General features: G+C 34.9%; 2 protein-coding genes and 1 long non-coding RNA gene across 4 annotated transcripts in view; 1 reads left to right on the top strand and 2 right to left on the bottom strand.

Annotated features, from left to right (window-relative positions):
* LOC125674366 (uncharacterized) overlaps window positions 1-598 on the top strand; it is a 6371-nt gene extending 5773 nt beyond the window's left edge. Inside the window, exon 3 of the mRNA XM_048911504.2 lies at window positions 1-598. This exon is cut by the window's left edge and continues 780 nt beyond it. The gene's annotated coding sequence lies outside the window, so the exon portion shown is untranslated.
* A 9906-nt stretch (window positions 599-10504) lies between these two features.
* LOC125674362 (solute carrier family 23 member 1-like) lies at window positions 10505-26857 on the bottom strand. 2 transcript variants are annotated; one of them, XM_048911495.2, is made up of 14 exons: window positions 26750-26857; window positions 23501-23675; window positions 22378-22535; window positions 21944-22044; window positions 19365-19450; window positions 18108-18289; window positions 17607-17673; window positions 16884-17040; window positions 12405-12554; window positions 12170-12273; window positions 11944-12073; window positions 11308-11451; window positions 10870-10965; window positions 10505-10745 (listed from the first exon to the last, which is right to left on the bottom strand). In XM_048911495.2, the coding sequence occupies exons 1-14, from the start codon at window positions 26776-26778 to the stop codon at window positions 10564-10566; spliced, it is 1761 nt and encodes a 586-aa protein (XP_048767452.2). In that variant the 5' UTR covers window positions 26779-26857; the 3' UTR covers window positions 10505-10563. The 2 variants fall into 2 exon arrangements, with proteins under 2 accessions (XP_048767452.2, XP_056016271.1); XM_056160296.1 differs by lacking the exons at window positions 23501-23675; window positions 26750-26857 and adding an exon at window positions 22675-22794.
* Window positions 26858-45877: 19020 nt separating this feature from the next.
* On the bottom strand, window positions 45878-70748 carry LOC125674373 (uncharacterized). The gene is made up of 2 exons (XR_008801849.1): window positions 70340-70748; window positions 45878-49777 (listed from the first exon to the last, which is right to left on the bottom strand). It is a non-coding gene; the product is annotated as an uncharacterized LOC125674373 (long non-coding RNA).
* Window positions 70749-72089: the final 1341 nt, after the last annotated feature.

Here is a 72089-nt window from a genome sequence, read left to right as displayed (position 1 = left end):
CCGCTAATCTATTTCTAAGGAGACATGCATACAATGAATTATTACTCTCGTTTTATTAATGAGCTTTAATACTATAATTCATGTAAAAATGACCGTTTATGTGGTTTTCAAAAATGAAAAAAGTATAAAATATCATTCAATAAATCTTTATTAGAGTTTTAAATACGTTATACAAGATACAAAATGTGTAGAAAAATATTTTAAAAATGCATTTGTATAAAAATTAATTCGATATTGATAAATCTCATCATTGAAAGAAAGCGAAGAAGGTAATCATTTGAAGCACAAAAATATTCGCCATCGGTAGATTCATTTCGTATGTGGCTTTCATAAGTTTCTATTCAAAGTTTCATATGCTTAGATGTGCATGATCATCTGCATTTAACATGCTTTGAAAATACAGTAAATGCCATTTGGTTTATAAAAAGAATTAAAAGGCGAAGATGACGAACAGTGATCAATCTCATAAATTCTATAAGGAATACAAAATAAGAGTTGGGCAAACACAGACCTCTGTGCGTATATACCAGAGGTGGAATCAGGTATCTAGGAGAAATATGCATTCCCTGTCGACCGGTCACACCCGCCGTGAGCCCCATATATTGATAAAATAAACCAGACACACCAGCTATAAGTCCCAATTGTTATACATTAACATTTTATCAGTATTGATGTGTTTCATACCGATTGTTAGGCCGTTCTTGGCCCACCAATTTTGAATATGGATTACGCAGTTTACCAGATCCAAATTAGTTACATCGCGTTAATGTTACATAGATCATATTATGTAAAGCCTTTCATGACTATAGGCCCTTTCTAGGGCATTCAAGATTTAATAATACCATTTTTATATAGCACCCTTTTCATACACTATGTTCGCTCAAAGGTGTTTTAGTCAGATTTAAGAACACATCTTGTTTTATACATTTGCTGAATGTTATAATTTGATTTTAATATTCAGAACATTGTGTTTTCTAGATTATAACTAAAATCAGACTTCTTAGATCTGCGCTGTTTACTCTGCGTAAGAAGACCTGAGATGACACGATTGGGGGTCATGTTCATGTGAACTTTATGTTAGCCAATCATCGCGTCACCTATGAAATCGTCGGTGTTCACAGTTCAAGGAAAATGACAGCGATTGTTTGGTTTGAAAGAAAATACATCGCAGCTAGAAGCGACGTCACAATGTACAGTTTACGTCGACTGGCGTTATATTCCTTGCGTTATTTAAATAGACCATCTTGAAAAGTTTTCAAATCGTACCCATCCCTATTCATACATAAATCGGAATTCACAACTAATTTAATTTGGGTGTATTTTATATCGTACGTGTTGTTGTTTGAATGCAAGGTGAAGATAACGAACAGTGATCAATCTCATAACTCCTATAAGCAATACAAAATAGAAAGTTGGGCAAACACGGACCCCTGGACACACCAGAGGTGGGATCAGGTGCCTAGGAGGAGTAAGCATCCCCTGTTGACCGGTCACACCCGCCGTGAGCCCTATATCCTGATCAGGTAAATTGAGTTATCCGCAGTCAAAATCAGTGTGCCAAGAACGGCTTAACAATCGGTATGAAACACGTCAGACAACATTTGACCCCATGAACGGAATAGATTAGGCATTATTGCGAAAGTTTGAATTTCGTTATGTGAGAATATACAATTTTACAGTGTGGAATAAACTTCGTGGGACAGAGATTACAGCAACTTGTTTACGAATTGCCAGGAACCCCCTAAATAGCCATCATTGTCTAGGGGGTTATGTCTGATCCTACTGTAGCGAATCGTTAGAGTATTCTAGGATTTGATTTTGATTAGATTGACCTTTGAACGTCTTGTTCAAAGAATATTTTTCAATCTTCATTCCCATGAACATTGTTGCCCCCATATTATGTACCCTAAAGGGTATAACTTGATATACCAGGAGGAGTACCAGTAGACACCCCCTGTCGACCCATCACATTCGAAGAAAACCACACATACATCTTCACAAAACAATAACTCATGTACATTTTAACAAATATTCTTACCTAACAATTACATATAATGTTACCCAAGGAGCACACCCAAGCAGTCAATTACATTTTCCGTCATTTTTTTCTCTATAAAAGATAAGACCATAAAACTCATTAACGTCCCAAAAATGTTCAACATTGGTATCATATTTGATTCCTGACTCATTTATATCATGTCCTTATTCCTTATAATCTTTCCTTTTATCGCTCAATAATGAACATCACATTGTTCAGCATGCCTAACCTGCCTGTCATCATGGTATACACAATCCATGTCACGATTAAACAAAATCACATTCCTTTCTTGGACGAAAGTTTGAGATTTGGTTTCAAAATCCACATTTCGCATGGTATAGCGTCTAAAAGTAATTACATGTTTAAAATTGAAATTCTAAATCTACGAAGGAAAAACGAAAAGTTTCAAACAGACAATTTATCAATTACTTTATTAGTATTCATTTAGTGAGATTTGAAAACACCGTATTTATAATATCAAAGTTGAATTGTTTTCTATATAGAATTCCAATTGTTTAATTGCAGCTCTGGTTCTACCTTATATTTGTATCGTGCGAACAAAAAAATAACTAATTGCAATTAATAATCGAAATAAAGACCTTTTGTCAGTGGGTTTTTCCCCAGAACATACGCTAAATGACGTTAAACATGAGAACGAGGGTTACGACGAGTGTGATCGGTCGATAGGGAATGCTTACTCCTCCTAGGTACCTGATCCCACCTCTGGTGTATCCGGGGATCTATGCTTGTCGAATTTTTTATGTTGTTTTCCTTAATGTAGTTATGAGATTAATCACTGTTCGTTATCTTCACCTTTCATGTAGACTCAATCTAGGACAGCCATATGTATAGTGTAGTATACACGGTTTCATATGTAGTGTGCTCGATCGTATTTTGAAAAAGCGAGAGATTGCCAAAGAAATAATCATTTGAAAAGAACAGCAATGACGAAGCTCATGCGAAATATTCAAATGAATTCAAATGGGAAAGAAGTAGATATAAGGGAACTGAACACACGAAAGTCCAGCAATGCGATGAAATCGTTAACAAAATTCTCTGCTCTGTTAATGAAAAGACATTAGGTAATAAACCCACAGTAGTGTTTCTATTTCCTCTCATTAGCTAAGTATGCAACGGAGAGAGAGAGAGAGAGAGAGAGAGAGAGAGAGAGAGAGAGAGAGAGATCAATTTCCCTGAATGTAATTTTTTTTTTAATTTTTAACAATTATGTTTTTTGGCGGATTACATCAATTTCCTTTGGTTGAATTTTTCGCATTGATATTTCATGATTCAAAATCAACATCCTTTGTACGAACTTGCAGCAAAATAGACCTAGATTTAAAAGTAACTGAAACCCAAAATGTCTTTAATGTTGACATGACTGACAAGAAACAATTCTGAACAAACAAAATGTGTTTTCTGAACAAGTACAAATTCTGAAAGTGCATTGAATATTCAGATGCAAACGTTTTGATATGACCAATTATGAGACCCAGAAAAAAAAACGAAATAAAAGGATTGTTTTCTTACATGTAAACTCGTACATGTATCGTACAGTGGAATAAGCGTTACCAGTAATGCAATAAAAGCTGTCTAATTTATTGTTTGATTTTCCAGCTAACAGTTTTTTTTTATCTAGTATGAAATGTAAAACTTATACTGTACCAATTTTGATGCACCAGATGCGCATTTTTTTCAAATAATGTCTCTTCAGTGATCCTCAACCGAAATGTTTGAAATCCGAAATAACAATAAACTTGTAAGAGTTATTTTAGGGAAAAACCTGGAGTCAAATTCGTCTAAGGATAAGAGCTATGCATGAGGGAGATAATCCTTTATTTTGAAATGAATTTCTAAATTTTACCACAGCAATTAAACATACATCCATATTTTCAAGCTAATAACGAAGTACTTAACTACTGGGATGCAGAGACCCTCGGGGACTAACAGTCCACCAGCAGAGGTCTCGACCCAGGGGTCAAAATGTAAAACTTATACGGTACCAATTTTAATGCACCAGATGCGCATTTTGACAAATAATCTCAATCATTTCACACATGTTCATCATCTCTATACAAATGAGAAAACTAGTTTTTCTAATTATTTACAAGAAGCAATGGATTGGTTAGGTAAGGACATGAGAATATCATTCAACAATGGTAAGGCTAATGTTTGATCACTTTTATCTTGTTAATGGGGGTTATGTCTTTCCTCAGTTGAATTAGAATTTATTCAATTTTTACGAACTTGGGCCATACTTTAATTTAGGTATACTTTGCCAATCAACATAAAAATTAATTCATAGCAGTGTGATTTTAGTGGTTCTACAATAAAAGCTACTGTCGGGAATAAGAACATCATTACATATCTACTTGTATTTTAGCCAATACAAACTATTTGGGTTTTTAAGTAGTTAATCCCAATACCAAACATTTCTTAGAAGCTACGTAGAATATTTATAGATTCCGAGACTTTGTTTACAGCTATTTACAATAATGTATGTGTTGTCCGCAACATGAGAATCTTTTTATGATTACCATTAGCTATGCGGTAAATCTTTATGTTAGTTACAATGCATTCGCTAAAATTTCTGCATATATAAAATATAAGGAGACAGACTCTACAACCATTCTCAATATTAAAAACCTCTGAAATATCATCCCCCTGGTTAACTGTAGGTGTTATATTTCTGTACAAAATGACCTATTTACTGATAGATGGACCAAAATTGAAAAAAATATATTGTTTCTTGTCTAAAATTTCCTGATAATGTAGCATACGCTTTTTCAAAATCATTAAGTAGTAATGGACCAGGGATTTATTCTTCAGTATATTACATTGTCATATATCAACATTGTGTTTTCGGATAGGGACCCATTTTGATCATAATTAATTACTTTATCGAGGTGTTTGTTTAACAAATTTGAATGTAATAGACCAACATGCAAGGTGAAGATAACGAACAGTGATCAATCTCATAACTCCTACAAGCAATACAAAATAGATAGTTGGGCAAACACGGACCCCTGGACACACCAGAGGTGGGATCAGGTGCCTAGGAGGAGTAGGCATCCCCCGTTGACCGGTCACACCCGCCGTGAGCCCCATATCCTGATCAGGTAAACGGAGTTATCCGCAGTCAAAATCAGTGTGCCAAGAACGGCTTGAACCTTCCAAGAACATGCGATTCTATAAAATGTTTTACCAACTACGTCGGTAGTATTTTTATATGATGTTTTGCTTGTCACACTTTGATAACAATGTAATAACGCCATGTCTTTGTGTGATAGGCATACCATAACACTTCTCAATCCATGCATTTTAATATTGTTTTTTAGAGAGTACTGCTCGTTCTAATCTGCTTTGCTCATAGCCGAATTGCATGTTTCTGTATATTTTTATTTCCTGCTGTTAATTCGCTTTTGGTTCCAAATGCAATAAGCGATTGATTTTTCTACTCCAATAGCTTTTCCATCTCTGATTTGTGTTCTTTCAACATTTTCTGAATCATTGCTGATATGATACTTTTCAGATAATCATTTTTCACTGGTTCGCTGATACTTTCCCTGAATTGATTTTTAATCTGATACGATGTTTACAATGCATGATCTTGGACGGTTTCTTCCCATACTTTGGTTTTGTATTTATAGGAGATTTAGCAGGAGATTTTAACGAGATGGACAACACTACCTGCATTGTATATATTAAGGGCGTTCGAGTAGTGTTCACATATAAGGTGGCAGAAATTTAGATAATCATCAAATCGTTGTTTCATGAATCGCATTATAGCATTTAGACTGCTTTATTTTACATGTATGTACATGTATCACACCTTCAGATTGTCTTCCAGAATAAAGTTACGAACACAAAGAAACTTCCGTGATCCATAACTCGTAGACTTGTGTATCGAATCAGGGGAAAAATAAAAAACCGTTTGCAGGTGATAATGGAATATTGCCTCATAAATATGGGAAGTTGGCGATAGCGAAACTGAAATCATTCCGTTTGTCATATAGTTCAGTTGTTAGTTTGACAATTCATTCGATACACAAGAGCTTATTTTGTGTATAATCAGTTTTAAATCAAAGAAGGCTACTGAAAAACAAGTTGAGGTTACAGGGGTTTATTTTAAAGTCAGGATTTGCCAATTTTAGGATCGTTAAAATGATATGATTTGGCAATTCAACCTATTAATGAGTGAAATATTATCTGACGTATTTCATACCGATTGTTAGGTCGTTCATGACACACTGATTTTAAATACGAATTACTCCGTTTACCTGATCTAGATGTTGAACTCATGGTAGGTGTGACCGGTCGACAGGGAATGCTTACTCCTCTTAAGCACCTGATCCCTCCTCTGGTGTATCCAGGGGTCTGTATTTGCCTTATTCTTTATTTGGTTTTCCTTATAGGAGTTGTAAGATTTATCAGTGTTCGTTATCTTCACCTTTCATTCTGCATTTTCCCTGAAACTTGCCAGAAATAAACTGCAATTTTTTGCATATCCTAGGATATTAAAACAAATAAACTAAAGACAAAGGAATGTTATAATTATGAAAAGAAAGACGTTGAAAGAAACAATCATACAATATTAGCGACCGTATAGTGAATCAACAATTGAAACATCCAAAAGTAATGTCAGCGTGGACAAGGGTAAACCAGCTAGTGATAACAACTATATGAAGATGAATCAAACAAAAGAGAGCATAGCTCATCTAACAATAACATAATCTCTATATCAAAGCTCGGCATACAAATAGTGGAAGAAACGATGAATAAAAAAGAACTCCGACCCGCTGGCACTGTAGAAACAAGAAAGATATGAAAGAAAGTATATTCTATACAAGAGGTCCAAGGACCACATCGCTCACCTGAGTCACCTTAATGGCTCATATTTAACGATTTTCCCTATATATTTGTATGGAAAACTTTGATCCCCCTTGTGACCCCATCCTACCCCTGGGGACCATGATTTTTAACAAACTGCAATGTGAAATATGTCGGAAATCTTTCATGTAATTATCAGCTTTTCTGGCTCAGTGGTTCTTGAGAAGATTATAAAAAAACTTGGGTGTTTTAAAATATTTACTGACAGTTCAATGACTTCTAAAGGAACTGCCTAACACGCCAGTAAAAAACAACAACGTTGCAGAAAGTCATGTCGTCATATCGTAAACACTTGACGTCAACTTTACCGCTTGATTTCTCGATAACGTCACAATACACTTAAGGGTGGTTTTCGCTTGACGGTGATCATATATTTGTATAAAGAACTTTGATCACCTATTGTGGCCCCACCCAACCCCAATATGCCATGATTTTAACAAACTTGAATCCGCATTATGTCAGGAAGCGTTCATGTAAATCTCAGCTTTCCTTACTCAGTGGTTCTTGAGAAGAATATTTTTAAAGATTTATCCTATATATTTTATGTAAAACTTTGATCCTCTATTGTGGCCCCATCCAACCCCAGGGGGGCATGATTTGTACAAACGTGAATCTGAATTATGTGAGGTAGCTTTCATGTAAATTTTAGCTTTTCTGGCCCAGTGGTTCTTGAGAAGATTATTAAATGATCCCACCCTATTTTTGCATTTTGTGATCATCTCCCCTTTGAAAGGGACATGATCCTTCATTTGGACAAACTTGAATGCCCTTTACCAAAGGATTTTTGTGGCAAGTTTGGTTGAAATTGACTCAGCGGTTCTTGAGAAGTCGAAAATGTGAAAAGTTTACGACGACGCCGATGACGATAGACAAAGGATAAATTTTGATCAGAAAAGCCCACTTGAACCTTTGGCTCAGGTGTGCTAAAAATGAAAAAAAAAAAACAACAACCGGAAACGGGGCACAAGAATACTGAAAGAATAATGAAAGTGTAGTTAAAGACTCCGACATGACGAAATTTATTCAATGAAAAGGTTCAACAATGGGAGACCTAATGTACTCAGGAGTCGTAGACTAAATTATAACAAATAAATCAAGCGCTGTCATAGTGACATCAAAATTAGGTTCTGGAGATTCAGAGCAAAAACAAAACTTAAGTTGAAGTTTCAGGCATTAACGTTCATATAGACAGCAATAACAAAAGGAAGGACATTCTAACAAATTATGGTTTATATTGTTGATAGTTTAATTTATATGTCTGTAAATTCATTTACTTCGATATGTTCTTTTGATCAGTGCTTTTTCCTCAAGCTTTACATGTCTTTCCATTTGCATTGCAAATTATTTCTGTCATATTCTTCGTTTGATTTTTAATAAAACATTGGAAAATATGTATTGCTGTCATCTAAGATTATATGTGTCATCAGAAGAAAATAACGTCTCCATATGGATGAAAAAATTCGAGATGGACGTTCAACAATATACAATCAATCCAACAATAACATTAATTTAGTTTGGAAAGGTGAAGATAACGAGCAGTGACCAATCTCATAACTCATAGCAATACAAAGTAGATATTTGGGCATCATGTATTCCTGGATATACCAGAAATGGGATTAAGTACTTAGGAGTAAAAGTGTAAACGTGTAAAAGTGTATTGGTGTTAAAAATTGAAATGACGTTGAGATGTTGACATTGGATACATTGACATTTCAACGAGTAGGTTGATGATATGTCGAATCGGGTTGCGGAGATTGCAACTTATTTAAAAATAAATGACTTGTAGGTTTCAAAATCCTACTCTGGACGGGAAAATACAAATATGGGTCGCATTTGAATGTTGTTGTTTTTTTTGCTCCGCCTTTATGAAAAATCTGTAATCAGTGAAGCAATCAATGAATCAATAAAATAATAAATATATCAATCAAAACAATATATCATCCAATCAACCAATACAACAATCAATCAATCAAATAGATAAAACAATCAATCAATGAATCAATCCGTCAGCAAATCAATCATGCAATCATTTTGACTTTAAGAGATATTCAATACTCATGCTTCAAAAATACCACCGTTGTAACAGTGTTTCATTAAAGTAAATGCGCGATGAAGATAACGAACAGTGATCAATCTCATCACTCCTAAAAGCAATACAAAATAGAGAGTTGGGCAAACACAGATCCCTAGATATACCAGAGGTATGGTCAGGTGCCTGGGGGGGGGGGGGGTGAGCATCCCCAGTTGACCGGTCACACGCGCCGTAAACCCTATATCTAGATCAGGTAAACGGAGATATCCGTAGTCAAAATCAGTTTGTCAAGAATGGTCTAACAATCGGTATAAAACACACAACAGAATTTGACCCAATGATAGGTTGTATTGGCAAACTTGATCGCTTTAACGACCATAGAATTTGCGAAATACTGACTTCCAACGAGACTGTTCGAACCCCTGCATCATCAACTTGTTTGTCAGTAGCTTGCTTCGATTTAAAAACTGACCATTAGTAGAACAAGCTCTTGCGTATTGAATCATTTGAGAGACATAAACACCATATACAGGTAATAATGGAATATTGCTACATAAATATGGGAAGTTGTCGATGTAGAAGCTTAAATTATCCCGTTTGTCATAAAGTTGAGTTATTAGTTTGTCGTTAAGAGGGACATGGTTACGATTTAAGCCGAACATTTTCAATCCCCCCATTTTTAATGTTTTGATTTCATACCTAAGGTATTTTTAATGGTTAGCAAAGATTTGAATGTCAGTTGTCAAGTGACAAAAGAGATACAGAGCTCACAATTCTTTGTTATGCAAACAAGGCTTGTGCCACGTTTTTGTTTACATAGGTTAACTATACAAGTAGAAGTTCGTTTTTAAAGCAGATTTTTTTAATTCACGAGTTCATTCTGAAGACAATTATTGTTTGGCACATCTCATTTCTTTTTAACATACTAATCCCGATTAAGTCATCTATATGTAAATAAAAGCATGGCACGAACCTTGTTTAAATTTCAAAGAATTATGAGTGCTGTATCTCGCTTTTAATTCAAAAACTAATATTCAAATTTTGGTTGACCATTAGAAATACTTTAGTTAAGCATTGTAAACAATAAGAATAGAAAAGTTGAAAATTTTCAGGTTAAGTCCTGTCCATGTCCCTTTAATATCTACTTTCAATAAAATATCTAAGTATGAAGCAGAATTGGACGACTCTGTGTTGTCTTTTATTTCGAGTTTACTGGGATTTATCGAATCGATTGATTGATTGATTGATGTTTTCCGTCACACTCAACGATTTTTTTTTCAGTTATCTGGTGGCGCCCAGATTTTATTGGTGGAAGAGAGAACCCAGAGACAAGTATCATTGTTAATAGATAATACGTCATCAATATATCTAAATGTCGACTTGAAGGCCACAGGAAGACTTTTTTCTTCTCACATATATGTTTTTAAATCAATTCTGCTTCATAGGAATATAAAGATAGTTCAGCTAACAAAGGAGGACGATTTGTGCCATCTGGGATTCCAATAGGCTATTGGAAGACCTGATAACCAAAGACCTCGAAGATATTTCAATGAGGATCTCCAGCCTGTTTTTTATTTCAATAAATGTATATCTCAGAATGTGTTCATACTGTCATCTGTTGTTTTCTGATGGACTTAAATGTAGGACACACTGGGATGTTGGACGTCCAGGTCCATTTCTCTATGTATTTTTGAATAAAAGGAAGCTGGTACGTAATCCTGACGGATCCTCCGGAAGGCGAAGTACTCTTCCTCCATCGTGTGAATCCTCTCTCCTCCTTCGTTCCTGAAATCGAAATATAAGACAAGAAATAGTGAAATCAAATGCACTTTAGGTGCGATACAAGTGTTTCCATTAATATAAGTGCCTCTATGTAAATCATGTCAAAATTAGAAGCTGTGATCCTTACCCGGAATAGTATTATCCAGAAAACAAGCGAAGACCCCGGCTACAAACATGTGAGTTCCCAACAGTACCCGGATGATCTGATCTGCTATTGCGTTACCTGAGCAAAAGTGTAAGTGTAAGTATTTGTGATATATTGTACATAAGAGGACATACATTGTAAGTTTAATGTGCACATCATTGTGAATATACAGGTCATAATAAATAACATCTCTACACTACATGCAACTGCTTAAAAAGTAAGCATCATCCATAGTTGTTAAAGGTCTCGATATCCATTGTATATTATCGGTATGGATGTATGAAATAAACGAATGTACATCCGACTGTTAGCCCCTTTTCGTTCATTATTTTGTCTCTATAATTCAAAGTTTAGCTATTTGGACGTTACTTATGTTCAAATTTGGCTGGTACACGTTGAGTAATGTGGACGGGTTTTTACCTGTGTTGATATCTGAATGGTTTACGGTGAGCCATGTTGGCAGGGTTTGTCCAACACAGATGGACACTCCCACTACAAAGATATTTCTTGGCGACGACATATCGACAAACTGGAGGTTCGACAGTCCGACAGTCATAATCATGCCTGCATATCAAATTGAGAATTGTACATAGTTTCTTGTCATGGTAGAACTGGATCCAATATACTGATTTAATGTCACACGAAACAATTCACCTACTGCGATGACCAATATACTATTCAAATGTTACGTGAACTAAACAATCTAAAACTGGTTCCAATATAGTAACAAGACGTCACGTGAAACAATTCACATAGTATGGGGTCCAATGTAAATGTATTACCTAAATATCACATATAGCAATCTATCTAGAACTAGTTCCAGTATGAACATTTGAAGATAACAAACGCTGGTCAGTCTCTAAGGTCCTATAGATAATACAATATTAAGAGTAGGGAAAACACGGGACCTGAAATACCACGCGTGGGGGCATGTGACTGGGGGTTGTGAAGTATTTTCTGTTGGCCGGTCACATCCGCCTTGGTCCCAATACCTTTATAGGGTAAATAAAGTAATACCGACCAATTATCACGCGATACTAGATCTTATATACTAACCAAATGTTACGTGAAACAATCCACCTAGAATTGGGTCGGGAATAGTAACGAAAAGAGCTGAAACTTTTCCCAGACATCCTAATATGAGGAAAATTAATCCAGCGATGAAAGTCACCCTCCTACTTCCAACCTAGAATTATAGTTACGGTGAAAATACAACGCTAACAGCGAAACATAACAACAAAATGGTGTTTTCTTGATCTCAGTAGGAATGTCGTTATTATACTCGTGTAATGCTTATAGCTGCAATGTTTTCACTATATGATGTAGTGCCAATGCTGGAACCCCACAATCCACAGAAGAAGCAACCCAAACCCTCCACCGCGACTCCTGAAAAAAATTACACTGTATGATTACTCTCTTTATGATTTTCTAAAATTCCAATTGTTAAGTTTATTGAATTGTATTTACAAAGTAAAAACCAATATTTCTGAATACATGAGGATGACAAGTCTCATCACCCCTGTTTATTGCGTGCGAAGGAGGCACTTCTGCCCCTGATTGCAAAGCGCATGCGTAGTAATCTCCAATTGATTCCAACACTGACGATATAGTCCCTACAAGTATTCCACACACTCCTGCTAAACTCACCGTTGGCCATCCAAACTGACCTAAAAATGTACGTTTGATTTGATAAGGTTTTTTTTTTATCTTGCAATATGTGATAAATGGATGATTAGTAGATAGATAATGAATTAATTGTTATGTATACTTGTATTTCATAAACGTAAAACCCATCAACCAAAATTGTCATCAAAAGAGTTTTTGTCATCAAGTTACGGAGTTAAACACACATACCTTTATAAAATAAATATTGTATTTCTGTATTGATAAATAGAAATATTTTAACCCTCACAAGCTTCGAGCACAAGATCTATAAATAGGAAGTTGAATAATCTCATCCACTAGGTTGATAATTATAAGTAATGAATTTCGAACGGAAAAATAAAATAGCGAATAGTGATCAATCTCAGAAGTCCTAAAAAGAATAAAAAAAAAAACAAAATAGAAAATACACGGACCTCTGCACATACCAGAGGTGGGAGCAAGTGACCAGGAGTAATAAGCATCCCTTGTCAACCGGTTACAACCGATCTAAGCCTTATATTTCGATCGGGTAAAGGGAATAATCCGTAGTCAAAATGCAATGAATGGGTATGAAGCATTTCGGAAATATATTTCTACTTTTACTTTTGCATTAAAAACCTACTTCCATTTAAAACAGTGTGAAGATGTGTTAATTTTTAAATTATCTTAAATATGGAAAGTAAGTCTATAACCTAATACACGACCGCCGCAATATTGTCATCACGCGACACTTGGCACTGACGTAGTGACAATGCAGTAATCTGATCTCTGCTAGCAAATTACCACAATCAGAGTTTTGTATGCTTTTAAACTGTATTTCATAAAATGAGTAAGCCGGTGAACTATACCTATCTGGAAAACAATGAATAGACATTAAGGATGCAGATTCAGAAAAAAATGTTTTACTGTAGATAAACGGTTTTCATAGGAGTGAATCTTTAGCTTACCATATGATTACTGATCATCTATTGCTAATTTTTGGAAATGGACAGGAGCATTTGATATCTCGCAGTAGTTACTAATTACATGGTACCTAAATGAAACAGAAGATCCGCCTCTTATGTGTCAGGAAGTTCGTGTCTCCCAAGCTCTTAAATTTGTATTCCCTGTGCAATTTATGAGATTGATCACTGCTCGGTATCTGTTCTTCACTTGTTACGGGCGTTTCGACAGTCTCGTTTGAAATCATCATTTCTCAAATTTATGGTCATTTTAAAGGTCTTGTTTGCAATTGGGTTTGATTTGTTACAAACAAATTATTGGGTTATTCTTTAGATGCTGATTTTAACTGCATGTTACTCCATTTGCGTGATAAAGATATGGCGCTCGCAGCTACTGTAGTATGTTTACAGGGGACGTTTACTCTTAGGCACCTGATCACACTTCCGGCGTGTTCCGGTTCCGTATTTGTCCCACACGTAATCTTCCACTCGATGGCATTGACGAAACTAATAAATATTTGTTATCGTCCTTTTAGGTAAATCGTCTGAATGGAATAAGAAGTCCGGAAGCTATTTAATGTTTCTATTCTCCCGTAAAAACTCCTGTAATTTTATGCTGACCTTTCAACATTTTACACTACCATTCCGCATGATAAATTAAAGACTATACTTTTTGACATCATAAACACAGTTGCTTCGTCAACAAAAACAGAAATGTTCATATCTACTGATCAGTCATCCAAAAGTTATTTTGTTTAACATCACTCCAATTCCACTCACAAGTACTCAAGAGTTGGAAAATATATATAATGGATTTCCTCATTAACAATATTTTCGTAGTCTTTGTTGATCGAATCCTCCATTAGTATGATGATATTCCCATGGACAGGATTTGTGCTTCTTCATCAGCGTTTTTTATATTCGTATGAAGCAGCCTTTAATAAAAAAGCTTCTGTATAAGAAGGAAAAATTTTGATGTGGCCTTCAATTCGACATCTAGATGCAAGGTGAAGATAACGAACAGTGATCAATCTCATAACTCTTACAAGCAATACAAAATAGATATTTGGGCAAACACGGAAACCTGGAAACACCAAAGGTGGGGTCAGGTGTCTAGGCGGAGCAAGCATCCCCTTTTGACCGGTCACACCACCGTGATCCCTATATCCTGATCAGGTAAACGGAGTTATCCGATATACGACAACGTTTACTCTATTAACAATAATCATTTTCATTCATATGTTAATTAAATATATCCATGTGAACTTGAGATGAAAAACTTAGATATTTATTCAAAATTGATATTAACGGTAAACTAGCAACTCGACTTGGTAATAAACAGGATTATTTCAGTTTCTCCATTGTCAACGTCATATATCTATGTAGAATTTTCCATTATCACTTGCATATGGTGCTTATATATCTCAACTGCTTCGATACACAAGTGCTTGTTCAGGGTATGATCTTTTCTAAATCGAGGCAGGGTACTGAAAAACAAGTTGATGTTACAGCGGTTTCAACAGCCTCGTTTAAAGTCAGCATTTCGCAAATTCTATTGTCGTTGTAATGATCTAATTTGCCAATACAACATATCATCGGGTCAAATGCTGTTGGATGTGTTTCATATCGATTTTTATGCCGTTCTTGACACGCTGATTTTGACTACGGAATACTTCGTTTACATATGGTTCTCCGCGGATGTGACCGATCGATAGGTGATGCTTACTTCTAATAGGCACCTGATTACACCCCTGATATGTCCAGGGGTCGTGTTTTGCCTTGTTTTTATTTATTATACGTGTTACATATATGAGATTAATCAGTGTTTGTTATCTTCAGCTATCACGATTTTATGTTGCATGAAACTGTGATAAAGGTAGTAGGTTGAAATTATGTGAGTGGTTATAAGAAACGATTAAACCAGAAACATAATAACGTGTTTGACTACCTTTATTGTTGCCACAGTTTCAGATTTTCCAAGCACCAACCTAACTGGTGATGAAAGATACTATCAAAATTGCAGATTCAGCTATCTTGTTGACGTCATCGAATATCCGTGTTGATTTCACTTCGTCTCCCATCACTCATGCATCCATTAACACTAATCTAGTTGTTCTCATGAATACTTTTTAAAATTTACTGTCCACCCAAATCATTCATTATTGGAACGGAACCCTTCTGAATTTAAATATATTATTACGTTAACCTCACTGTCACAGCAAAAGTATGGAACAAATGTGCGTGGAAGGGATTCATTGATGGGACAAATCGCCTTTGGTACTCCTTCCGTACCCAATAAAATCATTTGATTAGATATTAGTGTAAATGGACCCAAACGCAATGAACGATGCCGAAAAAATAACCGAACATAAAGCTATGATAGTAAACCAGTTGTAAACTCCAGTACTGGTATTTGACGATGTCTTCTCTGGAAAACTGTCATTTTGCATTACATATGACAATTGAATTCTATATATAATGTGCACGTATTTCACAGAATAACCACAGTCCCCAACTCAATGTTTGTGGTATGATCATTGTAATTTTATACGATTTTCACAATATTCAAAGTTTCCTATATTGAGTTTTAGATACTTGTTACTGACATTTAACAAAACACAATGTATGTCATTCACCTCCACGTAAAACACACTCAGTACTGTAATTTGAAAACTTAAAAAAAAACCGTCTGATGAGTGATGAATCTTTAAAAAAATATCCAAAAAGGGTTTGTCTTAAAGCTCTGTATAAAAATCAGAAGTATTGTTTAAAACTTTGAAATATTATCGTCTGTCCATAATAGGTGAAGATAAGGAACAGTGATCAATTTGATAACTTATATAAGCAAACAGAATCAAGAGTAGGGCAAACACGAACCCCTACTTATACCAGAGGTGATATTAGGGGTGCCTAGGAGGAGTAAACAGTCACAATGGAAATTGAAGATAACAAACAGTGATCAATCGTGAAAATCTCATAAATATTACAAAACTAAGAGTGAGGGCAACAAGAACCCCTGGACATGCCATAAGTGGAATTAAGGGTATAGGGAGAATAAGCATTCCGCTGTGGTGTGCCCTCTTCCTTGATCAGGCAAATGGAGCAATTGGTAGTCAAAAACAGAATGCAAAACAGCCTAACAATTGATGTGAAGTACCCCAGACGTCAGTGTACCTAATGAAGGGTCGTGTTTTCAATTAAATCATTATAACGACCAAACACTTTGCGAAATGCTGATTTGAAAGGAAACTGTTAAAACCTATATGTATCAACATATTGTCAATACTTTGTCCCAGTTAGAAATTGATCATACGCAGAACATCCTCTCGCGTACCAAATCAGTTGAAGGACATCAACAGCATATGTATATTCTTTTCTTTTTCTGTCACTTCCCATGCACAATCTTTCTACCTGGATAAGGAAATTTAAACCAGTTTGTTTTCCATAGAACTGCTGTTTTGATGTCTGTTCTCGCTCCATACCCCCAACCATCTTTTTCTTCAGTAAGAATCCCGGAGGTAGTTAGCGCAAAACAAAGAAGCCAGCTCAATCCTATTGATAAAATAACCTAGATGAAAGAATAAGATCATTTATATACAAAACACAATCAATTGGAAACATCAGTAAATCGTTCAATTGAGAACAGTTGATATAGCAGATATTGATCAATCTCATAATTCCTATAGATAATACATAATTGAGCGTAGAACAAACACAGACACCTGGACACACCAGAGGTAGGGGTCAGTATTTGGGAGAAGTATGCATTTATACTGCAAAGTATGTATGACAAAATTGCATTCATTTACAGTCGTTCTTTAATCCAAATTTTCGAACATGTCTTCTTAAAACTTCCGATCATTTACGACAAATATGAATTCTTGAATAATTATGCATATAAATAACTAATATGTTATTGATAGTAATGAATTTTACACTTACTGGAAATATTTGTAACTTATAGCAAGGATTTATCAATGCTTGAAATCTCTGTACGTCATGCAATGATTTTATTAATTATTCCTCTTATCATATTCAAGATTGATCAGTCATTTCCATGAACCATATACATTTACGGGGAATGAATTTAATCACTGCAACATAGTTCTGCAATTTTATTAATTCTCTACTTACTGGGAAGATCTGTAAGATTTTCCATCTCTTTAAATATTGAGAGAACACGGTGAGGAATACGATTACTCTGCAAGAGAGAGAGAGAGAGAGAGAGAGAGAACATAACGTGTGCATAATTCAGACTATACATGTATCAGCAATTCGATATACACCTACTTGCAATAATCAATTAACCAAATTCTTGAATAAATGACAGCAATCTCAAGGTTAACTTTCTTTCACTGTAGGTTAGTGTTGGTTTACCTTCTAGGGTTATGTATGGTCGTTTGATGGTTGAGCAAACTAGCTTTTTTAAGACTGAAGGTTTAACATTGTTGTAGCAGTTCAGTACTTCATGACGTTAGACGTCGGAGACGTAAAATTATGATATTGCAATGAAATCATATTATTTACCAATATTAGTGTATCAATAATACATATCGGCATTAGTCTATCAATGACACCTACACACATTAGTGAATCAATAACACACACGATTCTGTAATACTAAACAAAACTTACGATGCAGCAATATACCATTGCTGGCTTGCATACGAAGACGCTATAGGAAACACAGATAGTCCGATTGATGACGTCACGGCACATATTGTGATCGGTCCAATAAAACGCAGTAAGAATCCAACCATTCCTGTCAATCCTAAGAGTATTTGGAAACTAGAGGCCACCATTATAGAACCAGACACCTAAATGGAAATTTCTCATCCATGTTTAAATCACATGCACACTTCTCACACTCTTTTTATCTATCTCCTCATCCCATATTTTTCTCTTTCTTAATTTACCTCCAAATTTTTCCTTTCATCATACTCCTACCGTACTCCTTACCTCCCTTTTCTGCCCCAGTCACCCCTTCCTGTTAACTTCTCTAACATTCAGTAGGTGGTACATGTAAATTTGTTTTTGATTGAAATGCACAATTCATATCAAAACAAACAACAGTGAAAATGTATCAATATTTGAATTTATGAGAGGTATTCTTACAACTTGCATGATCTTTCTGGACTAAAATTCAGCAAGAGATATCGCAATGATGACATGAAGATAACTATTATTGATCAACATCATAATTCCTATAAAGAATGCAAATTTAAGGTTAGGACAAGTACAAACTCTTGGACATACCGCAGTTATGAGCTCGATTACCATTCGTTATCGTCACCTTTCGTGTGGATTATTATTTAAGCATCTTTAATTCAAAATTTTCCTAGTAAATGATATAGTCAATATTGAGGACAAGACGTGAAGATTATAACAAGTAAATTTATTTTTGATATTTCAACGATTTTGCATAAGTATATTCTATTTTTTTATCAAGTTAAAACTTAAACGCACTTACATTCAGGGTATAATCTAAACGTTTGTTAGTTTTGAAACCCCTTCTGCAATTCAATCTGGAATAAAATCTTTTCACCAAAGATTGATTTTATCTTCATCGCCCCCAACCATGTGCCATATTGTTCTACAATGACTTGATATCCTATGTGAATTCCGAATGACCACGAGGGCACGAACAATATGAGAAAATGAATGCTTTGTCAAAAAGGAATGATTTGAGATGCGAACGAAACGGTTTGGTTTGGGAACGAACGCGTTAAACTGGGAATCGACCGCCGAACGATTTAAATGGAACGGTTTGGTGTGGAAACGGAACTATTCTACTCGAGATTGGAAGGTAACGGAAATATCTACCTGGTGTAGTAGTACGCTTAAGAGTTTGTATTATTTCATGTTATAATAATAGTGACTCATACAACTTACCACATTAAGCCGACTCTTCCACATGGCCCTGTGTTCTTCACTTCCAATTTCAGGTAAATCTATAGTTCCTGTGCTATTTTCCATTTCTGCATATTTTGAACGTAAATAAACGGCGAGCTCGTTTACATGGTGTTTTACATGTAAAGATAATGAATAATGATTAATCTTATAAATCCTGAAATGAATACACAATTAGGAGTAGGGGAAACATAGAGCCCTGGATACCCAAAATGTGAGGTCATGTGCCCAGGAGACGTAAACATACTCTGTTGACCAGTCTTAACCGATGTGTGCCCTATACCTTGATCAGATAAACGAAACAATCCATACTCACAATAGGAATGAATAGAATGGTTTAACAATTGGTGTGAAATTTAGTTAAACATAAAATGAAATTTCAAATAAGTACATTCTGTTATTTCCTGTGTCTTGACTAAATTTTGATTTGATTTCCAAACGTTTAGGACAATGCATCGACAAATGCTATAAGTAAAGTACAGATATGTCTCATCGGCTGCATAAATTGAAATGTTAATAGAGCGGCGCGACATCATTGCGTGAATTAGTTGAAGTTACATTTCTTGAATGAAAACGTAGAGTTGCTGTCTTTGGTGTTTTAGAATAGTGTAAATTAAAGCCCTTTTCAAACCTCTTGTACAATTTCGTTAGTATGCATGGAAATATCATTTACCCCACCTCTGACATATTAGCTGGGATATCGTGAATAGTGATTGGCTCATTACGGTCACGTGAAGACGTGGGATATTCTATCCCATGTCACCGTCAAAATCTATACCAGGCTTCCTTGCAAGTTATCTTTTTTTTTGCATTTGTCAACAATAATGGCGGCCAAACGTTTTGCAAGTTTGGCAGCAGACAAGATCAAAGAAAAGAAATTAATGATTAACCCCAAAGAAACTATTAGAAGCAATCAGAAGGCAGCTCGTTTATTAAAGGCATACTTAGGATATCCCAATCAAAATCAAAATTTCGAAGAATTTGATGCCGTTCCCCTGAACGAAGTACTTTCCCATTTCTACATGAATGTATGAAAACGTGATGGAGAATTGTACAAGGCCACAACGTTTGAAAACATGAGGCATGCGATCATTAGGTACCCATACAATAGGAAATTTGACACAACAAAAGATGACGAGTTTCGCGATGCAAATGTGTCATTCATGGCTGCCCTGACTGAGCTAAAACAGATAGGGAAAGGTAGTGTACAACATCATCCTGTTATTAACGAGAGTGACCGTCAAAAACTGTACGAGTCGAGGAACATGAGTCCCCAAACCCCGTATGGACTTTTCAATAAAGCTCAATTTGATGTAAGGCTATACTTTTGCCGACGATATGTAGGGAACATGAATATTTTGTCAAAATCAACGTTCGGGGTCTTACAAGAACCAAAATCAGGACTGAAATATGTGGCGAAATGTACAGACGAATTAACTAAAAACCATAGAGGTAACCACAGGGAAAACACCCCTGGTGTGATACCAGGATCCCCGGGATCTCGATTCTGTCCGGTAAGATCTTTTGAAAAGTTTATTAGCAAACTCCATCCCAGCTGCTCAAGTTTATGGCAAAGACCAAGGGATTCGTGTAACGATGATGATGAAACTTGGTACTGTAACGTGCGATTGGGTGAGAAAAAACTAGCATCATTCATGTCCAAACTAAGCCAGGACACAAATCTTTCACAAATCTATACCCACCATTCAATAAGGGCCACTGGTGCTACAATTTTGACTAAATGTTTGTTTAATCCATCACAAATAATGGCCGTGACTGGACATAAATCAGTGCAGTCTCTCACATGAAAATCATACTGGGTATATTTGCACTGATGTATACATATAATGGTTTGATGTTTGTCCATGTAAAAGTCCGTTTAAATACAGTCGTCTTTGAACAAGGCATATTTATGTTATGGTGTTGTCTGTAGTTCTGGTATGCAATAGCCTCATGCATATTATCATAATAGGTCATCGGTGGGTAAATTCGGCTTCGCCTCGTCCGGTATAAAACTTAGTGACATGGTGTCATCCCATACCAGGTCACTAGATGACTAGGTAACTAATAATCTCTACTTAGTGATAATAGGACGAGCAAAAGTATAATATGTCGATATTAGATAGCTACATGATCAGCATTGGTCGTTTTAAGGGCATAGGATACCCCTACAAAATGTTATAGAATTTTCCGTAAAATGTTTTAATTTTGCTAAAGTATCATATTTACTACATACCTTTTCTTTCAAACTACCATTATCATACATTATTTACAAATCTTTACGTAAGAATTCAATGGAAAACAGTGTCCAAAATTTGTAATCCATGACAAACATATTTTTATTTGTTGCATTGCATGTATTAATGACCGACTTACATTGTTCTTTGATTTCATGATAGAGAATCCCACTTATACATTACAAATTCTGTCTTCATTTGATGGGTCCAAAATCTTGAGTATCCAATGACTTTAAGACACATACATCCTGGACCTAGTGCTTGTAGTTATGTCCTTGACCTCACACTTCTAGTTAATTTATATAGATATCGTTGACTTAGTACCTTTAGATATGTCATGGAAAGGACATCTCCATTCCGGCTGTGACATCAATGCAAACACCGGCACCATAAACGCGGAAGTTGCTCCCTGTACTATCGGCAGCCTATCAACAGAACGTCCACGATCAATGCCAATATTTAGGAGTCTCAAGTACGTTCAATATTTGGATCAACGTGCAATAAACATTCATGACGTTTTGCGCCGCAAGTAGTTGTTTATCAGAAATTTATTCATGGAATCAATGCTCGAAATGTGAATGCCTCCTGTAATCCAAATTATATGGCCTGTTTACCTTTAGTGATTAACAAAGAAAGTGAAAATCCCACCCTTGTAGCTTTATCTCATTATTATATCGAGTATGTGGATTATGGAAAAATTGGATTAAAAATGTTTTAAATGTAACATGTACCTTTTGCTGTTAAAAACTAGTACATACCGTATGCCTATAGTTGATTGTGCCATAGTAGAGAGTCCAATTGTAAAAAATGTTGTTCCAATCAATTCCGAAAGACCAACCGTGTCGCCATTCATACACAAAGCCTTGTGAAGAAGAATAGGCATAGAGATGATACCTGCTGTCGCCGTCAAGGCTTGCTGAAACACATGAAATACATGAAGACATATTAAATTTCCAGACATCTCATTCAAATAAACAGACTTTTGAATTCGTACAATGCATGTTGCATTTCTACGATGATTTAAGGGAAGGGTCGACAAGGAACTATGGATATACCAGAGTAGGTCAGGTGCCTCGGTAGAGTAAGCTTGATACTCATGGTAGTTTTGATCGGTCGACCGGGAATTCGTACTCCTCCTCCTCGACACCCGAATCCCATCTTGTATATTCAGGATAGAATGTTTGCGCTACTTGTAATTTTCTATTCATTACACGAATTATTAGATTGTTCACTGTTCGTTATCTTCACCTTACCCTGTTAAGTCTGTAATTAGTTTGGAGTATCTACACACAGACATAGGGGGGGTATTTGTTGATCTGTAGACATATTATGATATTGGTGCAAGGTGAAGATAATGAACAGTGATCAATTTCATAAATCCTATAAGCAATACAAAATAGATAGTGGGCAAACACAGACCCCTGGACACACCAGGGGTGGGGTCAGGTGCCTAGGAGGAGTAAGCATCCCCTGTTGACTGGCCACACACGCCGCGAGCCCCACTTCCTGATTAGGTAAACGGATTATCTGCAGTCAAAATCAATGTGCCAAGAACGGCTTAACAATCGGTATGAAACACGTCAGACAGCATTTGACCCAATGTATCATAATATGTCACCAATATCATGTTTTTATTCCGAATTGTGGATCAGCTGTGTAGAAGGAGAAGACAACGAAGAGTGATCAATCTCATAACTCCTACAAGGAATACAAGAGAAAGTGTTCGGCAAATGTGTAAGCATAGCAATGACAAAGTCTATGAATGAAATCAGTCAACTTCTTTACAATGACTACATATCTTTTCATGCATTTTGTAATGATAAGCCGACAGAAAACAATCCCGCTCGTATACACTTCTTTTTATTGACATAGTATACTTACTTGGAATCCAAGGAAAAGACATAGATACCATGGCGGGACGTCCTCAACAGAATAGAACAGTCTATTTGATTGGCTGATTTCGTCCGTGTTTAAAAATATTTCAGCGTCACTCTGATTGGCTCCTGGTATTTTGCGTTCATTGCTGTCATGTCCTTGACTATCCTTTGGTAAAATCCTAGAATAAACATTTTTTCAATTATTCCACGCAAAGAAGAAATGGTACACTGTACACTCATCTTCCACTGTATACACTTACAGGAAATCAGAATTTTGAAAATACATAAGGTTATGAAGTGCAGGTGTCGTCCTGGCATGGTTTTCATGAAGTGTGTCATTATATTTACCTTCTACCGTCATTTGTGTCGTACTATTTCATCAAGTAGTTCTGTATTTATACACACATTGTTTACAACTCCAGCATATTCATGACAAAATGTCACTCATTACAATTTTGTACAGATATCACAGAAACACCCCCCCCCCCCAGAAAATAAAAATATTGTATATTATATCGTATAGGGCAAAGGAGTATAATAACAAGGGCAGCAAGCTCTAATGGTAGCACAGGTGTAAGAGAAAAATGACCCTCATACAAAAATATTCCTCGTAAAGATATATAAACACAATGGCTAGTAAAGAAACACAATTAATGAAGACGTTTCAACTATACAAAGACATTTGCAATAGTGGGAGAAAATATGCGCACCTAGATGGTAAGACAATTCTTTTTAATTTTAGTTTTAGAAAATCTCTCGGAATAATTTACATTTTTAATACAGTCTGTATTTTTCTTTCAATGTGTTTCAAAGATTTCATTCTTTGCTTCGGCTACTTCCACATCTTTAAGCTTCATAATTATATTGATTTAAAGGAAGGAGTATTCATAAGACTAGTAGGAAATATCACCTATTCGAATAAGTAATGTCAGGTATTTGCATAAGTCACTTCATTTATTCAGGCAATACCACTCATTCGAATAAATTATATCACAAAAGACAATAGATAACATGTCCGTGGGGATCCTGGTTAGTATAGGTCATCAGAGTATAAGGACAACTCACCCCCAAGACAACTCGCCCCCTCTTCTGAACAACTCGCCTCTTCTCTTGAGACAACTCGCTCCCTCTCTTGAGATAACTCGCCCTTTCATACCATACATGCTTACAATTATTATTTTTGGTTTAAATCCAAGAGATATATTAGCAAAAATTAATTAATACATTGTAGATAGTGTATACATCACAGACAAAACGACATGTTCATATAAAACATCGAGCTTTGTGTCATTTTATGGAGGACGACATATTTCAGTGAAAATCCGGTGTTTGGGTTCAGTAAATTCATCATCACTTTTATGTAAAATATATAATTACAGCAGAAGGTTTGGTAGGGAGAGTATTAGCTTGATCATCAGCTGACGTTCATGTATATAAATTATGAGATTGATCACTGTTCGTTATCTTCACCTTGCATGAACAATCTGCGTCTGTTGTAAAATCTGATTGCTCGATTTCCCCCAAGCTGTTATGTATCTACTTTAAACGATAAGGTGCTTACCATCAGAGTACTTTTCACATTGAAATCGCCGCGTAAAATGAATCAGTAAAACAAAGCTGTAATAAAATTTCCAAAATGGGAATTTTATGATTTTTCAACGAGAATTAGTTGAGAAACGTATAAAAAGATAATCACATGTATCAGAATAGTCATGCTTCACATTTACACTTAATAATGTAGTAGATATGTACATACTGCATCGCAAAACACACACACCTCCCCCCAATTTTCTCAATATTGGAGATATTTAATCAGTTAACTGAAGATCAGTAATTATAATGATCCCAGTCAATTGAATTTATAAAAAATATATCATTTTTTTTTTAAAAATGCACTAATTAAATTTGTGTATCATTCTGTTACAATTCAACATTCGTGTTAAAATATGAAATGAAAAGACGTATCTTTAAACGGTTAAATGTGTAAATTTCTATACAATTACACACACATATACAAAAGAGAAATAAAGTGTGATAATATATCTATATACATATATAATATTTGGGGCGAGTTGTCTGAAGAGAAGGGATGACTTGTCCTGAGGGAGGGCAAGTTGTCCTGAGAGGGGGCGAGATGTCCCAAAGAGGGGGCGAGTTGTCTTGAGGGCGAGTTGTCTTGGGTGCGAGTTATCCAGCTTTCGTCCTGAGTACCCCTTGCTTGTCATGAGAGGCGACTAAATGTGACGTTCCTTTGAATGAGATCGCAAAAATCGATGCTCCATGTCACAGCGGTTGTGGCATGATAAAGATCCCTCCCTGCTCAAAGGCCATAAACGTCAAGCATAGGCCTAAATTTCGCAGTGCTTCACCGACAATGGTGTCGTCTTTAGTTTGAATGAAAAATGCTTGCGTGGACGTTAAACAAAATACGACAATAAATATCAAAACGGTGTTTCATAGAATAAAATATAACTACAAATAATAGGTAGATCTATAAGATGAAGATTATGGATTAAGAAATGAATGCGTAGGTGCTTTTTATGATGGTAGTATATAAATGATGAAGACAAGGACTGGTTTGCGTAATTTACAAGGTACTAAATATTCATTCCTCATCTTTTGTAAAATGAAAAGAAATATACGAATTGTTATGAATATGGATTTTGTTATTTTTAGCGACAAAACGCAGGTAGATGAAAAAGTAAATATAACAAACAATAATTTACAAAAGAGTGTCAATACAGAAGAGTGAGCAAACTACGATAAGGTAAAGATAAAATACAGATATCAATTATATAATTCATTTAAAGAATATAAAATTAAGAGTGGAGCAAATACAGACCCTCTGACACACCAAAAGGTGGGATCAGGAGACTAGAATTGTAAAAATCTCTTGTTGACTGGATCATAAGCCCTATATCTTTATCAAATACAGGTAAACAGACACACAACTAGAACTTCTACCGAATACAGATTACTGTCGATTTCTCGACGGATTATAATTACCACATCACAGCGTATAGAAAGCAAATGCCTATATTTTTAGAGAAAGTCGGATGAAACGTGGTACAAGATCAACATTTATGATTCATAAAACTGCCGCGGATCCAAAAAAAATAGACATGAAAAGATGAGCATTATACGCGCCGGATCCAGACAATTGACATGATATAAAAAGTGATAAGTCGGAGTACAATGAAATTTTACGAAACAAGGATCATGGAAGAATAAAAAAAAATATCGCTGTACTTGCCTTTCATTTTCAAGCGTCTCTGTTTCCATGACCTAAACCGACAGTGTCACTATAGCTGCAATACTGACAAAACACTTCATAATTCAGCATGAAGTTAATATTCGTATTCACAGTCACGAATAAAGGTAAGTATGTGTAAAATCAGAATAACTTAATACGTGACATTATCTTTGAGTAAGATTTTGACAACGAGAAATAAACAGAAAGGGTTTATTGTTGTCGTATTGACGCGACTTGGATCTATTTGATGGTGCAGAAGTTTCAACGGTCTCGTTTAAATTTTATTATCTGTTTTATATTCCTTATGGGATCTATGAGATTGATCATTGTTCGTTATCTTAACCTTTCACCTATAAACGTGTTCGTCTTCACCACAGCTTGGTGTCCTTATGCTGGTGATGGTGTGTTTAAAATGTCTATTTCAAACTCAGATAAAAATTGAACATGAATAGAGTGTAAAATATCCCAACACAGATGTGCCCAGGGATTCGTGTTTGTGCTCTCCTTAATTTTGTATTCTCTGTAGGATTTCTGAGATTTATCACTGTTCGTGATCTCCATTTGACTTATCAGTGTAACGAACATGGCTGATGTGAGCAAAATCATTATCAAATTAGTATGAATTGATTGAGCCTTTATTATGCTTATTATTTCAATAATGGGATATATCAAATCGACACATCAATCGAAGTGACATTTTCATTCATGTGTCGATTCATTACATCCTAGTGAACTCCAATCAAATACACGATAGAATCTGATCCATACCTAGATATTTTATTGTGCATATATGTTACAGTAACCTAAAAACTCCTCAACTTTATGACAAACATGATTACTTCAGCTTCTCCTTCGTTGACTTCCCATATTTATGTAACATCACCTGCATATGGTGTTTACGTTACTCAGCTGATACACAAGACCTTTTTCTGTTTATGATCAGTTTTAAAGTAGAGAGAGGCTACTGAAAAATAAGTTGATGTTACGGGGGTCAACAGTCTCGTTTAATGTCATCAATTCGCAGATAGTTTGGTCGTTATAACTATCGAATTTACCAACACAACCTCTTATTTGGTCAAATGCTGCCTGACGTGTTGCATGCCAATTCCTAAACCCTTATTAATAGCTGGAAACTAGCTATATGTTAATTTGTGTTATTCTGAATAAATAAAGGCTATTATTATAAGCATTATTTTGAATAAATTGATGCAGGCTACATACAAACAAGTTGATGATGTAGGGGTTTCAACAGTCTCGTTTAAAATCAGCATTCTGCAAATTATATGGCCATTATAATGATCTACATGCAGTATGCGAAAACAATTTACCATTGGGTCAAATACTGTCTGACGTATTTCGTACCGATTGTTAGGCCGTTCTTGCCACATTGATTTTGACTACGGATGGCTCCGATTACCTGATCAAGATATAGGGCGCGGGTAATACATGATGTCCTAAACACCTGATCTCACCTCTGGTATATCCAGAGGTTCTTGTTTACCCCATTCTTTATTTTGTATTGCTTATAGGAGTTGTGAGATTGATCACTGTTCGTTATCTTCACCTTTCACACTAACTATAGGACGGCCTGGCATGTCTTTATGGACTTTCGGCAGTAAACAAAATTTTACTGGTCAACAGCCGCTATGGCAAAGCATTTCCAAAACGTGGTCACCGATCTCATTCTTCTACACTTTCTAGAGATTTCCGTTGATCTTAGTAGAAAATTCGTTGGTGTGGTAAGACAGGAAATTTTTATCATACGGTCGTCCGAGAGTTGTCTGTCCGAGAGTTGTCTGTTAAACCCTTGTCTTTGTCCAGAACAACAACAGCAGAACATTTTGTTTGCCTGTTTAATGACAATAATGATTTGAAAGCCAAAAACGATACACATGTAATTTGGAGTGTAATTACATGTACGTTTGTAGATTTAGCGTAGTTTTAGTGATATTTTTTCTCTCCATATATTTAACCACCTTATGTAAACTTTTTCGTTTGCAGAATGGTCGTCTCAAAATTTGGCAATCAAATTCTTCATGTCGTTGGTAATTTTAGTGCGTTGTATAATTATTTATTAGACCTTGTATCCAATTGTCGATGGAACATCTTTTCTATCAGGACAAAATACACTTATGTTGTAATAAACCGCAAATAGACCATAGAAATGAATGAAACAGTGCCCTAATTGATGAGGAGCAAAACGTCGTAACTGCCTAATGGCAACTAAACTAAGCGCTCTGTACGAGGATGCAGGGGCTGATAACTCATATTTCCTATAAAGAAATTAAGCATCATATCTGGGAATGTAAGCAAAGCGAGATAAATCTACAATAGAAACTAAAAAAAAAAAAACTGAGGTGACATATATACCTTTAGTTTGGAAGATTGATAAGATGTGATTATTAGGCAAATTGTTATAACTCTGGATAAAGTCCGCCAATATATCAGCATGCATTTGCATGTTTTTCTATTGTAATCCGTAGTGATAACTACGCTTTAGATATATATCTGAATGATATTCATGAAAGGTGAAGATAGCAAACAATGATCAATCTCATAACTCCTATAAGGAACACAAAATAGAGAACCAGACAAACACAGCCCCCTGGATTTACCAGAGGTGGTATCAGGTGGCTAGAAGGAGTTATCATCCCCTGTCGACCGATCACACCAGCCGCGAGTCATATATGACAGGTGAAGATAACGAACAGTGACCAATCTCATAACTTCTATAAACAATACTAAATAGAGAGTAGAGCGAACACGGAGCCTTGATATACCACCCGCCGTGAGCCCTATATCTGGATCAGGTAAACGGAGTTAGCCGTAGTCAAAATCAGTGTAAACACTTCTAGTATACCGGTCTCTAAAATATGGCACTAAAATGTGTGCCGCCGAAGTAGTATATATATATATATATTTTAATTTCAACTTCAGAGTACTTGTGCGCAGAATCAAAGTGGCGTTTAACAAAGCATGTTTTGGATGACTGATCACTAGATAGGAATTTTTGTGTTTTCCATTTTTGTTGAAGAAGCAACTCTCTATGAAAAAAAAAAACCAATCACACGTATATCTGGTATCAGATAAATGAATAAGATAATTTGAATAATCCATAGTCAAAATCACCGTGTAAAGAACCGCCTAGCAATCGGTATGAAACACGTCAGTAAGCGCTTGACCCAATGATAGATTGTATTGGCAAACTAGATCGTTATATCGGCCATATAATTTGCAAAATATTTACTTTAAACGAGATTGTCGAAACCCATGTAATAGGATCTTATTTGTCAGCAGCCTGCCTCAATTTAAAAACATACGCAGAACAAGCGCTTGGGTATCGAATCAGTTGAAAGATGTAAACACCAAATGCAGGTGATAATGGAATATTGCTACATAAATATGGGAAGTGGGCGTAATCCCGTTTGTCATAACATTTAGTTGTTAGCTTACCGTTAGCATAAATAATCAATAACAAGATGTTGAATGGATTATATCGAATCGACATATTAATAAAAAATATTGTTTCTACATAAAACGTCATCGATATATGATGATGTCGAGTTGAAAGTCACAGGAATACTTTTTTCTTCTCATCAAAAAGTTTTCAAGCAATACTGTTGAATCATCTTAATTCGTAGAGTGCTAATGTTCATGGGTAAGCAAAATTATGCTGGTTCGTGGATGACGTAATTCCGTGGGTAAGCGATAGGATGGACTGGGAGAGATGAGTCTACTTGGTTCAAAAACGTTCGAGGACAAGTAAATTCGTGTGTAAGAGTGACTCACAAAATTCACAAACATCAATACCCTACAAATAATGATGACTTCACAGTATTTAAAGACAATAAATGCCATGTATGTTGAAAACCTAATAATAATCAATTCATGGGTTAATTATGTGTAGAAAATTTATACAGTGCCTTGAATTTACCAGTATATATAAATACTATATTCTATCAAACATTAGGGAAACAAGTGACTATGCTTCTAAGATTTAAAAATGCAAATCGCAGTGCATATTTTCAATATAATAATATCATAAAAATAAGGCGGATTTATTTTAATCATGATGCAACCTTCATGTCCATAATATCGGATTGAGTAAAGGCACTGTAAACTATGCTGCATTTACTTAAATATGCATACATAAGCTTTATAGAAACATGTGATGATCATTTTACGAAAACAAGCACCACATTAACGAATTGGTGGGAGTATTATATACTTTGAAAGCGAGCCGAATTTGGTCCTTTGGTGCATCAAAATTGGTACCGTATAAGTTTTACATTATGACCCTTGGGTCGAGGTCTCTGCTGGTGGATTGTTAGTCCCCGGGGGTCTCTACAGCCCAGTAGCTAAGTACTTCGTTACTAGCTTGAAAACACGGATGTATATTTAATTGCTTTTATAAAATTTAGAAATTCATTTCAAAATTAAGGATTATCTCCCTCACGCATAGCTCTTATCCTTAAACGAATTTGACTCCACTTTTTTGGCACACTGTTTTTCCCTATAATAGCTCTAAAACTTCATAGTTATTTCGGATTTCAAACATTTCGGTTGAGCATCACTGAAGAGACATTATTTGTCGAAATGCGCATCTGGTGCATGAAAATTGGTACCGTATACCGTAAGTTTTACATTAATTACGTAGAAAATATAATATATATCTTAGGTAGTAATAACCTGGTACAGCTTTTTATTTCAACAAGAAACATACGGTTATTACACATAATGTCAAAGAATAACATCTCAAAACACCTTGACGCAACTTGCCTTTAGTGCCTTATAGGAAACAGCTAATTATCTTATAACGTTATGATTGTATTGCAATAAACAAGGGCAAATGAAGGTTAGATATGGGGATGATTTTCTTAATTAACATAGAATCAAAGAAAAACCGACAAGGGTAACATCTGGTGATACTAATGATCGTAAATTGATAATTGATTATGTTGATGGGACATACAATTAAAATAGGATTTTAAATCAATACGATGAATACCAAAAGACAAAGAGATAATATGAAAAGCCACTTGTCAAACAGGATTTAGATTGTTGGACGAAATTCAAGGATATTTGGGATGTTTCAATCAATAATTTCTTAAAATCTAGATATAATGATTCTCGGATACGGATAATGAAAACATAAGATAATGAAACCAAATCTTCTAACAGCATCAATACCTTAATTTCTATAACAAGATTGCTATTAGCATGTAAAACTTATACGGTACCAATTTTGATGCACCAGATGCGCATTTCGACAAATAATATTAGCATATGGTGTTATGTCGCCTAACTGATTTTATGCATAAAGATATGTTCCACATTTAATCATTTTCTAAATCGACAGGTTAATCTTACAGCTTTCAACAAATCCCTTTCAAATAAGCAATTCGCAAACACTATAGTTGTTACAATGATCTTCTTTGCAAATAAAACCCGGTGTTGGGAGTAATGTTTTCTGAGGTGCTTTTTATCACTTGTTAGACTGTTTTTTATTAACAACAATTTTGACTAGGGATAACCTGTTTTCGTGGTCAAGAGCGATTAAGGCTGTTTTTGATCATAATAATTTTGACTGGGGATAACCCGTTATCATGGTCAAGAAAGATTACTCAAGGCGCGTGTAACTGGCTAATAGGGTATGCTTACTCTTCCTAGAAATCTAATCTCACCTCCGGTGTTTCCAATGGACAGTGCTTTTTCCGTTTTCAATTTATTAATCTTTATTTGTATGATTTATGAGACTGGTCATTAATTGTTATGTTCACTCCTCTCCATTTGATTTCATTCGACTTTGACAAATGTTGCAGCCTGTGCTTAATTTTGTAACAGAGTCTGGATCGCTGTGTTACATTAGAAAACATCAATTCCATCGAGTCTCCTTTGGAATACCATTCTCTAATCAATATATCATATCTGAATCTTTGTATAAATACCCTAGCATATACCCAGAACGAGTCTATAAAAAGCCATTGTATCAAACAACAACAATGTATCTTCTGATTTTAGCAGTCATCGGTTACTTACATAAAACAATTTATATGTCAAATGATGTGGATTTTTACAATTTCAAAAAACTTTCTTCTGTTGATGACAAAATAGTAATACAACCGACAATGTTTTACTTAAACTGCAGTTCTCGGATTCGATGTGTCGGTAAATGCGCTGCTTCACAAGGCTGTGTTTCAGTGTTTTATTCAAATAATTCAATTTGCCAAGGACACACGGAAGTGTTTGAGAGAAATTCTCATTTTTTGGTCTCCAAACCTGGGGTTGTTTACTACGTTTCGAAGAATCGGGCAGGTTAGTCATATCTTGGATATATCTTTCAGTGTACTCTTTATGATAATCCTTAAATATCTGAGAGGACTTCTTTGGATTTTATAAGATATATATATATATATATATATATATATATATATATATATATATATAAAGCACAGAAATAGCAATTAACTCTTGAATGAACATAACTGCCCTAAGTGAAGAAATATTTAATATAAAGCACATAGAATTTCACTTTATTTGGATACCCACTTCCGCCCCTACCCGGGGTTGAACTCACGACCTGCGGAACCAAATCTCCTAGCAGCATGTAACCAGCGCGCTAGACCGCTCGACCAAGAATATTTCACTCATATGGAGACGTCACCACTGCCGGTGAAGGGCTGCAAAATTTAGGCCTATGCTCGGCGCTTACGGTCTTTTTGAGGGGATCTTTATCGTACCACACCTGCTGTGACATGGGAGCTCGGATTTTGTCGTCTCGTCCGAAGGACCGCCCCATTTAATCGCCTCTTACGACAAGCAAGGAGTACTGAAGACCTATTCTAATCCGGATCCCGGGGGAAGATAAGATCCGAGTATAAATTTCAAGACTTATGGACATCTGATAACTTTGCAAACCAGACACCCCCTTTGTACTAGCTTCTTTCTAATTACAGGAGAAAGTTGTCAAAATTTAAATATATATGTAATAAGGTGGTACTACACATAGATGAATATCAAATAGTAAATATGAATTACTTGCTGCAAAAGTATGATGGGTAAACAAATATTACAATGTATATAAACCAGTCGCGGTAGTAGTAGAGTGTTTGCTTCGTAACCAAGGGGTCATGTGTTCGAATCTCTCTCGTGCCATAACTGCGTCAAACCTAAGGACGTAAACATAACTAGTAATTGCGCCTTCTCCTTTGCCAAAACGCACATTTAGAAGTGAGAATCTTCTCTTAAGAACAAAGGTCCCGTGTTGTGGCAGGCGTTGGCCCATTAAATAACCATCACTGGTTACATTGTGTGGTACTTTTTGCTGTCGATTAATGTTTAGCGTTTTTGCTAGTCAGTTGGATTTGCAATTATATATTTTCTCAAAAATAACCCTACCGTGAAAAAAAAATCTAGATCCACCAATTCATGTTGTTGCACCAGTGTTTTGAAATGGAATAAATTGATTTCATCAAATATACACTTTCACGTTTTATCGACTATCCTATGCCGTATATAGTTTGGTACATTGTAACGCTCGGCATTACTTTTAAAAGCTAGAAAAGACATACTTAAATTTTGTAATTTAGTCTTCTAGTGAGGGTCTTTATCAGTATGTAAACAAACGTCTGCTACGTTGACAGAACTGAATTAATGACATAAATTCGTACGATGGAATTTATTTGGCGATTTATTTTTAGCTCCAGGATAAATTCGCAAAATTAAAAAAAAAAAACAAAAATAAATATATAGGATTTTTACTCACATTCACAATATTAAATCGACGCAAAATTATCCAGATTTACGGTATTCTAATGACTAATAAAAATATTTATTTTGTACAACAAGAGAAACCTAATAAAATTACGTCAGATAACCACTTTTAGTGTAACGAAATATATAAGGAAGAATTATTGTCGTACAAGACAATAATTATTTTTAATCACCAAAATCACATATGCATCTTTTGAGATAAAAAGAAAGTGTTTGAAATAATTAGATACTGGTGTTATTACTGAAAAATATATTAGAGAGCAATTTTCATTGAATTCAATTTTTGGTCACAAAACGACAGCTATTGCCCCTTTAAAAATGCATTGATCTACTTTTACATTCTGATATAATAAAAGTTTTTCTAAAATATTAGTTTTTTGCACATGTGAAAACTCTATAAATGTTCACAATAACAGGAATTTTCTTGTGAAAAAAAAATCTTGTAAAAGGTTAAAATCAATTCTATTTTGATAGTTTAGTTGACAATTTCAAAGATTTGTGCATGAAAAATTTTCAACAATGGAAGTTGTACATAGAAAATATTTACAAATGAAAAATGTATAAAATGTATAAGAAATGTCTTGCTAAATTCAGTTATAAACTACTAATTGTATCATAAATAACAGCGATACTGTAAGCAAATGGAAGGATGTGACATAAAGGTGTGGAATTTGAACCTGTTTTGTACGATTACATAGAAGGGGAAGACGGTATATCTATCAATCATCGTATTGTCTGGTTTATATACAATGACAAAATAACAAACCATATGTTATATACTATGTTATTAATAAATCCCAACATGGAATATAAAATTAACAAGAAAAAAAAGAATAAATAATTGCGATGAAAAATATCAGATATCATTAGTATTAACAATATTTTGCATTGTTTGTAACTCGTTCCAGAAAATTTCAAACTACTTCCAAACAGACGTCATAGGCTTCTGGAGAAGGGCTGCAGATGTTGACAATGTCAATGGCAGTAGTTTATTCTCATAAACTGACACCATGTACCATGTAGAGACACATTACATTAACATAGTTACATGACAGATACGTGGTGTGTATGACCATGGAAGTGGGAGGTTGTTTTATGTCAACGCCTACCATTAAACAGAGTATACATGAAAAGATGAAGATAACGAACAGTGATCAATCTCATAACTCCTATAAGTAATACAAAATAAATAGTTGGACAAATACGGACCCCTGGACACACCAGAGGAGGAATCATGTGTCTATGAGGGGTAGGTATACTTTTCCGACCGTTCACACCCGCCATGAGTCCTATATCAGGTAAACCGTAGTCAGAATATGTGTGCCAAAACATATACATTTTGAAGGTCATATCCGATAGACCCTTCAGTTTGACTTCTTGGCGAGGGAAAAACCACAACGTATTTTATTCATTATTTTGATCCCTCTTTCAGTAACAATTTGGTACTAAATAACATTGTATATTATATGATGGCTTGAAGATCAAAATTTCACGTCATGATAACACCAAATCAAACATAAAATTGTAATGAAACATATAAACATGTAAAAGGCTACTTTTTATACGAAGGAATGAACATTTAAACAGGGGGAAATTAAAGTATGCTAACCCCATATTATTTAACATCGGAATAACCCAAACTGTTATAATATGCAATGGTGTTTGATTTCGATATTTCATAAATGCTAATGGTATACTCATCCGTACCAATAATGGCGTGGATGTGTTTATATAATTATACATGCTAAACACATCGTTTCGTATCGTAAGAAGGCGATACATTTATTGTTTACAATGTCGCTCATTCCTTCTACTTTACATCTCCGGTATTTTGTTTTTTACAGAGATACCATGCGACAAGATCGGGTACACATGGAATTCTGAATTAGCATTGTGTTACATCTCCGGTATTTTGTTTTTTACAGAGATACCATGCGACAAGATCGGGTACACATGGAATTCTGAATTAGCATTGTGTTACAAGCTTCACTCAGACCGGAAAACAGGAACTGATGCTAAGGCTCAATGCACGACAGACCACCCCGGAAGTCGGTTGTTGCTGATAGACTCCGATGCCATCTTCACATTTCATTTGAAAATTATCGGTACGATATATTTCTACGTCCATACATACGTGTACATATTATCAAGGACGATTGGATCTATCTTTTTATCGTTGATATCTCTTTGTAGTATAGGCAACCCTTTTTTCTCTATACAAAATCAATTACCAACACTAGTTCACAGATACGATTTACTCAAACAAAGGTGAAAATTAAGAACAGTGACCAATCTCACAACTCAGATAAGGAATACAAAATAAAGAAATGAGCAAACACGGACCCATTTTTTTTATCATAAATTTAGAATATGATATCCCTAAAACGTTCTACCTTCCCTCTTCAACGGTGAACGCACGGTGAACGCAAGCAGAGTGAATACAGAGCGCAATTTTTGTGAACGGCGAGTGCACGGTGAACTATGAGCGCACGGTGAATGCAAAAATTGTCTATCCATTTAGTCTATTTCGGATTTCTCCTTGGATTGTATTTTTTTTATAATGAGATATGGAGTATTTATTTGCTCATTTTTGTGCAAATACTGGATGTATATTTCTCGTGAATCGATAATAAATTTCGCTCCAATGCACGCTGTATTCATGCACAACCAAATTATAGAAAATTTCTTATGCATAGTGTTTACAGTATTGCATGTACAGAAAAAAATATATATAATGTTTAGAATTTTTGCGATGTTTTCATAAATTAATTTCTTAATACTTGAGTATATACAATGTATGTGAAAAAAAAAGATACATGTAGTATTAATAATTATCAACCTCGCCACTTAAAAAAAATAACAGGTGTTTATGCATAGCTTCTAAAATTTACGTTGAGTTACATGCAAAGAAAAAAGAATCCGGAAAGGAGTCAAGATAAAGGCATTAAACAACCAAAACGAGTAGAACAGGTACCTCGTGTTGACACCTGAACGCTTCTAATTACATAGTATAAAAGGTTTATTCCCACGTAGAGTTGCCGTAATTCACTTTATTGCAAATACATATATAGCATATCGATCTGAGGAAATAATTCCAGAATTAATGTATATACAAATTAGTGTCACTATGAATTTACATTTAGATTGTGTAATATTTGTATATTTTTAATGTGGATAAATAGAGGATATCTATATTGCGTGTTTTGATATCCGGTTTATCCAACTCGTTGATATGGTGTATTTATTCGCGAGGCTTGCCGAGGGAATAAATACACCATATCAACGAGTTGGATAAACCAAAATATGACAATACGCAATTATAGGTGTTCTATTTATCTCATGCGTCTTCTATTCACTTGATTAATTTTGAGATAATCCCCAGTATGGTAGAAACAGCTGATTGAATTTGTTTTGAATCCGTGGGTTAGTCGTCGTACTTATTAACCATCCTTACGCGGGAAAAAACAGTGCGTTCATAATCGATTCCTGTATATTACAAAGGGCATTGCTATAAAAGAAACCATGGATGAAAATTGTTTTAGAAGGAATTATAGTTTATGATTAATAATGGTTTTGCTATTCCAACAAAATAACAACTATTGACCGAGTATTTATTTTTTGACAGTAAGTCTGACCTTCTGATGAAACTTTGATGTCGCCGTCTTTTTTAAATAAACATGTATAACAACGATCACTGAAAACAATATTGTAATGCAGTGTTATTAGAATGGTCAACAGTTTACAATGAAAATTAGAAGTGTCTGTGTAAATGGATTTTATTCACGTGGTTTCTTTGGATCTGAGGGCGAGTGGAAATCCTGAGGCACTTTAGGAAGTAAGCTGTTAAGATTTATGGCTTTCAATATGGCTCCATAAAGAGACTGTTTGTGAATGCTTGGTACCGCAGCATGTCGAGGTACTCTCGATTAGTCCTGTCAAGTAGGCGGTTGATTCCTTGTTGATGATAATATTGTGCACATCTTTTTGTTTTCTTATCGTAATTTTTTAGTAGTTATTGAAAGAGTTCACATTTTTATCGCCTGTAACTGGCATTATATGTCAGTGGGGGCAATATCATTCTAATTTTGCTATAAAATAAATTCTAAATAAATACAGAATAACAAGTTATACGCTTTATTTTATCTTGTTTAACGTTCCTTTTGAGATATTTTCACTCGAAAATGTGCGATTGGTGTATACCTAAGCGTCTATGATGTTGCCTCATTCTGGGCGCTTCGTTCTAGAAATTTCTATAAGTATGATGCTGATTCGAAACAAAAATCACATACTGAAGAAAGGAACAGGAATGGTTCATTTATAAAAAAAAATATCAAAACTTATTTCTTCTGTAAGATCAAAATCAAGCTTCCATAAACAACGGATTTATTCATATCCTATTATCTTAGGTTGTCATTTTAAAAGATTGGTTTACATCCGGCAAAAGCGTGTCCGTCACTTTAATATCATTTTTTGCTATTTCAGGGTAGTTTATCAAAAAAGAATTAAGGTTTTTAATTTTACGATATTCTATTATAGCTTACTAACTTCACTTCACATAGGAAACAATATTAAAGGTGCAAGCAGTAACTCTGGAGCAAGCGTTTCGGGGCTTATTGGCAAAATTTGTTAATGTTTAAGTACATGTACAGATGTCTAACGTCACAATCAGGAACCTTATTCCCAAAGTCCTTATAAAATAACACCCGTTTACGCCACTGCTACGTCCTGTGGTATTTTTACGGTCACGCCCATTGACATCTATGATACGTGTACGGGACAAGTTAGTAACGGAGACTTTGTGAATAAGATCAAATATCTTGTGCTTCGAAATGTAAGAAAAATGCTAAAGATGTAGTGCATATAACAGAAGCTAGATTCTATATTGCCAGAAATTGTTTTTTTTCCTTCTGAACAGGCACATACAACACGGGGACATTATATAGCCAAGGAAAACGTTCTGCTGGAAATACCTTCGTGGATGACGATGGGCACGAGATAACGTATTTCAGGTGGAAATCTGGAGAGCCCGATTCATATGGGGACTACATCCGGACTGATGACTTCACTCGTCTACAGGAAGTCTCTCTTGGAACACAGGCTTACAACTTCGTCTGTCGCCTTTATGGAATATAGCCTCGTGAAACTGGTAGTATATCAGTTGAATCCCATCTATTACAGAGCATGCGTTGAATAACAAGGTTTAGATCGGGTTCAGGAAAGGGGAATGCTGACATTTTTATAGCTTGCCAAAACAATCTTACAGCGGAAGAAACAATCCTGCTTGATAAAAAATTATTATCCACCGTGCTCTCTACCATTATGGCGAAATTCGAAAGACGTAAACAGTGTTAATGAGAGGAAGGACCCCCATAAAATTCCTTTTAGAGCAAACCAAAAGACAGATCATTGGTCATTTTGAATTGCAAATAGAATTGTTATGAATTTCAAGTACACCCCCCCCCCACCACGTGTTCCTAAATATTTACATGAGGGAAAATATTATCGTTTATAAGTTGTGAAATCGGCTTGTCAAGGAATATGTCAAGCAATATTGGATACAAAATACATTAACCTGAAGTGTAGAATATACATTTGACATTGGTCATCATGATCCTTAAGTCACTATTTTTGTATAGTGTAATAATTGCACCAGGTGTAATACTGTTTTTAGTATATCTTGTACTATTTAATAATAATTATGAAATCTTTATTTATTATTCATTTTGTTTATACTATATTACTTGATGTGACCATATATGAAATTCTTGGTACAACTGTGTACACTACACAAATATTACTTTCATAGAATATTTTGTACACTTTATCTAATATATAACTTATACGGTTGTAACTATTTACATGCCTAAGCGATATTCCTAACAATAAATTCATCATTAATTCTGAACAACTTATGTTTCCAAGCGATAAATCAAAGCCTAGACTTTTTGACATCATAGTCAGGCGCTTATTGAATAACAAAGGAGTAAAAAGAAATATTCACATCTTGTGATCACTCCTTTAAAACTTTACTTACCGTCATGTTGGAGAACGTTACATTTGGTCAATGCCTCGTACGTTTAACGTATACATCAGTGAAAATGGCGGTCATACAAGATATCAATGATTTTGCACCCTCCTTATTTTCAGTGGCTGTTCGTATCAACAATAATGAACATAATCCGTGATTTGATGTTTGAATAAAAAGACAATGTATTATATTAAATGATACTAAACATAGTGAAATATAATATTTTGTATATTACTCTATGAATAAAGCAGTTTTTTTTTCCGCTAGCAGTTTGTTTTTCCCCTCTAGTATGTATGAGCAATTTACAATTAGTAAATGGATCATGTTCAAGGTAGTGGATTTCCAAAATGCTTAAAGAGGACATGTTCTCTTCAAAGGTTGTTGAGCGATATAATAAAATAATGATAATAAAATTAATAATATTTACCTTTTATATAGCGCCTATATAAAACACATTACTCTAAGGCGCTTTACAAGGATAAGAAGAGAAATGCAATCACAAAACACAATTAAATGAAATTAAATGACAGTATGAGATCATATCTTATGTCTGTGAAATTATTATTATACGACCGGTAGTTCTCTATGTTTTTATGTAAAGCACTATGCAAAATATTGTAAATAAGCGAATATATATTAAGAAAATTAATACCGTGGGAATCTGGGTTAGAATAGGTCCTCATTACCCCTTGCTTGTGGTAAGAGGCGACTAAATGAGGCGGTCCTTCTGATGAGACCGCAAAAGCCGAGGCCCTGTGTCGCAGCAGGTGTGGCACGATAAAGATCCTTCTTTTTTTAAAAACAATATTTTATTATGTATGAAACATAAATGGATTAGGCAGCAGGCTTGCAGCCTATATAAGCCTTCTCCAAAGATTCTTCCCTGCTCAATGGACATATGAGTGAAATATTCTCGAGAGGGACGTAAAAAATATTAAATAAATAAATCATTAAGAAAATTAAAGGACTTGAGAATTTTCCTTTTCCAAAAAAAAAAAACAAAAAAAAAAAAACGGTCATTGAGAATAACTTGTACTGTGTACGAGACATAAAAGTCAGGTAAAGCAATTTTAAAAAGTGGGTTCTAGCAGCTTTTTTTTTTTAAGTTAATGTTTTGCAGCTTTGCATGTAGCATGTTGGTCATTCCACAAACTAGCTGCGTTCTAATAAACCAAAATACTTAGTACCAATTTCTGTCAGTGTTGTTTCAGATCCTCGTGGTCGGGATTGAGAATACACGAAAATGAGTGTTTGTATATATCAGGTAACATATCCCGCCAGTATGCAGAAGTGACACACCAATATGTTCTACTGTGGACGATACTGTTCTATATGTATGAAACTAAATCCTCCTTATATCCTTGTTTGTGTACTTTCATTGTTCGCATTGACAAAGTATCCATTTTCATGGGAAGAAGTTCATATTCTATTGATGCATAATTTTTAAGACATTTCTGCATATATAGTGAAATGCAGTCTACAGTAACAATACGGCAGTAAAATTATACGAAATACCTTAACTTGATTCCAACTTTTATCTATCTATCTCTCAATATACACTTCGATGCCGAATCTTATCCAATTTTCCCATCGAACCGTACATTGCATCTTACGAAAACCACTTCTATTAAAATATCACAGTTTAATCTTCGTCAACTAGATTACATGGATTTATCATAATGCTGCTAAACACATGAATGAACTAGGTATCAACTCTGTGAAGCGCAATGTTTCTTTTCAAAATATATAATTGATCCAGTAGCGTAACAAAAAACTTGGAACATTCTATTCATCTTTCTGTCGTTACTATATCCAATTTTTTCACACTTTTTAGCATGTACTGGCAGTTTCCATAGAGTTATTCATGCAGTGTCTTAATTTCATCTTCAAAGACATCGTTGAAATAGCTTTATTTAAGAAATGAAACATAATTCTTTATCTGATGCAGGTATCAAACGATAAATTGGACGGGAAACTTCATCAATGCGCGTAGCGCATTTACGTAAAGTTTTCCGTTCATTTTGTTGTTTGATACATGCATCAAATAAAGAATTATAAGTTTTATTTCGTATCATTTAATTGTATTTTTAAAATTTGAAAACAAATAGTTTCTCTCATCAAAAATCTTGAATTAACGTTTCTGAAATGGCGCGTAGGGATACCTAGATACGTTACAAAGAAAACAACAACAGAATTGGCTGTTTCTTTGGTTGAGGTAGAGTTACTGTGGCGAATTAAATGGATTATACGCCAAATTAAAGGTGCAATTGTTAAAAGCTGAAATAGCTATAAAGGAAGAGAACGAGTGGTGACTGGATGTATGCTGCATCAATGCATTCGAAACGTTGAAGTTGTATCGTGCATGTAGGAACAGTGGAATGCGACTCGGCCCCATTCCATTATCAAGTAAAAAGCTCATCACCTCTTCATCTAAATTGCCCTCGTTGACTGAGCCCCATATAACGCAGTTCAATTTCATTAATATTTACCAGATCAGAAGTCCATGCTTGCTCCGTCATGCTATCGAACTCGTAAAGCAGACGATACATACCGTAATCTGTCTACTTAGAACTACCAGTCAGTGCCCTACGTCATCAAGTTCACTGTTCTGTCACGTCATCACTAAGCCTATTGTGTTGTTTCTTTAAATTAATTTGTATTATATTCACATCTTTGGTTGTGTTTATTTTTGGTAGCATCTAACGGATATATTTCGTTTACAATACATGTGTGGAAATTCCCGTTCTATAAATAGCGCTAAAATTAGAACGGCCGTTAACGGGGAAGACGCATTCCAGAAAAAAGTAGTCCCGCGTGCTTAGTGCAGATGGACTCCGGAGGATGTTTTTTTTTTTTGACAAAGAAATCAAACGAAGTTTTCATCCATCAGCATCGTTGTTAAGTAATCACTTTAAAAGATATTAAATGATCATCATATCACGGAAGAATATTTTTTTCCCTCAACTATTACTAAAACTGGATAATTCTGATTAGATGTAACTAACAACTCAACTCTATGATAAACGAATTGATTTCAGCTTCTCCATAGTCAACTCTCCATTTCTATGTAGCAATATTCCATCATCACCTGCATATGGTATTTCTGTCTCAACCAATTCGATATGCAAGAGTTTGTTTTGCGTATGATCAGTTTCAAATCAGTTTTAAATAGAGGATGGTTACTGGCAAACAAGTTGGTGCTATAAAGAGTCCAATAGTCTCGTTCAAAGTCAGCTATTCGCAAATTTTATGGCCGTTAAAACAATCTAGTTTGCCAATACCAATTAGCATTGGGTCAAATGGTGTCTGTCATGTTTTATTTTGATTGTTACTCCGTTTTTGACAAACTGTTTTTGACTACGGTTGATTCCATTTACCTGGTCAAGATATAGGTCTCATGGTGGGTGTGACCGGTTGTCAGGGATGTTTACTCTTCCTTGGCACCTGATCCCACCTCTGGTATATCAAGGGTTCCATATTTGCCCAACTCTCTATTTTATATTGCCTATATGAGTCATACGAATGGTCATTATTTGTTATCTTCGCCCTTTTCTTAAACATTGTTATTAAAATTTCAGAATAACTGATTATAACGATTTAATGAAAAGTGAAGATAATAGTTTAGTATAGATAAGAATACCCTTGCGAACAGCAGAAATCAATCACAAAAATCATTGAAAATTAACACAATTTATTTACAATTATTCAAAGAAACATAATATTAAAAAGAAATTACTAACCTACAATACGTATGCAATATCAGTGACTGTTTAATGTCAAACAGAATTCGCACAAAATTGTCACATACCAGCTATCTATTCCAATCAAAGTAGTTCCCTAGATTTAGCTTAATGATTCTGAATGCCTGATTGCCAGTCATTACGACTGCTTCATTTCGGAAGATTTTCTGAGTAATTAAATTCACAAAATTCACATTGTATTTATACTAAATTTGACGTTTCCAGAGCAAGCATGGTTATAACATGATTATAGAATCTTTGCAACAAAATAAATGGTATGTCATCTTTATACTGAAGTGACAAATATCGAAAACTGGAAGATAAAAACTATGTCACAGGTGTCAAGCAAGTACAAGTGTATTACAAAAAGAGTTGTTGTACTCCAAAACATTAACATACATTAAAAATGCAATTTTCGAGCAATAAGTCATGGCCGATAAAATATTACTCCCAACGTATATTATGCTATACAATCTTAAGAAATCAAAAGCAATTGCGTCATACATTTTCATGAAAGGTGAAGATAACGAACAGTGATACATATATTTTACCGTGGATACAATTGGGATACAGCTATTTTAACCATGTAACTGAAATTACTAAGTCGAAAAGCAATGTAATTTAGATCATTTGTATCAAAACCACAATAGCATTTTACAATAAAAAAACCTGTTTGCCATGATAACCAATTTAGACCAATATAAAGAGTTGCGTGCTTACTTTCCAGGTAAAAGTTGTGTGTAGACAGAATATAGTTAATATCCAGAATATGAATATACCCAAAATCCTGATAATATCCCTGAGACAGTTTAAATCAAAGTACTGAAAGTACTGAAAGGCGGGGTCAAATTATTCAATGCATAACTTTCAGAAATGGTGCAGTTATGCTTATATGACAATTCATATGAAAACTCTCTAGACAAATACATTAATCAGACATAGGTCTTGAATTGGAGATTTACGTACAACTTCCTATTTGTGTTTTTGATATAATAAAAGAAGTGTTCAAAATCTAAATTTTCTTGACGTATGTTCCTTTTTTATGGTTTTGAGGCCAAAACGAATATCTAAAGGAATGCTTGAATTGTGACCTCCTAATCTTGTGGCCAGTTTTGTTTAATCAATATGATCCAGAACTCGATATTCTTGGAAATCATTTCGCGGAGATAGTTCCTTCCTTATCAAACCAGAGCCTCCGTGGCCGAGAGTTTAGAGCATCGCGCTCAAAATCACACGGCCTCTCACCTCTGTCAGCGCTGGTTCCAATCCCGCTCGCGCCGGTAAATGAGAAAGTTTCCCAGTTTACTTTCGGAATGTCGGTGGTCTCTTCCCAGGTACCTTGTATCTGGGTTCTCTCTTCCACCAATAAAAACTGGGCGCCACCAGATAACTGAAAGTTTTTTGAGCGTTGCGGAAAACATCAATCAATCCTTATTAAACTTCAAAATTCTTGGATTGTATCTTATAGTGAGGGTCACCATTAGAACTTGTTCACTTAGCTCTTCAGCTATTCATAGCTGAATCAGGTGCTGAATTCTTGTGAAAAAGCATGAATGTTATAATAAAGTAAATGAAAAGAAATATAGATAAAGGTATGTAACAAAGTTTAATATCTCAATAGAACTTAAGGATAACATATGATATGTCGACATATGACAGTATATTTTTACCGGTAATATCTTGTTTTTATGAACCAACATAATGAAACCAAATGTTAAAAATAAAATTGATAATGGTATACTTTGGAATAGCACCATACAACCTGTCAATAACACATGAAAGGTTAAAAGCAAGTGGATATGTAAACACTCCAGTTCTTTCTTTAGCAAAAAACATTTTCTAAACTACTAAAACAAGAACATGTAAATTGTAAACAAAATTGGCAACATAGTGATTTCAAATTTTTTGACACACATTTGGGCTAGAAGTATCCTATCCAATGGAAACCACGTCCACAAGCCAGACTGTCTTCTCAAATGAAACAATATAACATGAAGTACTACACGTTGAGACATATTAGAATATCATGCATATACCAGTATTTGGACAATTAACAATTGTAAAAGCATTACTGTTGAATAGTAATAACATCTATACAGAACAGTAAACTATGATTATGTAAAGAATATAATACTGTTGCCATGTGAGATTTTGAGTTAATAATGTAAATTGATGGCCCATCAGAGTTAAATAAATTGCAATGCTGGGTTTTGATCGCTATTTTCAGTATCACAGAAAAGATTATAATGATATGGACATATAAACACTCCAAACTCGTATAAAACAAGATTTGTTTGTGAAACACAAAATGCCTCCGATAAGGGCCAATTCCGAAGATGGCAAAGGTTACAAAGACAAATATCTTGGTACCAGTAGAAAGATCTTGTTACAAGAAATGCTCAGATGCAATATGAAAGCTCTAATATTTACCATTTAGAGGTTATGAACAATGTCAATCTTTTTAAATGTAGGTCAAATGTCAAGGTCCAAAAGTTTAGAACAAGCAGAAAGGTCTTCTCATAAGGAATACTCATGTGAAATATCAAAGCTCTCTCATTTACTGTTCAAAAGTTATTAGCAAGGTTAACATTTTCAAAAAGTAGGTTAAACTCCAAGGTCAAGGGTCAAAAATGTTGGTACCAACGAAAAGGTCTTATCACTAGAAATACTCAAATAAAATATCAAAGCTCTAGCTCTTACTTTTCAAAAGTTATTGGTTAGGTTAAAGTTTTTAAAAAGTAAGTCAAACTCCAAGGTCACAGGGTAAAAAAATGTTGATACCCACGAAAAGGTCTTGCCATAAGGAATAATCATGTGAAATATCAAAGCTCTATCACTTACTGTTCAAAAGTTATTATCAAAGTCAAAGTTTCAGACAGAATTACAGAATTACAGAATTAGAGAATGACAGACAGGACAAAAACAATATGCCCCCTGATCGTCGATCTCGGGGGCATTAAAATAGTTTCTAAACTACTACGACTTAAGAATATTAACATGGAAATTGTAAACATTTTAACAAATTATTTACATAATTTCAATTTTTTTGACACACATTAGGACTAGAAGTTTCCTATGCAATGACAGATATCTACACGTGATACTCAACCATAAATATACAATTCCACAAGCCAGACATTTTTTAAATGCTATAATATTAAGATTTGTAAATGATATAATTTCATCATATTATGCATCAAGCATGTGTATGGCCGAGTTGTAGTTTGGAAAAATTATGCACGCTTGCATTCACGAAGTAAAAACATGCACGTATTTTATATAGTTTATAAGTATGAAGCTTTGAATGGCAGCAATAGGTATAAAGTGTGATAATGACCTTGACCTTTTGGATTTCAAAAGCAACATGAATTTTGAAAGTTATCAGGATTTGAAGTCTGATAAACATGCACGAGCAAGGATATGTATAAAAGTTAAAGGCAAGCTCAAATCTACAGTCTATAGTGAAAAAGAGACTTTGATCTCAAAATAAATAAGAAAAACGTCCAAAAGAACTCGCCTGTATAATTGTCGGGGGGGGGGGTGGCTTGCATTAAAACTATTTTTGCGTGCATAGAATAAATAACACGATAAACTCCGGATACATTAGTGTATTTTCGGTTTCTTCCGTAAAAAGGACCGGATGTAAACAAAGTAAGAATATTTGCTCATGAAAACAACAATCGTTTCTGTTTGAAAGATAATTCAAATTCATCTAAAAAAATCAATGAAAAATCAAAAGATTTTTTTTTCTTCAAAATATTGATCTTATATTTTTCAAACCTGTGTACAAAATGATCAGCGCAATTTATGCACTCTTTTCTTCCACGTAGATTCAATTCATGTGTTCTCGGCACGGCTTCCATTTTGAGGCCTCGACTGACAGTAAACTAATACACGGGGTCACGTGACCCCGTCTAAAAACTAGTGTAGCAGACAGTATATAGGGATCTTTTACTGTCTCGCTAGTGGAGTAGTTTTTCTAGTCATGTGGTAAAGTCTCTCTCTTGATCATGCAAGTTTTGTATAATGCAAAGAGGAATGCATCATGAAATAAGTGATAAGTCTTATGTAAGTATCAATGAATTGAACACTCTTAATTATAAGTGTATAAACTGTGATATTTCCATGTTTTGTGATGCATTTTCTCGATATGTATATATGTTATAGAGTAGACCATAAAGTAAACTGGATTATATAGCTAATTGTGCAATCCTGTATGAATAAATGATATTATCATTAATCTTATTGGATATTGACAAAAAAAGCACATGCCCCTTTAAACGTTTGGTAGTATTTTGCGGTCGTATTTGCAATCGTAAAGAATTGAAATTGCCGTGCATCTTCACACTTTTTCCAAAATGTGAATATAGCGAACAGTGATAAATAAAAATGTGACAATAACGAACAGTAATCAATCACTGTAAGCAATTCAAACTGGTTTTGGGCAAACACGGAACACTGGATATACCAGAGATGGGATTAGGCGTAAAGAACAGCCTGTCAATTTGTACACGTCATGTGATGCTGCACCCATATAAATATATAGAGCTATCATGTGGCTATACTGATTGATAATAAAGTTAAAGTATATAGTATCTGGATCCAACGCAATGTCTTTAAGACAATTATAGTCCTTAAACATAGGTACATGTATATTTAAATATCCTTAAACGTTTTAAAATGAACGTCCGATTCAGGATTGAGTTTGGTAAGTCATCATCGTAATCTCATACACAGGATGGCCCAAAATTAATTTGAATGATATTATATTGCCAGTTTCTGCTGCGCGATGAAGTAAAAAACTGTCAAGATTGTATTAGACCCTCAACAGTTATTCGTTGTCGATCACAAAACACCTTTCCCCTTGAGATGACCGTAACAATCTCTGAAAAGTGCTATACTATTTTGTCAAATATATTATCTATCTTTATTCAATATTGTATTTCAAAAGTTCCATGTTTCCCCTCTATGCTGCTGTATGCAACGCAGTTCCCTGGTTATATCGGTATAGACTGTTCTCAAATAAACCTTCATATCACATCTCTTTACTGTGTGCATCACTGTATCAATATGCAATATGGTTGATCCAATATCTGTTAGATCATATGCTCTATTTTTTATTGATAAACTGTTAAAACTGTTGACGTACATTTACATCAAGTCTAATCCAAACTCTGGTATGTTTAGAGATCCGTGTTTGACCTACTCTTATTTTGTATTCTTTATAGGAGTTATGAGATTGATCAATGTTCGTTATATTCACTTTTTCATGGTGAATGTTCTCTAAAATTGTTTTCAATGAAAATAACATTGCTTCCATAAAATATCCAATCACTCCATTCAATGTAGTCATATGTTTCCAGAGGTCTCTTCCTATTTTGATGATTTCAGATATTGCATGTTGAGCATGAATAATTTTCCCGTATCCCACCTCCGGTCTTTAGCATGTTCATTGTTTATCTTCCTCAACAAGTGAGTCCTTCTCTTCTGGAAAAAAAATAAAAAGTTCAAGTATAACATAATATTCAACTTCAGTTTGAGAATTATATGCAGAGCGTAATTTGATGTAACCATACACCTGTTGTTTTTTTAGCATGTATTGTTGATTTAAGACACATATTTGTGTATACTACGACACAAGTATATCGACGCCATTTTTTAATTATGGTTGTTTTACACGAATTTATAAATCAGATACAATATCAGATATAATATTGCTACAATTCAAACAAGCATTTCATAAAACACACCAGGAATAAATAAACGTGAACTGTGCCATAGTATGATATCAAATTCCTACTTTATGATTAATTTAGTGAAAGGTGAAGATAACGAACAGTGATCAATCTCATAACTCCTACAAGCAATACAAAATAGATAGTTGGACAAACACGGACCCCTAGACACACCAGGGGTGGGATTAGTATTAATTTGGTCCTCCATAAGCGGGAGGTTGTGAGTTGGGGTCCCGCTCGCGCCATGGCCGCGTCAAACCTATGACATTAACATAATAACATGGTATGTGCGGATCTAGAGATGGTTAGGGAGGGGATAGCTGCAGAACTGCAGTTCTCCAGGGGGAAAATTTATGTTGTCAACAATATTTTTTCGGAGAGCTACAGATCTGCGGTGGGGGGGGGGGGGGGGGGGGGTCTTCCACAATTTGTAGATTGTAAAGCATACATCCTGAAAAAAAGAAGAATCATTGCATTTACCGGCTAAATAATGAGATCAAAATCATCATCGTTTAAGTATGTACAAAGTGTTCCCGCAACAAACAAAAACAAACAAAAAAAAACGGTTATTTTGATACCCTTTTGTAACAATTTTATTCTTATTCTCATAGGTTAGACTTCCACTGGGAAGAGGAAATCCCTCTTGCCATTTTCAGATTTATTGATTATGTCTTTACAGATGTACGGGACTTTTTTCAAATCTAAAAATTCATTGTGGGTCCCTTTTCTGACTTGTAGTTGACTTTGGTACAGTTGTAACTTGTACTATTCCATTCATCATTAGAGATACCTGATAAGAAATACTATACAAATCATTTACCAGGCAGTGAAACGAAGATTATTTCAATAAATATCTGGCTAAATCGGGTTCAGAGCTAAAGGCAAACGGGGGAGGGTATTGTTGGGTGGGTAGGGATGCCTGTCCCCGCTTAGTTGGACAATATACTTTTCCCGTCATCTTAACTAACTTTACATGCAGATACCGTTATGCATTACATGCTGAACTTTGATTGAATGGCTGGTTTCCCCCTGTTCCCCCTTTTGTGACAAATAGTAACAAGAGGCCCATGGGCCACATCGCTCACCTTGGTCCATATCAGAAGATTTTCCATATCTATTTGCATGTAAAACCGTAGTCCCTATTATGGCCCCAAACCTACCCCTGGAGGCCATGGTTTTTGCAAACTTGAATCTACACTATATCAGAAAGCTTTCATGTAAATGTGAACTTCTTTGGCTCATTGGTTCTTGAGAAGAAGATTTTTAAAGATTTTCCCTATATATTTGTATGTAAAACTTTGATCCCCTATTGTGGCCCCATCCTACCCCAGGGGGCCATCATTTTAACAAACCCGAATCTGCACTATATCAGAAAGCTTTCATATAAATCTCAGCTTTTCTGGCTTAGTGGTTCTGGGAAGAAGATTTTTAAAGATTTTTCCTATATATTTGTATGTAAAACTTTGACCCCCCTATTGTTGTCCCATCCGACCCCCGGGGGCCATGATCTTAACAATTTATAATCTGCACTATATAAGGAAGCTTTCATATAAATCTCACCTTTTCTGGCTCAGTGGTCCTTGAGAAGAAGATTTTAAAAGATTTTTCCTATAAATTTGTATGTAAAACTTTGATGCCCCCCTTGAGGCCCAATCCAATCCCCGGGGTCCATGATTTTAACAAACTTGAATCTGCACTATATCATAAAAAAAACAAAAACAAAAACAAAACTTTGACCCCCTATTGTGGCCCCATCCGATCCCCGGGGGCCATGATTTTAACAATTTAGAATCTGTACTATATCAGGAAGCTTTCATATAAATCTCAGCTTTTCTGGCTCAGTGGTTCTTGGGAAGAAGATTTTTAAAGATTTTTCCTATATATTTGTATGTAAAACTTTGACCCCCTATTGTGGCCCCATCCGACCTCCAGGGGCCATGATTTTAACAATTTAGAATCTGTACTATATCAGGAAGCTTTCATATAAATCTCAGCTTTTCTGGCTCAGTGGTTCTTGGGAAGAAGATTTTTAAATATTTTCCCTATATATTTGTATGTAAAAAATTGACCCCCTATTGTGGCCCCATCCAACCCCCGGGGGCCATGATTTTAAAAATTTAGAATCTGCATTATATAAGGAAGCTTTCATATAAATTTCAGCGTTTCTGGCTCAGTGGTTCTTGAGAAGAAGATTTTTAAAGATTGTCCCTATATATTTTTATGTAAAACATTGACCACCAATTGTGACCCCATCCAACCCCCGGGGTTCTTGAGAAGAAGATTTTTTAATGACCCTACCCTATTTTTACCTTTTCTTGATTATCTCCCTTTGGAAGGTGGCCTGGCCCTTTATTTTAACAATTTAGAATTCCCTTTACCTAAGAATGTTTTATGCCAACTTTGGTTGAAATTGGCCAAGTGGTTGTTGAGAAGAAGTTGAAAATGTGAAAAGTTTACAGACGGACAGACGGACGGACAGACGGACGGACGGACGCCGGAATACGGGTGATCAGAAAAGCTCACTTGGGCTTTCAGCTCAGGTGAGCTAAAAACTAATTAAATATAAATTCGAATCCATGAATTGAATCCAGGCATTGAAACACTAAAGGATTCATCCCCTCCCTCTTCCCTCCTCTACCCATTTTTAGGATTTTTAAATTTTGGTTAGGCTTAATAAACCTTTACATATTTCATTAGCATCTCAGAGAACAACATTGACATTTAGAATTGCTAAAGGTCGATGCATATCAAATTGTTATCATAAAAATTATATAAAACATTCATGTATAACACAGAAAATTATCCACCAATATGTTTTCAAAGTTCGTCAGTAATAGTGATGATTGCATGATGATCAACATATTCGTGATCTGACATTATCACTTTTCATCTATGAAATGATCCTGATAATTAACGTTTCTGGAGATGCATACCCCCCCCCCCCACTCCCCGAAATGATTTACAAATAATCGATCCATTTCTTAAAAATAAGAATTAATATACTTGTATAACATTTTGTATAGAGTATAGAATATATAGCATATTTATCCATTATTATTTTTTACTTGTTTATTCGAGTGCCATTTGGCAAACAAGATCCATCACTTACAAACTGAAACTTAATCTTTACGTTTTAAAATTAAAGCATGTATTTACTTGTTTTTATTCATTTTGTTGAATAAGTCACACTCTTGTACTAGTGTCTAGTCTCTGTAAGAATTTTGCAAAATCGAAAAAAAAAATGGCATAGTCATATCTGACGATTTACTTTAAAAGTACATAACAAGCAAACATTAGGTTGCCTTTTAATCATAAAATGCACTCAATGTCAACGGAGGCAGTTATTTACAAAAATATCAGGTTCTGTATATGTGTGCCATTTTCTATATATTCCTATGAAAAATGTCTAATTTCAGTTGAAGATAAAAATATTTATCGGAAACTATGTAATAAACAGAACCTAAAAATTAAAAGATGATAGTGTTAAAAGTGAAAATATGTTTACAAACTATTCGGAAACCAGTATATGGATGCAGCAGAGTTCGATACTGATTGGGGTGTTAAATTATCTCCCTTGCGTTATTCTTATGTATTGGAGGTAGGGTTGTAGTCTGACAACATGTATAAAACATGGCGCATAAAACGCTGGACTTGCAGGCGACACACAAATGCGGCATTTCTTTGTTTACAAAATCGCCATGTTCGACATTTTCACCAGGAGATGAATTTACATTTAATATGTTAAAGACTGTAACAAGCCTGTTTCGAGTCATTTGCGTTATCTAAACCTTTCTTACGATAAAACACATCGACTGGAGGCTTTTGGATCTGTTTGCGCACCAGTATATTCGAACCCATTCCATTTTTACCGTACATGTATATCCATACCATCACAATTCTCTTGGATGAAACTGGAAGGGGAAAACGACATGTGTCTGTCCTAATCACAGTGGAGGGACTTGTAAAGCTGGTGGACACATTTCTTTGAGGGCAAGTTATATGCGCTTGTCTCACGGGGAATATTCTTTCCTATGAGATCTGGTAAGTTATTACATATTTCATGCTGAAATTTATTAACATAATTATATAAAACTCTTTTTTTATTGCATTCAGCTCCCAACGAAACATACTTCCCTATTCAGTATTGTACATACACTAAGCCTTGTGTTATGTGATTAGATTATTGTAAAAATATATTGTTTGGGGACCGGTCAAAATTTATTGAGGATTTGGGACCAGTGCAAAATCCAATAGAGCACGTATGTTTTTGGGGCTTTACATACTGATAGGATTCCATCTTCTTTTTTTTAAATTATCAACATTGATAAAAGAGCAATATTTTTTTTATTGCAAATGTATCAATAAAAAAGATATTTAAAAAAGTATTTCAAATATTTAATCCAAATCCTAGAATGTATCTATCTCACAAACAACAATACTGAATTGTATGCCTACTTTATTTCATGTCCAAGTTAAATATATATACTAGATACAATTTGCAATGAAATACTGGATTTTGAAAAAAAAAATTAAGTTAAAACATGTAATTAAAAATACAAAAAAAAAATTAGCTGTGATTAAAATTGCAAAAATTACATGCAAGTTTTGCATGGAGTATGGGTTTCAATCGCAGAAAATTAAAATGGTTATCATGTTGGTCATAACTTTAAGAATACAGACCAGAATTTACATAAACACATCTTTGATAATTTGATAGAGAATACTGATATGTGCAAAAATACTTGTATGTTTATGAGAGAAAATTCAGTAAAACAGTAATTGAAAAATATGCAAAATGTAACACTTTAAACAACAATTTTACAAAAGAAAATAATAAGTTAAAAATAATGAGATATGTAACTTCACTAGACAAATTACTGTACAGTATGTGATCTGTAACAAAAATAATGACGTAATATTGTTGTTTGATCCTATGTACATGTATTTATTTATAACATGCAAGGTGAAGATAACGAACAGTGATCAATCTCATAACTCCTACAAGCAATACAAAATAGATAGTTGGGTAAACACGGACCCCTGGACACACCAGGGGTGGGATCAGGTGCATAAGAGGAGTAAGCATCCCCTGTTGACTGGTCACACCCGCCGTGAGCCCCATAGGACACAACCTTTTTTTATTATAGATCTGATATAGGACAACAACTATTTCGTATTCTTAGAGAAGATGACCTGGGGATTTTAGAAAATGGTAATATGGAATGCACTGGTACCAACCCTCTATAAATATTTACCGGTCCCTTACTTTCAAAACTAATACAGGATGTTTTATGATCTATGCCTGGTTAGATAATATACATTCTCCTACATAGTATAAAGAACTGTGTAATAAGAAAAACAATGGTTTATATAGATAATGTGTTTAGGCCTGTTGCTTGTGTTTCCATGTTTCATTTAGCCTTAAATACAATGTTTGTGTTATGTGTTTCCATTTATTAGTTTGAATTAGTTAAATCAAGACCGTTTGTGATGTATTGTCTTTGTTATTTTCTGTCCGACGTTTTCTATTTTTCACTGAATGTGTATTTAGGGAATTGTTAAAGGTCTACCGTGGCTATCACCAATTAACATGTTTTATTAATTTTCCATTCTGAACCATGATACTAGTAAACTTCCTTTAGATATAATTTCTAAGAGCTCAATGTCCTGAATTAAAATTTTAATATTACTTTATAAATCAAATTATTGTATCTAATTTAAGTATCTAGATATCTCTATTTCTAAAAATCTATTCTTTAGTGAGTATTTTTTTTTTCTTATCAATAACTTTACTCTCATATGGAAATGAAACTTTTCAACATGTCAGACTTATGATTTACACCATCTCGACCTGTAAAAAAAATCCTCCATCATATTAGTTAAAATCGGAGATTATCAGTATGCCACCTTCTGCATGATTCTTACAGAGACTAAAACTTAATTTCTTAATTGACCGGATGGTAGTAAATACACAAAGTACAATATGACAACTAACAGTTATTACTATTCGGTAAATGAATGTATACAATCAATAAAACTTCAACTGGTTGCCCGCATGAACCTGAACTTTTGTTCAAAAGTAGGGCCTCTTGCTGATTTCCAAAAATTAAGTGTTACCTGATTTTCAACTGACGTCACGGGAAATTACCAAGAGGGAAATTTACGGTAGTTCAGTCACAGTCAACATATGGGTAGTATCGTTTCGGTGTTTAACCGTAACAAGTGTAATGATACCTGTGAATTTGAGATGCAATTTTACTCCATGATAATTGTGCATTTTACTATGGAAGCCCTTAACCTAGTTGCGCTGTTTTGGCTATTTGGATTGTTGGTAAAACCGTTTGTGAGTTTCACACCAACGCTTTAGTCAACTGTTTTATATACTCAGTTTCCAACTCGGTGAATTGTTTTTCTAAGAAAATGGCTATGTCGTCTCAAGATATTAAACTATTAAACCCACATGATTTTTGTCGAGTTCCTGACGGTCAATTAAAGCAAAATTCTGCTCATTCAGATAGCAAAACTCCACGTGTTCGAGTAGCTGAACGTATTGTGAAAAGCGCTGAGTCATGTACTCGTGCGCCGCGAGAAGGTAGACCGGATTACGTAACTTCTTTTCAAACAATACCTGACACAATAAATGAAAATCGGTAAATGTATTTTAGTGATGGGCATTATTCAAACACAGGTGACCTTGTTGACGAAACTTTTCTGTCACAGTACGACCTTGACTGGACTGAGGCAAAACCCGCTTTCGTAAAAACAAAACGTGGTTTATGTGTCCCTGATACCAAAGGAAAAATATTCAAAAAGAAATTAAACGAATGATTCCAAAATTTTATCCAATTCTAGAAAGGGATAATGGGGAGAAATATATTTCAAGATTTGACCCTCAGTTTCAGGAAATAAATGGGAAATCTCAAATTACCAGCTCAAATGCCCCTATCAATTATTCGGATAAATCTACGGGGGGAATTCCAAAAACACCTACACATGTTCATTTTAAGGGGGCCGAATACAATTAGTTCTACCCTAGTGATTTTTATCAAATCTGTATCGTTGAGGAGTTGTACTTTGGACATTTTATTAAAAAATAAAAATCATCTTTGTCCGTACAGTATTGTGTAGGGGTCGATTCAAAGTATCGACACCTTTATTATTGGACCTAATGGGATTTTCTCCTATAATAAAGAACTTTTTAATATTTTTCATATTTTTGCCAAAGCCTTTTCATTTTTTTTTCAATATATGGGAAAGTCTTAGACATATTTGACAATATAATGAAATAAAATCAACATAGCTCCGTTTAGATAGATTAAAGGACCATCTCAAAGTTTCCTCCCTGTGGCATTTTTGGCTCTCATAAAACACTTTTAGGCAGAATTTTGAAGACGAAACCCTATAATTTTGTTTGAAACTTCCTCAATTCATAGGAACTTACCAAATCTATCAAAATAATGTATTGGTCGTATAGCATGGCAGAAAATGAAATCAGAAGATTGCTTAGGGAACGTTTCAAAGTTTTCATTTTAGAATCTACTTATAGTTGTAACTACTGCATATATCAACAATGATATATTAATGATTAAGGGGATGCCCCAGACACCAGGTAAATGTACACAATCCGGACTTACACCCTTCTCATTTGCATGGCCCATTAGCGAATCTTCTCCACATATGTTGCACAGGGATATCAGCACATTAGGTGGCATGAACACATACACCCGCGTCTTCGTAATTGTCAAAAAGGGGAATAACTCCTACATCTATACATACTCAGAATATATCACCAAAGTTACCTCATCTTGACTTCACAAGACCACAGAAACTTTTTAGGAAAGAAAAAGACCCCCAAGCTTATGATGGTTCTACAGACTTAGACATTTTTTTTACAACATTTTGAATGGGTTGTAAAATACAACTGGACAAGTGCTGAAAAAGCACATCAGTTGGCTATTAGTTTAAAAGGTGATGCCCAACAGGTGTTCAGAGATTTAGACCCTGGTACATATTAGAGAGTATGATGATATAAAAAAGGTTCAATATCCCTGGACGGGAAGCTGCATACAGATGTCAGTTTAAGAATCGTAAACACCTGTCAGAAAAAGCCTATCCCGAATTGGACAGACTTACGAGAGAAACTTATGTCATTGATCAATTCATTTGTGGTCTAAACAGCACAGAAATGGAAAACATGCTCAATTCAGACCCGCCAAGAGTGTTGATGAAGCAATTACATTGCCCTTTGAGTATGAGACATTTGAGGGACCTAAATTTTCCGAAAACCCACATTTGAAGAGAATAAACTTCATATTGTTTCTGAATTTGTCAAAATTTCCCACACTCCTGAAAAAGAGTTGGCCACAATTAGTTCTGAAGAAATGGACAAAATGATGAGTAAACTCATATCTGAAATAAAATCTCTGAATACAAGCAAAAAATACAAGTAATTGGATAATCCTTACTGAAAATGTCCGAAAAATCTAGCTCCAATCAGGATCAAAATAATACTCATCAGAGGCATAGATCAAACAAAGCAGATGTGAATTCGGAAAACTAGATAGAAGCCGATAATTCAGCCTTTGCAACTGGTAAAGATAGCACTCTTACCAATAGGCCAGTTATTGCACTGGATACAATTAAACCGAGTTCCTTCTTTGTTAATCCAGACATTAGTGGTATTGTAAAGGGTTTTTTGATTGATACTGGTTCTGCAGTTACGATTCTTGATGGCAATGTACTTGACATGTTATCAGGGATGAACAAACCTGTGTAGCTGAAAAGTGTAAATAAGACACTGTTGTGTGCAATAGGTGAAACGATTTCAATATGGGGAGTGTCAATTTTTTCATTCAAGTTGTGTTACTCTGATACCATTTTTGAACAAGAAATGATAGTGGGAAAATTAGAGGGTGATATTAGTATTCTGGGGATTGATTTCCTAGAGAAATATACGGGGGTTGTAAACCTCTGTAATGAAACTTTGCATTTAGGCAAACAAATATTCCCTCTTTCACAAAATCCTAAACATCTTCAAACTTGTGCTAGAAAAAAACTCAGTGATACCATAAAAATTCACCCGACACAGAATTTTGTTGCAAAGGCCACATTCAAGGTCAACTTGTCACTGAATGTGGAATTATAGAACCAAACCAAATGGTCAGTGGAAATTGTTCATTAATGGCTCTGGTAAATCCAAACAAAGGTGAAATTTCATTCCTCAATCGTACGAATAGGACAGTAAAATTGAATCAAAATACATACATTGCTGACCTAGAACCACTTGAAAGTGTGCATCATATAGCGCCTCAATCACCTACTCTACCAAAAGGGTCAGAATTGCCTGAACACTTGTGTGCTTTACTTGATAAAATAACAGATGAAACAAGTTTAAAAGAAAATAATCAAATTATAAACATGTTGTTAGAATTTTAGGATATTTTTCTGGGTCCTGATGGTAAACTAGGCCACACAGAATTAGTAGAGCATAGTATAGACACTGGATCTGAGAATCCTATCAAAATACTCCCCGCAGGTTATCTCGATGACAGAAAGAAATTGTTGAATTAGAGCTTCAGAAACAACATCTAATGGGGCTACAAGGTTTTGTATAGATTTCCGCAAATTAAATTCTATAACTAAAAAAGACGCTTATCCTTTGAATAGAATAGATGATGCACTGGATGCATTATCGGGTGCACACTGGTTTTCTACCTTGGATTAAGCCAGTGGATATTGGCAATGTCCCTTGAAAGAGTCTGACAAAAGCAAAACTGCATTTACTACACATAACGGGTTATATAATTTTAATGTCATGCCCTTTGGTTTTTACAACGCCTTCGCAACTTTTTCACGCCTTATGCACTTAGTATTGGGTGGAATCAACTGGACCAGGTGCTTATGTTATTTAGATGATGTCATCGTTTTTGGCGCATCATTTGAAATTGCATTGAGAAATTTCAGAGATGTTTCTGAAGCCTTGAGAAAAGCCAATTTAAAGTTAAAGCCTAAGAAATGTGCATTGTTTCAAACTGAAGTGTCATAATTAGGTCACGGGGTTTCAAAAGCTGACATCAGCTGTGATCCCAAGAAAGTTAGTGCTATTCAAAATTGGCCTACTCCAACCAATCTTACAGAGGTAAGATCATTTTAGGTGCTGCTAGTTATTATCGGAAATTCATTCCTAATTTTTCAACCATAGCATCCCCTTTGAGTCAACTCACTAGGAAAAACAGAAGGTTTAAGTGGAATCAAAATTGTCAGAAGCTTTTGATGATCTAAAAGTATTGCTAGTGCCTGCTCCTATTTTAGCATACCCTATAGCTAGTGCCAAATTCATACTTGACACCGATGTAAGTGAAACTGGGTTAGGGGTGCGTTATCCCAGATTCAAAAGGGTGAAGAAAAGGTAATTGCTTATGGCAGTATTTGCTTGCAAAAGTCACAGTAGAAATAGTGTACCACTCACAAAGAACTGTTAATAATTGCAAAATTTTTGAAACATTTTAGGAATTATTTGTTTGGTCATTTTTTTTTTTTTTTTGCGACCTGATCATGTATCACTCAGATGGTTGAATTTTTTCAAAAAGTCCGAAGAAATGATTGCCTGATGGATAAGTATTGTGGACATGTATAATTTTGAAATCGAAAAACGAAGTGGGGAGGGTTACATAAAAATGCAGATGGGTTATCCCGAATCCCTATTAAGCGAAAATGCTCAAATGAAAAATGTCCAGATTGCAATTTTGAAGACACTCATTTTTGCATTCGTAATTTGAATGAAGAAGTTAAAGCTGAATGGGAAGAATTTCCAGACAAGGAATCCTTGCATTCTGATTGGGAAATATATACCCTATAGAAGCTGTCAACACTTCTGAGATTTCAAATTGAGCTGAAATTTGGGGTCCTGGTCAGATCAAAGAATGGCAAGATGGAGACAACAATATTAGCAAATTTAAGAAACTTAAATCAACATTGGAGAATATACCCAATCGACAAGCTATTGTTTCCTTTTCTCACGAATTTTCTGTCAAATGTGGGGAGAGTTTGAATTCAGAGGGGATGAAATTTTATACAAAATATCAGAAAAAGATCCTCAGGGAAACACAATTTATCAGATTGTAACACAGCATATATAAGAGACAACATTCTGGAATATCTCCACAATACAAGAATATCTGGTCATTTAGGTAGAGATAAGAGTTATGAGGCAATCAAGAGAAGGTTTTACTAGCCTAGAATGTCTAATGATGTAAAACTATGGTGTCAATCATGTGATTTACCAGGTCCGGGCTTTGGAAGATCTCCCCTCCAGTCATCTCTCCTTCAATCTACAAAACCTTTAGATAGAATTGCAATAGATATTTTGGGTGGCTTACCAAAATCAAACAGTGGAAATAGTGATGGGCGATCGGGAAAACAAAATTCATCGATGATCGGATTAATCGGATGTACCTTTTCGATTGATTAATCGAAAAATAATCGAATTTTAATGATTTCAAATTGATGGCATAAATATATTAAATTTACTTTATGTTTTACCCTAGATATTAAGTTATATAGAATAAAATCATTAGATTGATTGTATCTTGTTTAACGTCTCTCTCGAGAATTTTTCACTCATATGGAGACGTCCAAAATCATAATTAGATATTTGAAGTTAATAATCTCATACTTTCGATTTTATTTTCCCGGGATAGGGATAGATCTCTCGACTTTCATTGTTCTTATGGGATCCGGTTTAGAATAGAGCCTCATTACCCCTTGTTTGTTGTAAGAGGCAAATTCCGAGCCCCGTGTCACAACAGGTGGTACGATAAAGATCCCTCCCTGTTCAAAGACTGTAAGCGCCGAGCATAGGCCTAAATTTTACAGGCCTTTACCGGCAATGGTGATGTCTCCATCTGTGTGAAAGATTCTCAAGAGAAACTTTAAACAATATTCAATCTTATCGGATGATTCAGCTTCGTCAGCTATTTTTGATTTTAGATAAGTCGCGGCAGGAACATTCGTATTATAAAAAAAATAATACCGCCGTCGGTAATTTTCGATTTTCAAAATGACAATCGATTTTTCACATCGTTACAGTTATAGCGACCGACAATCGAAAGTCGGCGACAATCGGTACATCATTAAGTGGAAATGAATATATCATAATTGTAGGTGATTATTTTTCAAAATGGAAAGAAACATACCGGTATGCTGTTTCAGACCATACAGATTATACGGTTGCCGACAAACTTGCTAATGATTTTTTTTTTCACGTTTTGGCATACCCAATCAAATTCATACCGACCAAAAGGGAGAATTTGAAAGTGAATTATTTTCTGAACTTTGTAGACTAAAACTAGAACTACTCCCTATTAACCCCAATCTGATGGTCTTGTGGAAATGTTCAACAGAACGTTTATTGCCATGCTTTCTGCCTTTGTAAATGACAATAAAGGTGATTGGGATAACCATTTGCCTTATTTAAAGATGATGCACAGAGCCACTCTCCATGTCAGTACCAAATGTAGTCCAAATTTACTTATGTTTGGTCGTGAGATTTCACGTCTTCCAGAAAATCCAGGAAAGTTGTGTCCATCTTTGTATTTCAGTTGGTTCGAAATGGCTATGAACAATTTGAATTTGCACATCAGAATTTAGGGATAGCTACTCAAAGAAAAACATTTTATTATGAAAAAGACCTAAAACCAAGATAGTTTCACTCTGTTGAATGGGTTTGGCGATGGTATTTACCTGCAATTTAATAACAATTAGGTCAAGGTTTGACAGGTCCTTATCTAGTCCTTAGGAAAATTTCAGAAGTTACCCATGAAATTCAATTAAATCCCCAAACAAACCAATAACCGTCCATGTGAATCATCTAAAATAATTTCAAGGGAGACAACCTCCTCTCAGCTTGTTGGACGAACCTGACAGTTCTCTTGATGAGGACGTTCTAAGTGCTGCTTCAGATACACAAGTCCCACGTGATTCCCTGGTGCAACCTATACCTAAATCTCCTGTCAAAACCAAAACTGGGAGAACAATTAAGCCAAGAAATATCTACTCTCTATAATATATTTTTCCAGATAAGTAACTTTCTAAATCAATACCTTATCAATAATCCTATTTTCTATTATTTCATTGTAAAGAATGCGGGATGTTTTTCAAAACAGCTGTACTGTTGAGCGCTCCATTCCTTACTTATACATTTTACTCTGAAATAATTGATTAAGTCTTAATTCTTGAAAATTTATTAGAGCTGCATGGACATTCTTGACATATTAGTAACTCAGGAGATGTCGTCCCTGGACGAGGACCTTAGACCAGTATGGGTGGAGGGATACATGAGCTGTTCAGTAGAAAAGGTGCCAGACATTCTTGACTGATTTTGTTAAATGCCGACGTCACTTAGCCGAACGACACTCTATAATGGTCACGCTATACAAGTTTTTATATCAGAATGTAAACCAACTCAGATGAAAGTATGTTGCCAGTAGAAGGAACCAAGTGGTTAGGCATCACAACCACCAGCACCCAGGGACCAGTCTTAACATAGAAACTACTGTAGTTAGAAATACCACGTATGAGGACCCAGGGAAGGACCTAATGTCGTTACAGCCAATAACTGATGCCAGGCGGAGATACAGAGACCACCAGTCCGCCTTGCGGAGACAAATTGCAGACAACACGGCTAAAGATACCTTAGTGCGAGAAAATACCAACTCTCGTGATCAATCAGTAATTGTGGAGGATCAGGCCTGTGTGGTACTAACCAGCCGCCTCTTGGGACCTGCCTGCCACAGGAAAAAATAACGCGAGTTGAAATGGATTCAGAGATAATTTGAAAGTGACTGCATATTCATATATGTGCATATATATATTTAGTGAGTTTATATATATATTGATCCTGCTATAATTTTTCGTCCACTTTTCAAATAAATTATAATATCATTTATCTTTTAGTAGGGGGAGTGGAGCGGGAATGAATCTATATGCATATTATTTTTTTTATTTTATTTAAAGTTTTATTTTGTATATTTATCTGTCTCTGACGTTGTACTACCTTCAGTTAGTTGTTTATTTACATGTAAGTCTTATTTGACAGTTTCTCCAGATGCCAACGTCTCCAATCATCAAAACAATATTTAACTTTCGTAACTTAGATTTTCATTGGATAATTATCCGAAAGTACATGATTAACCTCTATGGGTGGAACTAAAATACGAGTAAAGTCGAAAGCATTATGTCGGGGGTTCAATTCAAATTTACCTATCCCCCAAAGAGTACATCTGAGAGTGGCACGTACCCCTCTCCCGGGATGACACCTATGACAAATGATTTATATCAATTGAGCAATATTTAAAAATTTAAAATTTATTTTTAATTCATTACCTATTCTAATGCATTTTCGATATGTCAGTTGAGATAAACAATTCCAGCTGCATGTTGCACATGAACAAATGATTTGCACACAACGTGAAAACGTCCAGTTACTTTGGAGAGATCTATCCAAACATAGTAAATTAGTTTATTTTTGAAAGAGTCGGTTGGTAGTGATGCATTAATTTTAGCCCTGATAAAACAGTGAAAGCGTTGCTTTCATACTTTATATAATGTTAGTTTTTTAGAAGGGGGTACCATACAAGGTGAAGATAACGAACAGTGATCAATCACATAATTCCTATAAGCAAAACAAAATAGATAGTTGGGCAAACACGAACCCCTGGACACACCAGAGGTGGAATCAGGTGCCTAAGAGGAGTAAGCATTCCCTAATGACCGGTCATACCGTGAGCCCTATATCCTGATCAGGTAAACGGAGTTATCCGTAGTCAAAATTGGTGTGCCAAGAACGGCTTAACAATCGGTATGAAACACTTCAGACAGCATTTGACCCATTGATAGGTTGTATTGACGAACTAGATCGTTATAACAACCATAGAATTTGCGAAATGCTGACTTCAATCGAGACTGTTGAAACCCCTGTGCCTTCAACTTGTTTGTCAGTAGCTTACCTCGATTTAAAAACTGACTATACACAGAACAAGCTCTTGCATATCGAATCAGTTGAGATATATAAACACCATATGCAGGTGATAATGGAATATTGCTACATAGATATGGGAAGTTGACGATGGAGAAGCTGAAATCATCCTGTTTGTCATACAGTTGAGTTGTCAGTTTGCCGTTAATGTCTACTTTCAATAAAATATCTAAGCATGGAGCAGAAATGGACGACTCTTTGGTGTCCTTCATTTCGAGCTCACAGGGGTATATCAAATCGACATATGAATTAAAGTTATTATTGTCAACAGACATAATGTCATCGATATATCGAAATGTCGAACCGAAAGCCGCAGCGACAATTTTTTTCTTCTCACGTAGAAGTTTTTGAGTAAATTCTGCTTCATATGAATACAAAAACAGATCAGCCAAAAAAGGAGCACAACTCATTGGAAGACCTGGTCACTAAAGACTACGAAGATATTGTCAATGAGGAACCCCAGCATACCTTCTATTTCAACTTCAGAGTACGTGTGCGTGGAATCAGAGTGGTGTTCAACAAAGCAAGTTTTTGAATGACTGATCACTAGATATGAATATTTCCGTTTTCGATTTTTGTTGACGAAGCAACTGTCTATGGTATCAAAAAGTCTAGTCTTTAATTTATCGTGAGGAATGGTCGTGTATAGTGTTGAAAAGTCATAGATTTTAATGTTATTGATTTGGGAAAAATTCTGCGATTTCAAGTTTACTAAAATCTCTTTAGAATTTTTTAGAATCCACATTTGATTAACACCACTTCTGGCATATGTAGTAGTACAGTAAGTTTGAAGTTTCTCCTTCACAGCTGTTAATCTTTTCGTGAGGAGCAGAGATAGAGGCTTGGTAGAGCACTTACTGAATCCAGCAATGTATCTTTGTAAGGGTTTTTATGTAGTTTAGGAATCCAGTATAGGTAACTCATATTCATTCGACCCATTGACTAGGATATTAAATGTGTCTAGAACTGAAGCATGGTTTTGAAGAATTTCATCTTTTGAAAGGGCAGTTTGAGTATAAGTACGATTACCAGAAGTGGAATTAATGCCAAGTTTGTTAAAAATACAGTCGTAATAATGAGCTTTACAAACAAAGACAATGGTGTTACTAGCTTTGTCAGCTGGAACCAAAACATATTCCCCATTTCACCCATCTAATTCTTGTATCACTTCTGGTTTATTAAACACAGAAGGAAAGATGGTACGTTCTTTTGTTTTCATATGTCGAATGCGGGATTTTAATATTCCTCTTATGCTTTTAACCCATTCTTATAATGTATCAAGTTCTTCTTTTTCATATTTACCCATCGTCTGGCATAGCCTTCGACAGAATTCATAATAAATATGAAGTTCTGTCGCCAATTAAAAGACCGAGGTTCTCTGTATTTAGGACCTTTTAGAATAAGTGATTTGAGGTCCTCATTTTTAACTATATCAACATCACCAGTAATGACATGTCCAGCTGGACTATATTTGAAAGAAGATGAAAAACAAGAACACGTTGGTGGATTACGTATAAGATTGTTTATATCTAAGCACTGCAAAGTTTGTTTATAATTAAAACGTTTGGATGCAATAGTAGAAGTATAGCTGTATGAAATACAGGGTGTAGACTTGAGCTTGAAATAAGTTGGAATACACGACTGAACCCTTTTATGGCGAAGAATTTGCTTATGTTGACGCCATCGATTCCTTTGTTTGTAAATTTGAGCTTAAGGAACTGGCGGCATGATTTGGAAGGAATATCGTCAATGGTCCGTGCTGGTTTAAAGAGCCTGTGATGGGCAACATCCATAATCATAGAGTTCAGTCTATATTCAGATGTTGCAAAATCCAATTACAGTAAAACTCGAATATAGCGAACACGGATATAGCGAAATTACAGCTATAGCGAAGTGAAAACGATTTCCCCAGGAAATTCTTTATGTATTCTATATAAAAATATGCGTCTATAACGAACACGGATATAGCGAATTTACGGATATAACGAAGTAAATTCCTATTCCCTTTGAACTAAAACTGAACTTAAAAATCACCTTTTATAATGAATTTATTTTTGTTTCATTTTAAAGTCTGTGATTTTTAACAATCGTGTTTATTCCTCCTAGCCACCTGATCCCACCTCTGGTGTGTCCAGGGGTCCGTGTTTGCCCAACTATCTAATTTGTATTGCTTGTAGGAGTTATGAGATTGATCACTGTTCGTTATCTTCACCTTGCATAAAGGATCCACAGTTATTGCGAAATTTTTGTTTGTATTTTTTCAAAAAAGTTTGTTAACGCAAAACAATACTTACACATACGTTTAGCAAATATATTGTCAGTATTGTTTACTATTCTCGCTAATTAGATTTGAAGTTTGATTGCATTTATTTTATCGTACACTCCTTTATTTGTGTAAAGGAACAAGTAAATGACAATTGCAACAGACTGTACATGTATGTATTGCGCAAACTTTCGTTGACATTTCTCTCTTGACAGGTTCTTGCATGACTTAATAATCCTTGAAGATAAATTATCATATATAAATCAATGTGTATATTTCTTGTATAAAAATATTTCTTCTCGAAAATATATATGCTTCATTTTTATTAAAGACAATACAAAACGCAAGTATATCGATTGCTGCTTTCTTATATAACTGGTATACATGAAGAACAAATCAGTTTTATAACGAATTCGTTATATATGAATTATGAATTCGCTATAAACGTATAGCGAATTACGCTTATTGCGAATTTTTATGGAGGGTCCCCAGAAATTCGCTATATCAGAGATTTACTGTATATACTAACCATAGCTTCTTCAAATAATGTGTGTAAAACTCTCAATGAAACAGAGTAAAGTTTTGTACGAATATGATGTGGACCTAATTGTGTGTTGACGTTAGGCAAAAGTGAATCAAACGTGACATCATTTATACTTGGTCTTTTACGATGTCCATGACTGCGTTTCCGTCTTTGGTTATTGGGAAAGAGTCCCATCACATTCACGTTATTTCCTTGTGGACTAGTCAAATTTCCCACATCATACACTTTATCATTCCATCCATATGGAAATGCAGTGCCTAGGGTCTTGATCCAGTGATGTTTTCGTTGTCTACGAAAAGGGGTGCTTAATGTTGGATTGTTTGTGTGATGGTAATTTGTTTCCAACATCCTTACCATCATGGACACGAGGGAGTGGTCCGGTGCATTAAAATGCTTGTAAAAAAGTTGGTTACCACCATTATGCATTTGAAATATGTGCCCCGATATTCTTTTATCAAGTGAACCCTTGGTTCCTCCCACATAAATTAAGCGACACAGGTTGCACTCAATGGCGTAGATAGATAACGTTAGAAGATGTAGTTGTCAAATTATCAAAAGTTTTGGTACAGAAACTACGTCCAGTTAGATTACTATTTAATGAATTTGTAGTGATCAGTATATCACAAGTTTTGCAATTTTTTCAGAACATTTTGAGGTTGAGCAAATGGGGTCGAAAAAGGAATTATCAAAAATATCTCTTAAAGGAACATAATAGTCTTTAATTTGGGTAGAAGAATTTTGGTCTTTGTGCCAAAGCTGACAATCTGACGATTGTACATATGACAAATCTTTGATATCTCGAAGGATAATCCGAGGGAAAACAACCGATCTGTAGGAGCCTGTGTCCCTTATAGACTCCACAGAGTGACACCCAGAATAACCACACCCCTGACATAATCAAGAAAATCTTTTTTGATAAATGAATTGAAAGTAGTCTCTACACGATAAATACTTCATATTTACTCTCATCAACGCTATATATATATATATATATATATATATATATATACATATATATATACAAATATGAACTAAACCATCTTCATTTTCTGCAAAAGAATTGGGCCTCATCTCTCATTTATGCCTAAATAATGCATATGTTCATTACATTTCCTATTGCTAGGGGATGCTCCGTTTAGCGGTGCTTTTGTTATACCATTCTTTAAGTAGAAAAATGACACGGTCAGCAAGGGTCCCGCTGAGGGTTGTTAGGTAAAAATGACATCTGTATTTGATATAGTAATGTTTTGGGCTGGTATATATGTTAGAATTAATATTATATAAAGATACATTGGAATGCCAATTTGTGAAAAAGGAATCATGAAGCATATTTAATAGAGACGTATGCAATTTAAATTACTTCTGTTTGACACCCATTCATCTACTCAAACACAATAGAGTGCAACTAGATCTCATTGTAATAGGAGATTCAAAATGGATAACTGGTACAAAATATGGTACATACTATTCGAAAAGGATTATGAATTTGACATATTGATGTCTTGGAAAAGGAAATTCTGACATCGGGGCTCTAAAGCGTTTTCAAACACATTGTCAATTGATAACAGTGTTCTACATTTTCAAAACTAGAGATTAATATAATATGTCTTTACATACATAGGTGAGAAAGTTTCCATTATTCCTAGCCGCGACACACCATGTATGCGCAAAAAAAATAAATAAGCAAATATCAAAATACTCACGTAGAAAATGTGGAACTTACCGTCAACAAGTGCAGTGAAAGACGCCATTTCGAGATTTTTACTAACGAAAGCTCGGTAACAGTAATTAATAAGGTACACTCATTTTGAGTTATCGTGTCACAAAGAAAGTGTTAATAATAACAAAGTTAATTACACACATACAGACACACAGACAAAGTGAAATGACCCCAAAATCTATAGGTGTCTTCCTCTTATTGTAAAGTATGTCTGTACAAAATTTGAAAACTGTACAATGAAAACTGTTTGAGTTATTGTGTCACAAAGAAAGTGTTCATAATAACAAATATCATACAGACAGACAAACAAAGTGAAATGACCCCAAAATCTATAGACTTCTTCCTCTTATTGTACGTTATTTCTGTACAAAATTTGAAAACTGTACGATAAAAACTGTTTGAGTTATCGTGTCACAAAGAAAGTATTGACGGACAGACGGACGGACGGATAATGTGATTACTATAGGGCTTCCCGCATTTCAAATGCGGGGCCCTAATAAATATATTCTTACTATTGACTATAATATAAGAAGTAAACCACACTGAGGTTAGGACATTTTGTAAAAATCGGCCATGGTGCCTCGGATTTAAAGAAACTTGAATATGATTTTTCTGAAGATGCTTGAATATTAATATAACTGATAATGGTCAAAACAAAATATGGATATAGACACAATTATTCTAAAAATTATATACCAGAAATGCAAATATATCATTTTAAAATGATATATGTACAAAAAACGCGTATCCTACCTTTTTCAATGTTCGCTATCCATGATGACGAATTATATCTGTGTACTCCGCAAAACTCCGCTTTGGGGGGTAAGAGCTGCAAATATAAAGCATGTTTGCATGCTCAATTGCACATCATACGTTGTACAAATAACCCATTATTACTTGTTTACTGTTTAATATTTGCAGGCATATCTAATAGAACGTCATTGGCTTAATTCTCTCACAACTTTGTCACTCTTTGAGAAGTACATTATGTTTCAATCAAAATTGAAAAGCACGTGGTGATTAATAGATTTAGCGCACGAAATGCAATATGGCAAAGGCAACCTGACACCAATCTAATATAGATAGATAGATAGATAGATAGATAGATAAGATAGATGGATACATATATAGATAAGATAGATAGATAGATATAGACCAATCCGAAAACATGCAAAACTTATACGGTACCAATTTTGATGCACCAGATGCTCATTTCTACAAATAATGTCTCTTCAGTGATGCTCAACCAAAATGTTTGAAATCCGAAAAAACAATGAAGTTTTAGAGCTATTATAAGAAAAAACAGTGTGTCAAAAAACGTGGAGTCAAATTCGTCCAGGATAACATGTGTTATCTTTCCTTGATCAAGAAGGTAGTGCGCTTGCGTAACAGTAGTCTAAGAGTTCCGGGTAGTTGGTAATGCTATATAATTCTACTGCAATCACGCCAGCAAATATGATAACCTTAATAAAAACAATCACTATATACAAGTTTCCTTCATCCACATGACAATAACCAACTTTGCATGTAAAAATAATAGAAAATTAATTTTGCAAATAGAGGAGGACCATTCCTCGGATATAATGTTCTATCGTCAAAGTGATGTATATTCCTACGGAGGACCTGTCCCGAGACACAGTTAGATTATGCTAACACCCCCCCCCCCCCCCCTCTTTCCAGGATTTCACGTGATTTATGACTGAAATTAGTATATAACTTTTATTGCATAAATACACTGAACCGTAACTAGAACTTAGAACCCCGTGTTTCAACATAGTCAGATTAATATTATAATATCAGAGGTTGCTTGTTCAATATCAATGTAACACATTCAGCGATAAAAGTTCTAACTCGCTGTACATGTATGTCTAGGTATGTCGGACTGACACTTTTGGATTCTCAAATGTTCACCTTCTTCGATTGGCGAGTAAAATTTAACCCAGCCTGTACTTGTAAATGAGAGTCCAATGACATATTTCCAGCTGACTACTCACAAATACTGTTTCAAATACAAATATAACCATAATGAAATGTGTGACTTAAACTGACATTTACACATGCAATGCTTTGAAAATAAAATAACAATAATTGAACCCTCTAAATTTATTGTAATACATTGAATAAATCGGCAAGAGTATGTCCCTGTAAATAAAGCCATTGTTTGGTCAAATATTTGGAGTTTTAGTCACATTATTTTGTATCTTTGTGGTGAAAGGGGGGTCCTTCAAAATTTCTGTTATGAAACGATAGGTACCATAATCCAACATCTCAAGTGGGTTAAAATGGATACAAGAGGGAAAAGAGGAATATACAGAGACGTCAAAAGCATTGGGTTGGTGGTTGAATTCAAACTTAACTATTCCCCAAAGAGTACATCTGAGAGTGGCACGTACCCCTCTCCCGGGATGACACCTATGAAAAATGATTTATATCAATCGAGCAATCTTTAAAAATTGAAAATTTATTATGATTTCATTACTTATTTCACTGCATTTTCGATATG

The sequence above is a fragment of the Ostrea edulis genome, chromosome 3, assembly GCF_947568905.1.
Source record: "Ostrea edulis chromosome 3, xbOstEdul1.1, whole genome shotgun sequence".
In the NCBI taxonomy this organism is placed as follows: domain Eukaryota; kingdom Metazoa; phylum Mollusca; class Bivalvia; order Ostreida; family Ostreidae; genus Ostrea; species Ostrea edulis.
Note: the sequence above shows the minus strand (reverse complement) of the source record. Positions and strands in the feature narration are given on the sequence as shown.

Coding starts and splice junctions, on each gene's coding strand:
- LOC125674362 (XM_048911495.2), bottom strand. CDS start 26,778: ATGGAAACAGAGACGCTTGAAAATGAAAG. Junction 22,045..22,377: donor CAATCAACTATAGGCATACG/GTATGTACTAGT, acceptor TTCTGTTGATAG/GCTGCCGATAGTACAGGGAG. Junction 19,451..21,943: donor TTTCCATGACATATCTAAAG/GTACTAAGTCAA, acceptor CAAAATATGCAG/AAATGGAAAATAGCACAGGA.